The sequence below is a fragment of the Amborella trichopoda genome, chromosome 2 (assembly GCF_054954075.1).
Source record: "Amborella trichopoda isolate Santa Cruz 75 chromosome 2, AtrichopodaSantaCruz75HAP2 v2.0, whole genome shotgun sequence".
NCBI classification, from domain to species: Eukaryota; Viridiplantae; Streptophyta; class Magnoliopsida; order Amborellales; family Amborellaceae; genus Amborella; species Amborella trichopoda.
The window spans coordinates 63,247,468-63,319,556 of record NC_142337.1 but is presented as its reverse complement, the minus strand read 5'-3'; the positions used below and the strand labels follow the sequence as shown (position 1 = coordinate 63,319,556).

The following is a 72,089-nucleotide window of genomic DNA, read 5'->3' as shown; positions in this document are numbered from 1 at the left end:
CCAGCAAATTTGGTACCTTACCTACTTTGTAAAGGCCTAGTTTCCGAAACTAGAAAGGAGCTAGTTGCCTAACTTTGGAAGAAGCTGGAATGTGGGAATTTAGGAATGCTAGAAACAGCTTGAATCCCAAGCTAAATTAAATAAAGGGAGCTTAAGTTATATAAAGACCTATGTAGTCTTATAGCCAATTTGCATTTCAAGTTGAGTAACAAAATTTAGGTTTTAATTGTGGTCAGAGGCCACCTTTATCGAAGAGATTTCTCAACTATTTTTATAGAGAGCGTATTTTACAACCTTAGCCTAGGTTTCAGAAATCTCTCCAAGGGTTAGAGCCCATGATCTTCTTTCACCAGAAAGATTCCCCAGAACCCTAGCTTGTGGATTGGCAGTTCTACCCACGTAACCTTGGCCCCCCACCTTCTTTTCCCTATTGTATGATACACCCCCATCCAAGATTCCCTATAACTCAATTCGTCACTAATTCAAAATATTCCACAAACCCTAGCCATACCTCTCCAAACCCTAAGTAACTAGCTCAATAGCAGCCCAAATCATATAGCTAACCACCATAGCCTTCAAACCCAAGTTTAAAACTTTAAAGCCTATAATTTATTTGTAACTAATACTATTATTGTGTCTTGCTGGGCCCCTAACTTCCAGCAAGCTATAACTATCCTAAAACCCTTAAAGCAACCCAATATTATGGCCATAATTATATCAGACCTTTCCCCATAGAAGTCTCCTAAGTCGTACCTCTTTTGGACCTCCCATCATCCACTCATACTCAATATAAGAGACCTCAAGAGTCAAGACTTCCAAAACCTTGCCATCCTAATTTTAGGAACCAAAAACCCTCTATATCTCCTAAACCCTAGCCTAGTTAGAATTCCAAATTGTACTCAGTCTCAAACCCTTCCTTTCTAAGTGGAACTTGTATTCAATGCTCATGTAAGAGCCACACCCACCATTTGGTCCAACATGAAATATCTTCTTCACCTTCTCATTTGGAACAATCATCATGATGGTTGTGATCCCATTTTACAACCCCATGTTTACCCCAGCAAGCCATCAATACGTGGATCAAAATCTTCCAAAACCCAACATAGCAAGCCTTAACTCCTCTCAAACTTACACAGCTCCACCATTACCAGCAACTCCTGAGGAGCCCATATTCCATCCCCGCTAACTAATATCAAGCCTTATGCTCTCCCATATACTTCTCAAAGGATCCCACCATTACCTCCTCAATGATCAAGGGATCTAATTAGTCTGGTGACTCTGGTCGGAGTCTTATGCCAACTATTCCCCAAGCTGGCTAAACGGTTGTGGTAAGAAAGGGGACAGCATGGCAGTGACATTGCAATATGTCCAGATAAAACCCTGGCAATAGGTGGAAAACAGATTCATAATATGTACATAATTGTCGCGGTTGGGGTTCCAATACAATATGTTAAAGTTTAGGAAATTATTACGATTGTGGACGATAATATTTTGTTTCAGAGAGCTTCAACTTGTATTTCACAGGAAAAGTGCGACTTTGGAGGGATTTTGAATGCATATGTAGCGAAGTCATCCACACTAGGAATCAAAATAACATAAACTGTGTACCAATAACATTTCATTTAATAAAAAAAATATCCATGTGGACTGTAAGACAAGAAACCATTATCTAGACTGGTGGTCTGCAGCCTACATTTTTTTTGTTACAGTTATTTAGTTTTACCTCTTTAGATGCATTATCCTAGGGAATATTTCTGGGACCATGATTGATGTTACAAGAAATACACTAGACTGACCCCTGAGACGATGTTCTTTCCTAGAGGAAGCAGAGCTGCTTCAATTCTGTACCTAGCATCCCACATTCTTTAGTGCGAACTTTTTCATTCCACTGGTGCATGTTTGTGTGTGTCATGCTGCGGAAACCATCTATCCCACACAGAATTTGTAAGTAAAGCACAGGGTAAACATATGAACAGAAGAAAGAGATAGGCAGTTGATTAAGATTAAAAAGAGCTAGCACAACATTTAAAAATAAAAGGGAGCTACATTTCTTTTTTGTTTGATAATTTAAAGGAAACACATTTTCAGAAAACAGAAAGATCCAGGAAGTTCAGTAAACACACAAAAGATCCAACATTTTTGGCCTCTAGATTATAATGATGCAGCTTAGATCGCTTAAAGATGTGCTAAAATCAATTAAAGATGCACACTAAAACAAATTTAGACATACAAATTTGGACCTCAAAAAAGGCATCTTCAACTGATTGAAGAAAATGAAGGTCGTCATCAATATGACTTTATTTTTAGCAATTACCTATTTTTATGTTTCAAAGATAATATGCTACAATTTCAACGTAAACTTAGGAGCAGCCCCAATAGGCGATAAAATGAGGGAAATTAGACTTAGGTGGTCTAGTCATGCAATATCAAGCTAGAACATCACCAGTTAGGAGATGTGACTTGGTTCAAGTGGAAGGCTCTAAGGGGTCAAAGGGAAGGCCCCAAAGGACATGGATGGAAGTAGTGAAAATATATATAACGACTTATGTTTTGACAGAGGGTATGGCCCTTGATAGAGTGGAATGATGGACCAAGATTTGTGCAGCCGATCCCAAATGGTTGGGATAAGGCTTGAACGATGATGATGATGATGCTAGAATCTCCACCTATTTCCCCATATTTTAAAAGCTTGCTAGTTTTGTAATATAATTTGATTAACTTTCCTATAAAGTTTAACTCAATATATAGCATGCTTTCTTTGTAATATGAAATTTTTGGTAGCTTTTCTTTCAAGTTAAACTCAATCAATACGTAACATGTCTCCACATGATCATGTCAGGTGAAGCCTATAGCATCAATTGCTACACAAAATATCAATGTGTTTTGATATTTTACTAGTGCACAAAGAGTGCTAGTCATATCATCATCCTTTCCTGAGCTATTGTATGACTTTCTCTACCCATTCACCTCCTTAGCCTCTCGTTGACATTTTTTATGAACGCTTGTAAACATACATTATAGAATACAAATTTAGTATCTTATTAAGAATCACAAATTGTATCCAAAAGAGGAATATAAATTTTTTTGATGAGTAGCAGCCCAGGTACATCAGAAGGGAAAAGATGCCAAAAAGGAAAAAAATAACTCAAGCTAAAGAGGGCCATCACAATCTCCTCTCAGGAACCAACATTGCTGAAACTCTTTCGTCTTTTCTATTTTTTTAAGTTATATAGCTCAACTATTTGACCTTGCAGAAATCCTGCTTGGTTGATGCGTGACAGAAAGGCACTGAATAAAAAAATACTGGTTACCCATAAAATAAGACATGGCAAACTTGCAGTTATTCTATACAATGTGAACATAAAATCATCTTACTTGGAGATAAATTACAAAAATGTTACCATCTGACACATAATCCATATTACATACATATTACTCAAGTTCCATGTCAAACAACACTAAAAACGTGAAGCAAATTTAAATAACACAAATCCCTACAAAATTTAATAATTTATCACAAAGTCACTTATCCAAAAAAAATAAGAATATCACACCATTTGTAGGTCTTATATATTAACAAATTCACCATTACAAGCCAAATTCTACATGAGGGTACCAAAAGCTGAATCAAATTGAAAATCAACACAAAGTACCTCGAGGAGCAATTTCTGCATGCTTCGATGGATCAGTTGCAGATGGACGAACAGGCTGCATCCCAAACGCCTGTGCATAAGTGTCATCAAACTCCTCGAACACGGCCTTCCTATAAGCAAGAACGGTAGTCATGTTCTTAATACCCTCAAGAGTCTTATGCTCACTGCTTCGAGGCATCACTCCCATGCTCCGAACAAAAGAAATAAATTCCATGGGTTGAAAACTATCTCTCGAATCTTTAATCTGCTTCGTTGAGTAAACACCCCCAACTTCATAATCTTCCACATCAACTGCAAAGTACCCTTCTACACTCGTAGGCCTAAAATTATTGGGTCTCCGACACCGACAAGCCAATCCCAAGGCCCTCCTCCTGCCGACTTCATCGACGGCCTCCTCGACTGCCTTCATAAAAGCTCGGGAGGAAGTTTGATGAGACTTTTCAGCATAATTGGGCTCGAATGGTATCAACTCCATTTCATCAAACCACCCATAACTGCTATCCCCGAAAAATGCCACCAAAGCATAACCCTCTCTTCTGTTTCTCTTCACTGAAACTGAGGCAAAAGCTTCGTTATATATGTGGCCAGGCCACCACGGATGAGATTTCACCTTTCCCCAGACCATGTCCCCCAACTTGAACCTCTTCAATGAATACTTTTCTGAGTCGTTTATGGAAATGGGAACCCTAAAGTTGTCATCAGCGATGTAGCTATCAATATTCGATGAGGAATGTTGATATGACAAACCCCCAAAACCAACTTGTGTTGAGAAATCCACTTTTAACGTGTCACCTCCTGGATCTGAATAATCAACTGATGGAGACCCTAAATTTGTTTCCTCTCCTTTTGAGTGAGTCCCTAATCCTGAATCCATTGATCTTTGCTCATAATTCTCAGTATTTGTGTCAGTGCAAGGAGGCCCACAACTTTCATCCTGTGATTTATTTGGCCCAGAAGAAACTGTAGTTTGATTAGTAGAATGCTTCGTAGTGTCTGGTAAAGAACTATAGCTTGAAGGGTGTCCAGGCCCAACTTGTGATGTCAACTCTGACTTCTCGTCACTAGACGAAAATCCTAATTTTGAATTCCCATTTTTAACAGCATCTCTCCTGCTATTTGATCCCCGAACTTTGAACCTCTTGTCCTTGCTCTGGGTTTCTGAAATTAAATGAGCCCTTTCTTCCTCTTTCAAAGAGCAACTGTCAGCCCGTGAGTCCAAAGATACCCTATTTTCCTCCTCCACAGAGTAGCTAATAGTCCCTGAGGCGAAAGGAACCCTAATGCCCTCCTTGACAGGGTCGTCCTTAGACTCTGAGTTCAATGGAACCCTAATTTCATCTTTCACATTGCAATTGCTATTCCCCTGTAATGAATCATTGCTTGCTCCTTCTGATAGAAACCCTAATCTGGAACCAGTGGCTTTCATGCCATCACCTCCACTGTTCATATCTTGAGAATCGAGGCCCCCGTTTTCCATGGACGCATGCTGGACCAAGGAAACCCTAGTTTCCTCAAACCCCATCATTTTAAGTTCGTCCCCAACGCCATTAATGGAAAGCTCCCTACGAGTATCTGCAAAAAACAGGGGTTTTTTCAACAGAGGATTCCTAGTGAATAACTCAAGCATCTAATAACTCAATCATCTACCTATCCTCATTCTCGTTTAGAACAGAAAGCAAGAGGGGAACCAGGTTGAAGAAAGAGAGGAAAACCCTAATGAAGGGGAGTTCGAAGCGAGAGAAGAGAGAGAGAGGAACACAGTCTAAGCATTTGAGGTCTTACCTTTATGATGATGGCTGAAGAGAGATAAATCATTTCTTTGGCGAGAGAAACTCGGATATCGCGAAAGATCAAAGATAGAGAGAGAGACGCTGATATCGTGAGAGAGAGAGAGAGAGAGAGAGAGGGGGGGGGCCACACCACCGCCTTGCACTCTATGGCTTGAAGGAAGACCGGACCGTGCGTCTCGAACACTTATATATGGAAAATGTTTATATAAGGTTGAGGCTCTAAACAGCGCAACTCAAAAATTCAATAGAAATAGTTAGTTTTTTATCTTGACCTTGACATAAATAGATATATATAAAAAAAAAAAAGTTTACAAGAAATTGCAACTTTAAAATGTAAAATTACAAATGCATCTCAAAAATCTATCAAAAAGGTTCTTTTAATGTTGAAAAGCTCTCTAATTGATCATCTCAACATTAAGATGTATAAATATTAAAAAATTAAAAAATAAATCTAAAAAATAGTGCATCTTGCAACACATTATTTAGACTGTCCATTTTCAATATTTTCATATATTTATACATCTACTTGATTTTAACCATTTTTGGAGTTTAAAATTTTTTAATTAGATATGAAAATAGATTTTAAGATAATTTTAAGAATTTTTTACAACAAAATTACATGTTATGATAAAATTGAAGGTGTACTTAATTTGATTGTTTAAAATTGCAACCTTGTAGAAATCGCACCTAAAAAATTGGACTCCAGTCCTTATTTAAAGATTTTCAAGTGTTCAAACTTTTAATTTTATAATTAAAGATGAAAATAAACTTTCAAGTCATCATAAATATTTTCGATACTGAAAATACATCTTTTAATACTATTTGAATGTGAGTCATATTTTACCACACCCTTTGTATATTACGAAAATGTCCTCATCTATATGGGATATGATTTGTATGAGTCGGCCGACTCATCTATTCAAAAATACATCTTTCCAAAATCTAGTTTAGAGGTGAATTTTGGATTCAAAATTTTAAAGATTGAGAATTTTAACTATGATGAAGACAAAATTGATTGGAATATCAAGTGCCCTACCTTGATATCAGACTACTACTACCTACATCATTTTGTTTGCAGCCTCCAATTGAGAGAGAGGTGCAACCCGCTCTAAAAAATAAATAAAATTAAAAAAAAAAAAACAAAATGATATAATTTTACCAGTGTTGATTTAAAATTTGGACGGGACAATAATTTTTCACTATGTGCGCTTTATCCTTTTCAATATACATTTACAATATTCATGTATATTGATATTTGTAAAGTAAATTAGGAGGAAGATTTTTTTATTTTAAAATTTTAAAATATATAAGGTTTCTATGAGATGACTGACTCATCCATTTAAATGGGTCATCTATCCGAAGTGTATTTTTTAGATAGATATTGGAATCAAAATTTTATAGAATGAATATCTCAACTATGATGGATAGGAATTGTAGACACCCATTTTGAACTTGATAAATTTATATTTTTTTTAAGGGAATGGTTTCTATACTTCCCCTACAGCATATAAGTTTTATCCTTCCCCTATCATCCAGTCGTCCAATTTTGATCAAGAGAGTCACTCACCATTTGATCTTAGATCCAACGTTTCAAAGTATTTTATTTTTTATTTTTTTATACAAATTTTATGAATATAAAATTTGGTATGTGTCATCTTCACATTGGGGTGCACGTACAAAAAATATTAAAAATAATTTTCCATAAAATATAATTACCAAAAACCATTTGAATATTTCAGGAGTATTTTGGTCATTTTATTTTATTGAAAATATTTTTTTTATATTTTTTGCTAGTGCGAATTTAATAGAGGAATTGACACCCAAAATTTGGTATCAAAATACTTTATAAAAAAAATATTAAAAATAAAATGGTGTAGAGACGTGACATTGTGATTGGGGCAATCTTAACCCTCCATTCAGAATGGACGGTTGGATAAGGGGAAGCATGTAAGTTTTATGCTGTAGGGGAATCATAGAAAGCTTGCCCTTTTCTAAAACCCTATAAAAACTTTAGGACCATATTTTTCCAAAATAGCTCTAAATCATAGAGCACTATAGTCTATGGTCCCTATCATGTGATCCCTTTATTCTTAAAAGCTTACTCATGTTGGAAATAATCAATAAAATAAGCTAAAAAACGTATTTTTTCCCCGAAAATTAGAACATGATCATTAAAAAATGCATGATTGATCACGAGGATCAAAATCCTGCGATTTTTGTGAGATATGGGCAATGCGACATAATGTGTGTCGCCCAGCCCTGTTGACTAGAATTGACACACTTTGAGTCGCCAATATAATTTTGAATTGATTCATTGAATCTAATCCAATGAATCTAATCCAATTTAGGCTATGCGATGCAATGTGTGTCGCTTGGCCCCGTTTTGATCTAAGCGACGCACTTTGTGCCGCACATCCTTCTGACCACCAAATTGTAGATTCGAGTTGGCAGATCAACTAACTATCAAAAAATGTGCATGTCGATCATTTTAGGTTTATAAAAATACCTATGCACGACCTTTTAATGGTTGGTGACCAAAAATCCCTAGAGTGTGTGAAACGCTAAACCTATAACCCTGGGATCATAAACCCATATTTATAAACTCATTTTCAATATTCAACCCCTACGTCAGATCGATAATTCTATTTCAATAAAGTCAAGGTTTGGTTAATTTTGAAGATAAAAATAAGGGCGCACGATGTAAACTCAACCACGGTCCTAATATAGGCAAGGCTTTGATGTCCCATACCAACTGGCTCGGTTAGGGAAGTCCATTTTCACCATTTCATATCATTTAAGTCATTCCTATTAAATTTGAATTAGTTTAACAACATTTCTTATAGTATTTTGTACAAATATCAATATCGGTTATGCCGCTTATCTAAAGATAATATCTATTCATATCTGAATATATCATAGTTCAATTTGATCTCACTTCTCTATCGGTTTTTACATAACAAGTTTGTAATCTTAGATATTGGGATATTCACTTGAAGGTCTGAATTCGCACGACATGAATATGAAAAGGAAAGCCACAATTTATTTTTAAAAATACAAAATTAGATTTTTTATATAATGTTAATACTATTATTTTTAAATTTTGGTGGGACCACCATTTGTGACATCCATCTACATGATGGACAAGAAATATAAAAGTTATAATTATGTTAAAAAATAATTAAAATACCCTACAAATTTCATAAATTTAAAGGCAGTTGGTCATTTTATTTATTTTAAAATATTTTTGGTATATTTTATGTATGTAGGATGATTGAGAACTATCAACTCCCCAATTTTATCTTAACTGATATACAAAACAGAAAACAAAATTACGACATAATTTGTAAGGAAAATATCTCATTATTCCCTATTTTTAACTTTCATATCGCATGAGACCCAATAAATGAAAATATTACGTGTAAGCAAAAGGTCTCTATCTTACAACTCCCTGGACCTCTTTGATCATAAATTTTTTACCCAAAAAAACACTAAAATGACACCCTATTCAAACTCCATCTCTCTCTCTCTCTCTCTCTCTCTCTCTCTTCACTTCTCGATGAGCCTACTAGCCAAGGGATTTAGCTTGAGCTCGAACATGAGCACACCTTCTTATGTGTGAGAGAGAGATGGAGTTTTAGAGAGAGAGATGGAGTTTGGGTTTTAGAGAGATGCAGTTTTAAAGAGAAAAAGAGATAGAGTTTGAGTTGTAGGGAAATAGATAGACTTTTGAGAGAGAGAGACGATGATGTGAGAGAGAGATGGAGCTTGGGTTTTGGAGAGAGATGGAGTTTTGAGAAAGAGAGACGATAATGTGAGAGAGATGAAATTTTAGAGAGAGAGACATAGAGTCATTTCATAAGTTGTTGAGGTCAATAATACATGGCCAAAAGGGTTTAAGGGGGTTGGAAGATAGAAAAGATAGAATCTTTTTGCTTACAAGTAATATTTTCAATTCCGGGGTCTGATAAGATATAGAAGTTAAAAATAGAAAATAATATGATATTTTCTTTAATTTGTATTCTTTGGGACTTAAGCATAAGATTTAAAACTATATATATATATATATATATATATATATATATATATATATAAAGATTTTATTTATATAATGGATTTTTTTTGCAGATTTCCCTATTTAAAATAAAAATGTAATATATTTTGGGGAAAAATATATTAAATGTTTCAGCTGCCTTACAAAACCAATAAAGCACTCAAATCATTATATTTAACATTAAAATAATCATCTTTTTAAGCTTCATTTCACTTGGTTGCCTCAAAAGAAATTTCAAAAATTGATCAAAGTGCCTCTATTTAGGGTTGGACCCTAACTAGTTTGGACATCTAAATAATTTAGTATTGAATGAGTGATATAATAGCATTATTGTTCACGGTCAGAAAGATGTAAGGTTTTGCAATGAATTGAGTGAGTTCCAAGTTGCTAATCCTAAATAGCGAGAGGATTATTTCATTGTTTATTGTTACTAAAATGCGCCTACTTGTTCAGGATTGTCATTCATAAACATGAGCAATTTAGTCATTTTTAAACATATTTTAAATGAAAATCTCGAGGGTAACAGAACTTGCAAAATAAAGATCCTAATATTAAATGGAATGATTTGAACTTTGTGAGATGGTTTGTTTGATATTTCCCCATGTCCCACCAACCGCCTCAAAAATTAATTAGGAGCTAAACCAATTGATATACCATCAAATAGTTATTTTCTAAAAAAATCACTTTTATTGGTTCTCTTCGATTATGTTATTTGGGAAACATCAATTTGAAATATTGAACAAGTGAATGTATTTTAGTTATTTGGCCACATAAGTGATTCAAGCAAAATAACTTAAATATCCCTGCATATTTTATATTCTGAACCCCAAATATTTTATTTAATTAAACTTTTTGTAATGGGTTTAGAACTAAGGAACAAGCAATGTATTTCCATCTTTAGCTACATTGACTGATATGGAGGTAAATTATTACTATACCTTTGCTAGTTCTGGGTTCCAAACCCATAAGAAGATCTTCAAATAAAAAGCATGGTTCGTAGTTGAAATTCAAACAAACAACGAATATTTAAGCCATTTAGCTCAAATGAACTTGGTGAGTCAATTTATCAAAGGACTCTCCCTTCTTAGTGATTACAAACCTCAAGTGAGGACAATTTCAGCATTTTTAACAAAATTTATAGAAGTTTTGGGCATTCTAAAATAAATTCTATAGAAGTTACTGGGATGAAAGGATTTTCAAAAAGTAATAATTCGATAGAGTAATTGATTTAACCACTCCATCAATTTAAACACTTTCCAATCACGTTACAAATTGAAGGGGAATTAGTTGAATCACACTCTAGAGATCAACTACTTCAATTCTCATGAATCCAATTACTTCCACAATTTATGACCCATGATGGTCTGTCATTTTATTGACTACTACTTGAATATTGACCAAAACAATGATAAGCATTGAAATTAGATCAAAATAACCATGAGATGTTAAATAATATAGCTCTTAGTTATTACTGCATGAGTTTTACTGAAATAGATAATCTAACAAGTTAGTCTATTTAAAATTTAACTAAAAAATGTTATTTGTTGGCAAGTGCTTAGCAAGAGGCACAAAGCATTATCCATGCATTCAATTTTGACAGTAATCATATTGATTGAACGAGTTCATAATGGTTTTCATTCAGAATAAATAAAAGGAAACAGTTTATATAAGGTTGTAATGACACAAGTCGTGCATCACGAACTCGCTTTCGAAGTTTTAGCACATGCTATGGGATGGGGTTCTGATGTGTTCAGCCAATGCACCTGGTTTCCTTCCAAATATTAATCCCATTGATGATTTTTGAATTTGAAATTTAATATGATGATAATCTTGACTACCATAATTATGAATTTAAAAAAATTAAATAAAAATAAAATTTTAATTACTTCTAAATAACATACTTTTGAGGTTAAATTATTCATTTCAAAATCATGCTTTGATGGTTGATATTGTCAACCTGCCATATTTTAGATCCAAAATCTATCTTTAAACAATCTTGAAGAAGACTACAGATGAATAGACCATCTTTCACCTTTCCCTGGACTTCAAGGATATTTGTACCCGAAGTTTAAAGAATAGTTAATTTCGTGTCCTCAATCATATTAAGATTTCGAATTATTTATAAATCTGCTTGATCCACATTAGTTTGGTGCTTTACATTTCGTAGCTAGGTTCAAGAAATAGATTTTTAGGCCATCATATGAATTTCCAACACCATAATTGCATTTTTTCATGACTTTGATTGTTTTATGGTGAGCGGCTTATATTACAAAAGCTTAGTATGTTCCCCTTACAACATAAAAGTTCTATCCTCCCCTTTATGCAACTGTCCATTTTTTAATGGAGGGCTAAAATTGCCCCAATCATAATGTCACGTCTCTGCACTATTTTATTTTTAGTTTTCTTCTATAAACTATTTTGACACAAAAAATTTGACGTCTATTCTTCTATTAAACTCGCACTAATGAAAAATATAAAAAAAATATTTTCAATAAAATAAAATGATCAAAATACCCTTGAAAGTTTTAAAGGGATTTTGGTCATTATTTTTTATCGAAAAATTATTGTTAATATCTTTTATAGGTGCACCTCAATGAGAAGATGACACATACCAAATTTCATATTTATAAATATTGTATTAAAAAACCAAAAATAAAATACTCTGAGACATCGTATTTCAGATCAAACGGTGAGTGGCTCTCTTGATAAAAATTGGATGGCTGGATGGTAGGGGGAGGATAGAACTTCTATGTTGTAGGGGGAACATACAAAGCTTTCCCGCTTATATAAACTATACTCTTGTTTATAATATGAGATATTTATCTTTACTAGTGGAATTACGTGCATCGCATGTATGCAATTACTCGTAACAAATTAACTAAGTATTAAATGATTAAAGAGATCTATTAATAAAAAAATTGATCTATCATGAGTCACCTTTTAGATAATAAGAAATTTTTAACTGTAATAGTATGGATAAGTAGTTATAATTAAAAAGAAAAAGTAACAAAAATTTATAATTTGTTACTATTTTTTTTCCAAAAAATATGTGAGAAAAAATTGTATAGAATGACAATGATTTTGAGTTCGTACCATTGTCATTGTTAATATTACATGATGATCTCTTTTCTCTTAGTGGAAAAAATTATGGTCATTGGATAATTGGTTTGATGATGAAGGAATAGTATTTGTCATTGGTGTAGAAACGCCATGTGAAATATTAGTTTCTGAATTTTGAGACTGCTTATATTGTACGTGCCAATAAGCCTTTTCCATCAACTATCAGATGAGCACGGGAACATGAATCTTTACGTTCATATTTTTGTTCAATAACTCTTACGAATTGAGTGGTTTCTAGGGTTACGACCCATTTCCTGTTATTATATAATCACTACAAATTTTGAATATGTATTGAACACTAATTCAACAATTTATACAACAAATAAATTACGAGTGGTTTTTAGAGTTATAATATATTTCTCATTACATAATATCATTACAAAATTTAAATATATACTGAATGCATGTGACAAATACGACAATTATTATTGCACATAATATAGCACTACGTAAAAATAGATATATGAGTGCATGCATGGACTATTATAGATTTAGCAAATTGGTTAGTGGCTTTATCAACTATTTTATTGAACATTATGGCAAACAATGGGAAAATATAAAAAATATTATTTTATTAGTACTACAACTGGCCCACACTTTTAGAGAGCAAAAAAATGACCGTTTTTTGTTATTGTGATCAAGAAGCTATGGAGCGAGGGCTTTGGAGAAAATATGTTGGGCTTCTTGATTTCTTACAATTGGGAAGATGTAAAACAAAATGACATCATCTTGAAGCAATCCCTTGAGAATATAAGGTGGGCACCTCATACAATTTTAGAAGATACAATCCCTTCATGGTGAACCTAACAACCAATTCCTTCATAGTCCATTAAAACATAAAAAAATATATATATACAAAAAAAATCAATAAAATCCTTATGAGCCCTCTCTGCAAATTCTAACAATGAGCACAAAGAGAAACAATTGACTGGTTATGGATCAAGTTTGACCTATGATTACCAAGATGCTTCCCGGCTTTGTATAACCATCAAGCCTCTCAAGGAATCTTCGAGTTGTCAAAATCTCTCTCAATCTCTCTCAAAAGAAGCCCATTGCATACTTGAAAGCAACAACAATCATGGATCAAGTTTGACCCGTGATTGTCAAGATGTTTGCATAACCATTGAGCCCCTCGAGGAATCTTCAAGTTGCAAATCTCTCTCTCTCAAAAGAAGCGCATTGCATAATTGAAAGCAACATCAGGAGTGGTTGAAGACAATTTATTATTAGCAATAGGGTAGACAATTAATTCATTATATTTTATTTTTTTATTTTTATACAAAGAGGTCACGATTGCCACTAGCCATTAGATATCAAATTGGATGGCTTGGAGTCTGTCATAGAGTTGATAATTTATTTTCGTGAACTTTGAATCTAATCAGTGACACACTCACAACCATCCAATTTGGAATATGATGTATAAGTGCGATTGTGACATCTATGTATTAAAAGTAAAATGTCTCTTTATATCATTTCCATTGTAATATAGTCTATAATACATTATTAAATAAGAGTTAAGGGGTGGATACGTATCGCAAAAATGAGAAAGGACCCTAATGTTATAGAGGTTATAGGACATATTATCCATGTTTAGGTGAAGAAAGAGAGATTAAAATTTTGTGCGTGTAGAGTAGAGATTTTAAGAAGAGAGAGAAAGTAGAGATTTCATGGAAAGAGAGATTGTTTCCATATTTTATTTAGAAATAGGATAATTTTTTTTATCCAACATTTTCCTAAAATTTGTATGTGAAAAGTAGAGAAAATATGATCTCTACCCTTTCCTTATATTTTATGAGTGAAGAGTATATATTTTAGAAAGAAAAAGAAAAACTAGAGATTTTAGGAGAGGGAAAAAATAGAGATTTTAAAAAGAGAGAGACATTGTTCCAATATATTAATTTGAGAAATAGGATATTTTTTTCAATTCAAACTTCCTAAAATAAGTAGCTATCCCAAACTCAAATTCAAGAGAGAGAAAGATAAACCTACATATATATCCATATGGTTTCCATATCCAAGAAGATTCCCCATCCAAACATGATAACATCTCTGAATGGAAGCACACCCCACTTTTTTTTTTTCTCTCCTTATGTTTTGGTTTAAACTTTCTGAAATTGTTTTCATATCCAAGACGACTCCCTATCCAAACATGATAACCTGTCTTAATGGATGCATGCCCAATTTTGTTTTTCTTATTTTTTTATTCAAACTTCCTAAAATTGGTACCTTTATTCAGCTCAAATTAAAGAGAGAGAAATATATGCATACATATATAAGATTGTTTCCAACCATGATAACCTCTCTCAATACATGTACGCCCCACTCTCTCTCTACATCTTTCTCTCATTTGTTAGGAAGCAACCTCTCATTTAGTATTATGTGCTTAATTGTGGGAATAGAAAGAAAGGTTGGTACCTATTTTTCTATATCTAAATTTTGCTATTGCAATAATTTTTCAAGGTAAGTCATAGTAATTATTTTTATTTTTATTTTTTAAATTATTTTTGTTTGCATTTTTTAGATGTTTATATTGAAGGTAAGTCGTAGTAATTCTTTTTATTTATTTATTGAATTACCTTGGTTTGTATTTTTTTTAGGTGTTCTTTGTATTTTTTAAGTATTTATATTGAAGGTAAGCCATAGTAATTATTTTTATTTATTTTTTGCATCATAAACAAAGCCCATATTGAAGGTAAGTCATAGTAATTTATTTTATTTTATTTTTTCTATTATCTTTGTTTGAATTTTTTAGGTGTTTATACTGAAGATAAGTCGTAGTAATTCTTTTTATTTATTTATTCCGTTACCTTGGTTTGTATTTTTATAGGTGTTATTTACATTTTTTAGGTGTTTATATTGAAGGTAAGTCATAGTAATTATTTTTATTTGTTTACTGCATGGTCTTTTTTTGGATTTTTTAGGTATTCTTCCCATTTTATGAAGATTGAGAAATACATTAATCTTTAAAGGCAAGAGAACCCTTGTTTTTCCTAAGCTACACATATTTTTTATTTTTTATTTTTTATTTTTAATTTCATAAGTACTTGCTTTGAATTAATTTGTACATGGTCTTGTTTTATGAGTGTTCTATTTGAAGTAAAAAATAATAAACAAAAATTACAAGCAATGAAAATAATTACAAATTTTTACTCTACTTCACAATACTAATGAGTTTTCTATAAATATATATATTTATGGTTGCAGTGATAAAAAAATTGTTATTTATGTTTTTTTTATCATCAGGAGAGATAAAGATAGAGAATAACACCTATTTTAGTAGGAGAATAAAAATTAATATAGAGATAGAGAGAGAATTGTGTACCTATCCTAAAACATACCCTAAATCCATCTCCATAAAAACATACCCCAAAACAGAGAAACATGAGTTTGAAAAACATAGATTTCAAGTTTTGAAATAAATAAATAAATATGAATATCAATAAAAGGATACTACTGGTGGAGTTTTGAGAAATTGGCAAATATTTGATATGAGTCCATGTAGAAATGAGTCACCTATTAAAATTATATTTTTGAGATGTATTATTGAATAACATAGTAATCTCTAAAATGAAGATGATGAATATGAAATAAATAAATAAAAAATGAAAATTATAAATAATAATTATATTAAAAAAACATTTTGGCCATTAGTTTCAATTGATTTTAGATGGACCACCTATTTGCATCCATCTTTGAGAGGTATGCTTCATACTTTGAGACCACATATTGTAGAAATGCGGTCCAGCCCGTATGAAACAATTTTCCTTTAGAAGCGAAAAAAATACTATAATTTTGAAACAATTTATATTTCAATAAAAAATACTATAATTTTGAAACAATTTATATTTCAATAAAAAATACTATAAATTAAAATAGTTAAAAAAATACAATAAGAATGTTCTTAAAAAATAATATAAGATGATTCATATATTAAATATGTTATTTATTGAAACTTATTTTTGGTTTATGATTTTTTGGGCATATTATTCTTGGTTCGGCTTACTTTCATGGTATTATACATCTCATTTTGATTGATGATTTAGTTTCACGGTAATCTAACTCACCAATCGAATGCGAGGAAGTCTAACTCATGCTTCTCTCTGTCTGTATGTCATCAATGGCTTCTCTCCACCTCTATGATATTAATGGAAAGCAAAGAAGCATAGGAAAGTATTAAGGCAATCCAAACTTTTGCAGCATTGTGAGAAGACTATTTTACGCATTGCATGTCTCAAAATAACTAAAAAACCAAGCTTTTGTAGCATTGTGAAATATATCCCAACTAAAAATAACACCTAAATTTGGCCTAGGAATATATGTTACTAGAAAATCTAACAATTACAATGAGAACCGAATTGACATGGAAAATAGGGAGAAATGAAGTAAAAGTTTGTTTTTATGACGCATATGCTTACGACATTAAAATTCTATCTATATGCTTACTAGAGAAACTAGCAATTCATGTCCATACATAAAACATATGCATGTTTATATGCTAGGTATGCGTCGGCCATGTACATGCATACGCATATCTGTGTGCAGCCTTGGTATGCCTGTGGGCATGACATTTTTAAGTAATAATTTTGAACAATCCTGAAAATGTTCAAACATTCAATTTACTTAATATTTAGTTCAAATATTTGGTGGTATGGAAATTCAAATTAATTTGGGAATTTGTAGTTCTAAGTTGTTCTTTTAAAACTTTGATATCATAAATTTCATTGTCTTTCTATGTACTCTTAATCGCACATTTACACAATCATTTATGTGATTGCTTATTTCATTCCTACGTGCAGCACAAGTATTATGAGTAGTATCATTTAAGTAAGTATGTGGTTCATATAAGATCGAGGATCTAAACAATCAAATTAAGGCGCACCTTCAAATAATGTCAAAAGATTTTGTTTCAATACTGAAAATCTTTGTGATGTTCTGAGATTTATTTTCATCTCTAATTATAAAATTTAAAGTTTCAAAATAGTATAGATCGAGCAGAACTATGAACATTTAAAAATATTGAAATTTGACACTAAAAAAATGTATTATAAGATGCACTATTTCCAAAACTTGAAATCCTATTTCCAAAACTTGAAATCCATTTTTTCTCATGTCCATGCATCTTGAGACCGATATGATATTTGAAGATTTTTGGGCATTGAAACAACTTATTCTAATGAAATTATTGAGGTGTGCTTTAATTTGATTGTTTAGAGCCTTGCACTTATATAAACTTTTTCTTTTAAGTAAAAATTAAAATGAAGAAAACAAAAAAACCAAAAAAAAAAAAAACTTTAGTCTATTCCTCATTCTATTTTTTTTCTAATATTGATTATGAGTAATCCATTGTCAAATCTGGTAGGTTATAAGACTTCGAAATTTTATTGTCGCTTAAATGATGTAATTAAAAATAATCTTAGAAAAGTTCAAGTCCCACGAAGTGTATTGGCCGTGAATACAAATGCACAAAATAGTCCTACGGCCACTGCTCACCGTCATGATGGTCTACAATTTTAGCTCTTAGAAACTTAGGAGACTTTTGGTTGTGAAAAACTCTGCACCTAAGTCTAAAAAAAAGGGATCATAGGAATATTTTGTGAAGGTATTGGGGGCCCAAAATTGCTTTAAATTCATTATCTTTTATCATTATTAATTTACACCTTCTTCTGGTAAGTCAGCAACAAATTCATTTTTTTTTTCGTTAGTGTCAATATTCTACCATTTTTTATCGATAAATAAGTGGTTTTATAGCGTTAATTTTCTACATTTTTTTGGGTAAGTCAGCGGTAAATTCATTTTCTTTCATCAGTGTTAATAGTTTACCTTTTTTTAGGGATAAATAAATGGTAGGAATTGTTTTTTAATGGATAAATAAGCAGTTTTATGAATATTATTTTCTATTTTTTTTTTGTATGTTAGCAGTAAATTCATTTTCTTTCCTATATTAATATTATGTTTTTTTTTATAGATAAATAAATAGTTTTTAAGATGTAGCACTTCCAATGTCAACAACAAACCAATTAAAACCTAGAGCTGATTCCTAGTGTTAATTTTCAAACCATTTATAATCACGAATCGAAAGTCTTCCATATTTCGATGTTATACCCTTGACTAAATACCCCAAATGAGGGCTGGCAATGGGCTGAACCATCTGACATGGACCGGAACAGCTCTACTTGGGCAAGTAAGCTTGCCCTTAGAGATGGTTTTGTGCTCAGGCCGCGCTTGGAATGGGTCATGGTTCATGCTTTTTATCTATTTGTTAGTTTTTTATGAATTTTAAAAAATAAAAAAATAATAAACATCCTACGCCAAGACCAGGGTCACGCCCAACTCGATTAGGGCTTGAACATGCGGGGCCAAGGCTCAGCCTTGCCCTAGTCCTTATAGGGCCTAGGCAGAAGAGGCCCTGTCTAGAGCTGGCCCTAGCCCGGTTCAAACCGAGCCAAGATGAGCCTGTGGATTGAGCCAGGATCAGGACAACCTAGGCCGGGTACCGGGGCCCGGGTTGCGCACCCTTTACGAAAATTGCATATTCTTTCAATTCCCCGTTTGAAGAAAGGCAGACCACTGTACTCCTTAAAAACAAACTGCATGACTAATTTTGACCCTTTCCCAAACCCGAAATACGCCGCTATGGACCGTCCAGAACCCCTCTTTTGAGGCCCCTTCCTTTATGCTTTAATTATGCGACAGATAAAAAATATTAATTACATAATTAACACTGATTTTCAACGGTTCAGCGCCATTGTCGAATTTATATGAAAAGACGGAAACCCTAGGCATTCCCTTCATGACAATGGCGGTCTAATTCTTTTCGAATTCAAAGGTACACCGAACTTTCTTTTCTTCCTATGCAACTGTGTTTTTGTTTGCTTCTCTTTTTGCAACATCTTTCTAAACTGGGATTGTAAGCTGTTTGGATTTATTACTACAGATTAGGAATTTTAGTTGCTCAAGTTTTGTTCTATTGAGAGATTATTATTTTTATTTATTTATTTATTTATTTTTCTGATATTTCATTGGTCTATTTTCCTTCTAGTTTGAGGCAGACCAGTTGAAAATAGAGATTGACTTGAAATTTTATTCCTTGTTTTGGTTATTTTGTTCTTGGAATGAGTCTTTTATGATGATCCATTTCGTATGTTTTTTATTTATTTTACCTGAGGTTAGTGAAGTTCTATATTTTCTGATTGTTTCAGAGGCTTTAGATTTCTTTCCTTTGGCATCGTATTATTGTTTCTATTCCATATTTCCCTTGTTTGGTAATGGATTTGTTTACTTCAGCAACCGATGGAATGGTTGTTTAGTTTTCAATTTACTTTTAATATCAGTTTTAATGGCTGCTTTCAGCATTTGCACTAATTCATTTGTTTGCTTTATCTGTTAATTTGTTGGGTGAATTAGGATTTAATTCGGGGGTATTGATTCATTTGTTGGGTGAATTAGGATTTAATTTGAGGGTATTGATTCATTTGTTGGGTGAACTAGGGTTTAAATTGAAGGTTCATTGGGTTATGGAAGAGCCTGGGCAGCTGAAACGTGCTTTTATAGATGCGACTGCTGGTGCAATAGCTGGTGGCATTTCTCGCACTATAACATCACCTCTTGATGTCATCAAGATTCGGTTTCAAGTGAGTTTTTGTGTTTATTTTGTTTTCCTTCTTCTTTTTCTTGAATGGTTGGTCTAAGTTGATTCTGCATTTTTAGAATTTTAACCTCATTAACCATGAAATATAGAATTGTGGTTGGAAGTTTGGAGCACACACATCACAAAATTTAGGTTTTCAATTAAAGGAGAGAATGGGAAGGTGCAATGTTTTACTTAGCAATGGGGAGCATCACATATGAATTTTTTTTACCCTTTTTTTGAAGAAATGGTGACACTAAATTAATATATAAAAAGTGTTTGTGCTTTTGCTCCCCATCATTCTTGGTCCGTTTCTCATTTTGTTCAATGTTTTGTTAAGTTATGATGGACTGATGGGGGCTTATTTAAGCTGCTACTTGCGCTGGAAACTATTATATGATATCTTGCATCATGATTTCATGGCATGGAAGTTTGAGATACAATTCATACGACTATTATACAGTCTCCATTTTTTTGAATCTATTGTACAGTCATCAAAACATTCAAAAGATACAAATGCTCATTTTCTTTGATATGAAAAGCATAATAATACGTTTGACCATATTTTACAAAACCCCACAATAGTAGCCTTTTTGTACAATGAGAATATAGATGATAAATTTGATCAAGCAATACAAATTTAGATTTTGAGCTAGCACATCTCCTGCTTTTCCATTCATGATCTGCTGCAAATCTTTTCACCTATGTTCTGGTTTGTAAAGTTATTTGCCCTTAATGAAGTGGTTCCCAAATGTTGGATTCTGTTCTCTGAGTAACTAATTATACTTAATTGTAGCATCTCCTTGCTGAATCTTCTCTCTACAGCTCGACATCTGACTAATACCCTTGTAAATATGGTTGATATCAGTTATGTCCTTCATGTTCAGAAATCTCTATCCTGGAGTTACCATCCTCAGTGTAATCCAATCATAAATGCAGTCAATACATTTTGAGGTCCTTGATTATTATCACCAGTTATTTTGCATGAAGCAGCTTTCCGACAAACTGTAGTACAAGGGACTAGGGAGAGATACTCCACATGTAATTACAAGGATTTCACATAGGTCCCGTTTCATTCTCCAGCAGCGGGGAATTAAGCGGTAGGTGCCAGTCAGTAGCTAGCACCCGCAGCGAAGGGACACTGGGAAAGCCCAGCTGAACCAGTCCAGTGCCACAGATTGAATGCGTTGCTAGATCGAACCACGGACCAAAATGACATCCTACTATAGGGGCTTGACTTACTACATAACAGGGTATTCACAAAAAAGGAAAAAGAGGAGCAGCGAAGCGGATTTGTTGCCCTCACCGCTACCGCTCCTCGGTATGATGCGGGAACCTGATTCGAGAAAAAGGATATGCCGGGAGTGGGATCGGTTGTCACAAGTGATGTCTACATGTTATTAGAAAAGAAACAATCTGTCACAAGTGATCATGTATTTTTTCTAGTAGCTAATCCTTGTATCACCATCGAGATCAAGATGTTATGTTTCATTGATTGATTTTAATTTATCGGGATTTGCATTTAGTCTATCATGTTCCATATATGCAAGATTGATGGGGTTCGTTGCTTCTTATGTAATTGCCAGGTCCAATTGGAGCCTACATCCTCTTGGGCTTTACCTCACGGAGGAGTGTATGGACCATCAAAATATACAGGGATCTTGCAAGCGACTAAAGACATCTATAGAGAGGAAAGACTACGAGTATGTTTGAAACGATTTATAATGCTTTAATATTATCTTACTGTTAACTATTCTATTTAAATTATTTTATTTTTGTAGGTTCTGAAGTTGTGTTTGTGCATTACTTTGCACTCGAGCTGAACTGCACATTTATTTGGATTCTTTAACTATTAAATTTAGATTATTTGTTCTCCTCAAATATGATACAATGAAATACTTGCACTTTACCTCCTCCGTATAAAACATTCACATTGACGCTCTGTATAAAATGACTGTCTCTCCTTGCTACATTAACATTTGTACAAAACATGCAAATTATAGAGTGATGCGCTTTGTACTTCCCCCCAAATTTATCCTGTATCTAGTCAATTGGCGTTGTCCAACTAATTAATTTTTAAAGGGAAATTATCAAAATCAAAATATACCTAATTTTTCAATAATGCAACAGTTTATCCTTTTTGAACTATTCCAACTCATGGTTATGTGTATTTTGATGGGTATTTTGAAATTAAATCAAAAGATATGTGTAAATGTTAAATAGTTGATTTGTTATGTGTATTTTGATAAATATCCCTTTTCAAAATGTGATTCAGCAAGAAATCCATGTCAAACTATGATATTTCCTTCCAATTGGAAATCTTCCAGCTGAAGCTATGATGATGCATGTGGGAGACATAAATTCCTACGCCAATGCCATGCTAATTATGTGGCAATTAGCTTAATTTCTTTTTGTGCACTCACGACATTCAGATTAGATGCAATCTATGTCTCACTTGTAGTGTCATCATGCAGAACTTCAGGAGATCCTAAATTAAAACCCAACAACAATGCTCACAACCAAAAAGAGCATTGTTGCATAACCCAACATGGTTTTGATGGACTCGGGCAGAATGAGAAATCTAAGTTGTTATTTCTCCATGCATAACTGTACAAGTCCCTAATTTATACCCAACTCCTGCAAACTGCTCTAAGTCTCAACCAAAAACTTTCTTTGTTTGTAACCAATTGAGCACAATGGGAAATAAAATGCGCATATATATTATTGTTTTTTCATCAAAATGTACATGTATGTAAAAATAACACAACCACAAGGCTAAAATGTCCTATGATTCTAATAGTGGAGGCTAAACTATTCCTACGAGATGAAGTTTACATTTTCAATATTAAGTATTACTACTATTTGAAATGTACATTTCCAATGTTGCTCCTGTAGTTATAATATGCCATACTACCCTATTGAAACTGTCCCAACTCCTCACTGGAGGAAAGATAAGTGTGCTGGAAATAGGCCAGGTGACCCAGCCTGGCCTGGCCCTAAAAGACTAGGGCCTAGGCCAGAAAAAGTGGCTCTAGGGCCCAATGGCCAGGCATGGGGTCAGGGCATGACAGGGCCAGCCCGGTTCAGACCAGCCTATCATTTGTTTTCCTTTGATTGTGTGTGGCTTTGCCTAGCCCTAACAAGGCCAGGGCTAGGGCCTCTTCGGCCCAGTAGGGCAGGCCGACACTATAGGGATCAGGGCCGGGCCAATGCCTGGTTTGGCCTAGGTCCAGGCCTGTTGCCAGCCCTAGTCTCATATTACTAAGGTGACAGTTATGAAACCTGATTAGATATTGGCTTTGGCATGTATTGGCTTCACGTAAACCAACTCATGCACACCATGATTATGGAAGTAAGGTAGGTGTTGTTCTTTGGCTTCACTATTGAGTGCTACCAAAAGACATCCAACAAACCTAACATTAGTGTTCGTTTATCGGATGAGTTCCTAACCTAACTCTGTTTTCCTTTGGCTTTGGCCTCTCGTTACTTCATGCTAGCCAACTTACATGCCAAAAAGAGTGGTAGGTTTCTGCATTATATGCCACGCACACACACACAATGCACCCTTTTGTTTTCCCTTCCTTTGTATTTTTTCATTAAAACTAGAACTGATGTGAAAGCGTGTCAGGGACATTCTAACTTGTTGGAATGGATAAAAGGATAGGTGGGGCTGATGGGGCATTGAAAATCCATTTGGATGAAAAATTTTTATCTAGATTGAAAGGTGTTGATCCAATTGAAGAACATGCTACATGCTATGCATCTGCTGTATGATGGTACAATGGATGATATCGTAGAGGCATTTCAAACCATGTGGGAAAAGAGAAGATGTATCGGAAAAGGTTTAGCAGCAAAGTGCCAACGATGGCAAGGTAAAGGCAAAGTAAGCAGAGAATTGAAGAATCGCACATATGAAATCAACTGCGACAGGAATGGACTTATGTTCGAGCAGCAGTTGTGAGGAAGAAGTCTTGTTAGAAGAGGCATACAGTCACAATAGATTCGTCAGGGGTCTGGAGACCCCAAAGAAAATAGAAGTTTTAAGTGTTTTGAAAGGAAATACAAACCTGCGGTGCTAATACTGCTTGACATAAAAATGCAAGAACCATAGTTAAAGGTTATTGATCAGTATGGGGATGGAGACCAACTTGCTGGTGCGCAAAACCAGCTAATGAGCCTCGGCCGGCATCTGGTCACCACCCTCAATTGTAAACAGAGGTTTAGAGCAAATTGGTCCATCAACCCATCTCATTGTTGTTTCAAGGTCTTGAAAATAATCTTCAGTGGTCTGTCTCAGCAGTATATGGAGTAAATAGACCCAAAAACGGGATATTTTTGGATCGAATTGGATAGTATGTCTCCATTCCACTAAGCCCCCTACAGGACAAATTCCCAGAGACATTCTCTCCTAACCAGTCTGTGATCACCTTTCAATATTGCTGAATACCTACGACCGTTAAGTTGAGTTATTGTGGTTGGAGAACAAGCAACGTCCAATTTTACTTGATGATTGATGGTTGTCCTTTGAGGTAGAGGGATGGGCAGGCTAAAATATGTGAAAACTGCTGATGTTGATGCATAGACTGAAAGCTTGGAATAAATGGTATTTTGGAAATATTAAAGCCACGAAATCACCATCTTGCTGGAGAAAATAGTTCAATTACATAAAATAGACGATGAATGGAGCTGACCTCTGAGGAGTTCAAACAAAGCTTGGAGCTTTGCATAGTATTGTTTAAGAATGGAGGAAATCTTTTGGCATCAAAGATCATGGATTACATGGTAGATGCATGGGAATCTCTTCACTAAGTCCTTCCATACCACAGCCAATGGCGGAAGGTTGAAGCATCTTTATTCAGATCGTCATTGTCTCTGAAAACATTTCAAGTATCAATGACAGAGAGCAATCCGAAGCTGTGATCATAAAATATTTTAGAAAATGCCTCAAAGGTAGAGTAAGACTTTGATTGTTTATGATCGATATTAATAACTCAGGAAAGTCGATGGGTTAGAAATGCTCTTCCAAGAAGTAGAGATAAAGGAAGTAGAGATAAAGGCAATGGTTTTGAGTTCGAGCAGAGATCGAGCACCATGGCCTGATCGTGTTACCCAATTGTACCATGGCATGAGGTTAGAGTGAACATGTCTGACATCTCTGTCTGCAGCCTGCCCTTGTCTCTTGCTTTTTGTTCTCCATGCTTTGTATAGCATTTTTTGACTAATGCCACCAACTTGGTGGCTTTGTGCAGCGCACCCATTTTGTGGGTTGCCTATTTTTTGGTATAGAGCTCCCATTCTGCGGTAGCCCATTTTTTGTATGTTGTACTGCATCCTTACTCAATGCACAGTCAACATATAAAAAAAAAATGTTTACAGTAGGACGGATAAGTTACAAAAAAAATGCCTTCTATTGCCATTGTGCAAACGTGAGCCAGCCGAAGCAAAGAGGGAAGGAGTCACTGAAAGATTTCAGAGAGCATCTTGGAAGGCTAGGTTTTTGTCTATGGGAGGGCGCATTACCCTCAGAAAATGTAGCCACTCAAAGTTGCCTATTTATTATTTGTCCTTTTTGACGTACCTTCTTTAGTAGCAAAACTAATTTAAAAGCTTTTGAGGAAGAGGGGACTCCATTGAGGAACAAAGATTCCATTTGGTGAGGTGGGGCTGTTTGTGCAATTTGACGAACAAATGGGGGCGAGAAATCTGAATTATCAAAGGAATGAATCCGACAGTGCTAGCAAAATGATGCTGGTGGTTTCACACTCAATGAACCACCTTTGGAAACAAGTAATATAGAGCAAAATATTTGAGAAATAACTCAGGATGGTTTCACATGGAAACAAGTAATATAGAGCAAAATATTGGAGAAATAACTCAGGATGGTTTGTGAAACCATACTAGGGAGGTGACTTGTGAGGATGGAGAGGAATTAATGAATGTCGATCCACCTTCATTAGCAAGATCAGAATTCAGATTGGAAATGGGTAGAAAACTAGATTTGGACAGATACATGGCTAGGGGAACAATCCTAAGTATTCACTTCCTTGAGCTATTTGTATTGACCCAGAACATGGAGATATTAGTGGCTGATCTTCTTTTGAAGTAAAGGTTGACTTTGTTAGGTGTAGATCATTGTAAGCAACGATTAAAGATTGCGTCCCACAAGTCAGGCTCTCTATACCTCACAAAAAGTGGTGTACACTAAAGATGCTCTATACATCAGAGTTATCGCATTGCTTCTGGGCAGAGGCGAGAAGAAAAGTAAATACACAAAGTCTGAAAGTGGGACCCACACTCAAACCCAAATGGTCCCATTCTCATCCCCTAATGCAGCACTATCTTTGGCTAGAGTTTCAGCTTCAATTTGCTTCACGCCACGTGTGACAAAACTAGTATGCATATGCTTGCATAGATGGAATATTTGTTCAAAAAGATGCTCGAGCCACCATGGGCAAGTTGATGATCTCGACACCTTGGATATGATATTCTTGGAGTCACCTTCAGTTACTGGAGATCGTGGAGTCAACTTGACCGATGAATTCCGAGAAGGAAATGGTGTTTCTTGTACAGACCACCAAATCCGATGGGGCTGGGGTTGCCGAGCAAGCAACCATCAAAACTCAGTTTGATATGGCCTTCTTTGGGTAGTCTCCATGGTGATGATCGAGATATAGTGGGTTGTCTTGCATTAAGCGTTGCTTCCCAGTTGTTGAGGACGTCAGTGGTGGCACGAGTTTCGTACATTTTGGTGTTTTTTGCCTAAAGATGACCAAAGCTTTGGTATGGTCCTTTAGGGCTTGTTTTGGTGTTTTCCTTCCTTCAAAAATTATTATTTTTCTCACAATCCACACCACCCAGTGTAGCAGCCACTGCAGCATGCCATAGGAATAACAGCCATGGGGTTGAGAGGAAAGCTGGAGTTAGTGAAGGAATCGATTTGAAACAGCCTAATCCCTGCATTTAGAAGACCCATAAAGCAGTATTACGCGACAGCCTTGTGTTGTGTGTTGACGCATATCGACATGTAGGGACACTGTAATGAATAAAAAAAGTTATGTAGAATTCATAGTTGAGCTCAATCTAAGGATGTCTTGGAGGTCCAGTGCTGGAGAAGTCACTGCTGTCACTGCCACTTCAACTTATATGTAACAAGCGAAGAAATATATTATACATGTAAAACCTTCATTATTTTATTCAAATTAATGCTTGTGCATAGGTGTTTTGCTGTATTAGCATCTTAAGCTGAAGAACTAAGCACTTCAGACATGCATTAGACAATGACATTGTGTCAGTGTCCATGTAACACTGCCTTAAAGAGAAAAAAAATGGAAAAATTGAAGAACTTGCTGAGAGAGTTACATGGGATGTTCTTCATGCTTGCGGAGAAGATCAATTATGTGGTCCCCAGTTCCCAAATGAGAATTTTCTGTCAAATCAATGTATCGAGCCATAACATGGTGTTCAGTGAGGAATTTGCAAATGGAGTGGATTACCCCTGGGCCTGTCAAGAACCAAGCGTTTGCATCCAACGTGACCCTTGATGGGGTTCTGACTGTCAATCATTTGATAAGCAGAGAGAGACCATACCTAAAATGTGTCTAATGTGCAAGAAGGATGGAGAAACAGTTCGCCACCTGTTTTACATTTTCACCTGGGTTACTAGGATGTGGGCTTTTTGCATTGATGAAGTTTGGTACATGGTACAGCCATCATCAAATAGAACTTAGAACACTCTTAAATGTAATTCATTCCATTGTTGCTGAAAAAGGATTAATCTTGTGGCCTGTGACGATACTAGCCGTACTGTGGTTACAGAGGAATGGGAGATGCTTCACCCAAAAAAAAGGAGGGAGAGAGAGATAGAGAGGGCTAATGAAAACCCAATGAAATTTATTGTTTCTTGGGTGAGAATTACAAAGAGTTCAAATGCTATTCTTGGGGTGATTTTGTGAACCGATGGTACCAGATTGTGTATTCTAAGTTATTCAAAAACCAATAAGGCAACGGAATGGCCTCAGTCCCTTGTTGCTGTAATACAGTTAAATTTTGATGGAAGTAGCAAGGGGAGCAGATCCCCAATCAGATTCAGTCTGACAGCTCTATGTTCAAGATCTAGTCGTAAGAGCATTGCGGCCGCGGGGAAGAAAAAAGGCTTGTTGGCCTTTTTTGGGATTCTTAGCAAGCAACATCTCATTGGTATTGGAGGATCTGTATAGGACTGCCAGGGGCAGAAATTGAAAATCTTTTCGGGTCCAATCACAAGTGGTAGTCTGAGCGAAGCAGAGTTCTGGGTTCAACTGCTAGATGGTTGGAATTTGGACCCTCATGAATTCAATTATTATGGAGGGAGACTCCAGTGATGAACTCAGATGGGCTGAGCGTATAGAAAAATGCCCACCGGTTTTACATAGGGGATTGTATACTGTGAGACTGTTTATCTTTGGTACAAGGAGGTCACAATTATTTCTAACAATTAAATGCCAAATTGGATAGCTTGGGGTGTGTCACAAAGTTTGAGAATTTTTTTTTTTTTTAATTTTGAGTCTAGGCAATGACACTCATACAACCATTTGATTTGAAATCTGATGGATATGAGTGATTGTAACCTCCCTGTATCAAAAGTAAATGGTCCCTTTGTATACTTTTCCTTTACATAATGCGTTCAAAGAAATATGGTACAGTCGTATGGGTGTACTTGACTGCAAACATCCCTCCAACATGTCAGCTGAGAGGTTACTCGAGATCGCGTGTTTTTGCAAAGGAAGGTGTAACCGGAATAATCTGAGAGTTGCGGTCTTAATGTCTACTTTAGGGATATGCAATGTTGGAATTCCTTGTAGGTTTGTTAGGTGTCCCTGAAATTTGATGTTTCACTGCTGTTACAAATTGGTATTGGTTTGGAAAACATGTCTACAAGAGGGGATTAGCTCTGGTGGCGGTAGCCATCTTAAGAGTTCTATCCAATAGATGGATATTATGACTGTAAATGAGTTGGGCCAACCACGGTCCTGATTGACTTTACTTGGCCTGCTGGGTTTTCTAGGGTCTAGGTTGAAAATAATATTATATTAATTATAGGGAAAATATCTCCATACACCCTAATTAATTTGGTGTATGATTTCCCAATAGATCCACAAATTTGAAATGTATCTAGCAGTATCAATTATCCCAAAAGTCTTTCTACCAGCCCCCTAAACCCATTGAACCATGTTTTATTGCATGTTTCCGTTCCAAACAAATTTGAAAATGGCATGGGCTCTCTTTCTCACTCTTGTTTTCCTCTTTTCCCTCTTTGTCACTCTCTCTTTGCTCTTTTTCCTCGGTCTCTGTCTCTCTCTCTCTCTCACGCCCTCTCTACCCTATCCTCTCTCTCTCTCTCTCTCAATCCAGCAGCCAAAGGGCTCTGGCTCTCTCTCACATTACTAACACTGCCAAAGGGAAAATTCTTTGATCTTACTCCTTTCCACCCAACGTCGGGAGAGGGAAAATTACCAAATCAAAGGGGTTATAACCTTTCAAGCTTCAATATCCAAAGAAGAACACAAAAGAAAAGGGTAAAATCCCATTAATTTCTTTGTGTTTTTAAGGCAAGTAACAATCTCTAGCAACAGGGAAAGCCTTAGAATGAAATACCAAGAACAATAAAAGTGAGGTTTGGCGATGGGGGCTGTGTTAGTAATGGGAGTGCCTGGCTCATGTTTTCCTTGGTTGAAATACACCCAGTCATGTATTGGGGAGAGGCCACTAATTTACAGGCTTTCCAGCTCTACAATGGGACCCAAACCCAAAACGACCCACACTGTGTATATTTTGTTATTTGACTTTCCCGTCATTAAAACCCTCGAACCCAAATATCGACTATGTTTATTATGTAAGCCTCATGACACAAGCAATGGGTGTGGGTCATGGCCGTTACTTTGCATAAATTAGGGCAGCAGGTGTGAGAGGGAGAGCCGGAGCCCTTTGGCTGCTGGATTGAGAGAGAGAGAGAGAGAGAGAGAGAGAGAGAGAGAGAGGTTGGAGGAAGAGAGGGAGTATGCAAGAGAGAGAGAAAGAGCATAAATAGAGAGTTGTAGAGGAGGGAAAAGAGGAAAGAGAGAATACGAAAGAGAGTTGTGCCATTTTGAAATTTGTTTGGGATGGAAACATGTAATAAAATGTAGTTCAGTAGGTTTAGCAGTTTAGTAGAAAGACTTTGGGGAAAATTGGTACCACTAGGTACATTTCAAAATTGTGGGCCTATTGGGAAATCATACATCAAATTAGGGTATATGGAGATATTTTCCCTTAATTATATGATATAATAAAATATTTTCTCATATTATATTATATTGTACTATATTATGTTATGTTATATTTCCGGATTGGATCTGGTCAGGTCAGGTTGATTCGACCTGGTCAGGGTCTGGGTCTAGGTCTGGGTCTGATTATTAAGGACTTGATTTATTTTGACAGTGGGGTTTCCTTTTTTATTTGGTTATAATGCCTCCCAAATGTTTATGAACATAAGGTTTTGTCTTTAGCAAAATTTTTTTTCAAGTATGAACTCTTTTAGATGCTCATAAAACATCTAAGAAAAATTTTTATTGTAGGGATTTTGGAAGGGAAATGTACCGGCACTCCTAATGGTCATGCCCTATACAGCGATTCAATTTACGGTGTTGCACAAGTTGAAGACATTTGCAGCTGGATCATCCAAGTCAGGTTTACCTTTTGAAGAACTTAAAGCATTTTTTTTTTTTTGGGGTGAGCTGGGAGTGGGGGCGGGCGGTGTGAACTGTAGGATAGGGTTAACAAGGAATTCCCATTCACTAGCGCACAATGTCAGAAGATTTAACTTTGGGACCTTCGTTAATTATTACAATATGCATTTCTTGGCTTTAGGTTAGCTTCTACTAGGCTTAGGATCGACACATGTTTTCATTTAGTCTACAAAGTTATCTGCTGCAAGTGGTTCACTATTCAATTGATTTTTGTGGAATGCCATGCCTCTTTTTGGTTTACTAGTACCTTTTGTAGACTATAGAGGTCTATTTGGAACATGTTCCCTCCTTTTTGATGGATGACATAGTCCCCCTTAGTATCTACTAATAGGTATGGTATTGAATGGATTTTAGTAAAAGATTAGTATCATATTGAATGAAGAAGTCTTTCTGTTGTTGTTTGCACTATGGCCTTAGGGATTGACGCCCAGTTCACCCGCCCCAAAATATATGTTCTCCACAAGTTGTTATGGTGGTCATTTTGTTCTTCAGCTTTATCCTTACAAATTCCTTAACACTGATTTTTTCAGAGGACCATATTCAGTTGAGTCCTTACCTATCCTATTTAAGTGGGGCTTTAGCTGGGTGTGCAGCAACAGTCGGAACATATCCATTTGATCTTCTGCGCACAATTTTAGCTTCACAAGGCGAGCCAAAGGTATTCCATTCAAGCCACATGATAATATGCTCAAATTACATTTTAATCCTGTGTCTCTACTGGATCTTCTTATGCTATGTTATTATTTGAGATTTCAAAAGGAATTGAGGTGTAAAGCCACTATGGTTTGTAAGAGTTTGGTATTAAAAAATTTTGTTTGTGCCGCGCCATCTTTACAGCCCATCTTCAAGGTATTATTTTTTTAGAGTTTTCCCAATAGTTCTTCTAGTTTAATGATATATGATATTTCTTCTAGTTTAATGATATATGATTATTTATAAGCCACATTTCGAGAAAGAAATGCGTGTTTTCCAGAGGGATCTGGTAATTTGTTTAAAATGTGTAGTGAAAGACCAAAATTTTATTGCTAAACAAGTGTCATCTGTCGTTTCCTCTTTTTACAAGCCAAGCAAGTTGTCTATATGAAAAGGAGAAGACAATAAATAAAAAGAAAGCAAAAGGTTCAGGAAGTTTACATGAGAACTAGACGCTTTTGTTGTTCACACATATGCCATAACGAAACATTCATATGATTATTTGCAAGGTTGTTTTGATTAACCTAACTAGAATCTTCTCCAAATAACAAAATACCATAGAATTAAATAGATGCATTATATATAAGGTTGTTATTATAAAGATGGCGAAAACATTTGGCAGAATTTACACTTTCAAGGACATTTTTTAAAGGACAAGAGGTTGGGGCTGAAGTTGCAGTTGTAAATAGATGTTGTGTCCAAGAGGTTGGGGCTGAGTTTTGGTATTGAAGTCCTCTTTTCACGTTTTTGTCAGAACATAAACTTAATGGATAGTCTTTATATTTTTCAATGTATAAGTGGAAAAATAATCCCAATTCTCTTCTTGATGTTTTAGATTTCTCATTCACATGTCAAACCTAAACCACAAAGTACATTGATGAGGAATCTGAACCTAAGGAATTGTCTGAGCAATGAAAATATGACTTGTCTTTTTCGAGTATGCAGTCCCTACAATTCAATTTTGTTCGCTAGGATTTTCTTCTAGTTCTTTGCTTCTCTATGTTTAAAAGCCGGTTAAAATATTCCTTGAAACACCTTCTTGATTTTCTTTTAACTTTTAGGTTTATCCTTCCCTGAGATCTGCCCTTGTTGATATATTGAAAACTCGTTTTCTTTTAACTTTTAGGTTTATCCTTCCATGAGATCTGCCCTTGTTGACATATTGAAAACCCGTGGGTTTCAAGGACTATATGCTGGACTGACCCCCACATTGGTTGAAATTATTCCTTATGCTGGCCTGCAGTTTGGTACCTATGATACATTCAAGCGTTGGACCAAGGTACTTTCCTAACATATTTCCTAGGTTCCCACCTGTTTAGACAAGTTTGTGGGCATTCCCCATAAATAAAAACAAAAAAGGCTATTTTACATGCATTCTTCTGTTTCAATGGCATCTCCGTGCTGGACACATATCGATACACAGATCAATGCAGATAATTTTAACTTCTTTCTTCTTGTTTATTAATCAAGACTTGATCTTCATTTTGGTTCTGAGTAGGCAAATGTGAACTTTGTAAATGTCAGTGTCTTTCAGAATATCTATGTATTCAGCCAACTAAGGTAATTGGCTATATCCCCTGCTCCTCATCATGAAATGGACTACGAGTAAAACATTGTTGGATTTGGTTGTCTTTTGATATTGCTGAGTTGTCGAACACTCTTCTTCATGGCATGAGGAATCTGACACCTATGTCAAACATTAACACATGTACCTGTGCCCATGCAACATAAGAAAAAAGGAAAGGATGACAGTAGGAATATATATCCATAACTGGAGAAATTGTCTTGTGTTTCAAAAATTTACAAGGCCTAGGTTTCCATAAATTGGAAAGAGTCCTAAACTTATAATGTATCTGGTATCCTCATTTTCTTAGATAATTTCAAATTGTCAAGCATATGTTAAGCCTGTTATGTCAGACGAAAATCTTGGGTTTCCCTTACTATTTGATTGATTTGAGGCGTGGCTTCTTAAAGAACTTGCAAAAATTCCACCTTCTAACCATTTTATTTTCCATATTAATACCACATCTTCACAACTGCAACTTATCGGATTACTTCTAAATTCTTTACTTGAAGTACCTTCTGTTCAGTTTTAACAATGGAATTCTAAGTGAGCAAAGCCCATTTTAAATGTGGGAGTGTTCCTTTACCCCAAATTCCTGTAGATTACGAGTCTTTCTTGGGTCAAGAAGTTGTTCCTGCTAAATATTATCATATGTAATAGCCAACTAAGTAAACGCTAGGTGTGTTGACTGATGCAAGGAGAAATACTAACAAATCATAAAATAAAAATAAAATAAAAGTTTGAGAGAATGTATACTCTCTCAGAGTCTGCAAGGGAGTCCACCCTAAAAGATCTTTTCACAAGACCGAGTTCTTTACTCAAATCCAATTATCTCTTCTATACAATGAAGGGACATCTCTCCTTTAACTACACTTGAAAGAAATATAAAATAAATAAATATAAAAACCCGTAAAAAAAATAAACTATCTTTCTCTCTAACTTAGGTACCACTTTTCATTTTCCCTTATTCTCTCACTCTAACTTTCGCATAAATCTTTATCTCCATCTATCTCTCTAAGCCTCATGTTGTCTTCTCTTTCTAAAAGATAATAAAAAATAATTCTACTTATCTTAAAAGATAAGCTATTTCCTAAACCAATAGATAGGCCTTCCTGGGTGACAACTCAGGCACCTACTAAAACTCAGGCCCCTACTAAAAACTCATGCCTCTCCCACCTAACCTAGCTAATCCAAGCGCGCTTTCTATTTTTAAGAAAAATAAACAGAAAGAAGTAATACCACTATAATATTGAATTTTCCTAATCTCTGCATCATTGACTATTAACAAAATCATAAAATCTAATTATGTTGACTATTAACAAAATCAATTGCTTTTTGGTCATTGAGGTAGATGGGTACTGTAATAATCTTTTGTGATAAGTGAACGGGTTCCCCATAAAAAAATTACTAATTATGTGCGTTATGCAGGGATGGAACCACCTAAGGTATGGGCAACCCAATGGATCCCCATCTGATGACAGCCTCTCAAGCTTCCAGCTCTTTCTTTGTGGCTTAGCAGCTGGGACGTGTGCCAAAGCCGTCTGTCACCCTCTTGATGTAGTCAAGAAAAGATTTCAGGTCAGTTCTCCATTCTTGCTACTTCACACCATTATATTAACTGTCATATCCATAATGAGGAACCCATTTTGTAATGCCCAACAATCAATTCCTCTGCATATGTGTGTGCGCGCATGTGTGTGGTACATATGCTTCCTTCATGATCTGTATTTTTCACATGCACACTGACCCAAAGACACCCAAGTATTTGCATTTTCACTTGAGGCATGAATGTTGTTTTTTTTTTGGTTGATTGGTGTGTAATTTTTTGGTTGATGTTGCTTATTGCACAATGATTTCAACAGTTGACATGAATTATTAAATTTTGTTCATCCTTCAACTACAGATTGAAGGGCTGCAAAGACACCCAAAATATGGAGCCCGGGTTGAGAGTCATGCATACAAGAACATGTGGGATGCTTTACGCGGTATAGTGCAAGCTGAGGGTTGGGCCGGTCTTTACAAAGGCATCGTCCCTTCTATTATCAAGGCAGCCCCAGCTGGGGCGGTCACTTTTGTGGCGTACGAATACACATCAGATTGGTTAGAGTCCATTTTGACATGACATAGCTCTGATTCTTTTGCCATTTCATTTTTTTTCCTTATAATGCAAATCTCCAATTCTTCACATTCATTGCCTCTTAAGCCTTCGTTCTATTTCTCACTTAACATGAGAGCCATTTTTTAAGAACATTTTTGAGGAGTAAGGTTCTCCTTCATTTTGACATGTTAGTGAGAAAATTGTATCTGTAATTTTGTATCTAGAGCACCAATCCATGAGAGAAGCTTCTGGAAGATGAAGGCTCTCCCACCACAAAAATGTGAGATCTTTTGGTGACGTTCGCACGTGGGAAAGAGAGAGAGAGAGAGAGAGATTATGACTAGAAGGAACTGTAATAGTTATTTGTACAACATCTTTAATTGGGATTTATTCATATTTCTCTTGAGTGACGTTATTTCCATGTTTTTAGCAGATTTATTGTTATATTGGCTCTTCATCCCTGTCAAAATTTTTGCATTGATCTTGATGTACAAGAACAATGATTCAAGGATTCTCCAAACCGTTGTTGTAAGAAACATGGGTGGGTGGGGGGGTTTGGGTGGGGGAATTAGTCAGATTGACCGATTGAGGCAGGAGAAGTTGCGGTTGGTCCGACTTGTATACATAAATTAAACCATTCAATGGTCAGGATTGGCAAAGGTATTATGATAAAGTTCTTTAAGTAAATTTTTATATGCATCAAAATGATAAAAGAAATTAAAAATAGAATCATACATACATCAAACAACTAGGTTCGTAAGATAGAATTTGAACTATTTGCCTGATAATGTTCCATCAGTAGACGGGCTTATGATATCCTTTTTCACATATTTTGCACCACAAGCTGAACTCCATCTAAGTGCAGCTATCCCAATATCCATACCCAGGCCCAACCCATTTACAGCCCTAGGTCCCGATACCGGTTGGGCCAAAGAGTATAATTTCTTGCATGTTTTAAAAAAACCTCTCACCTCCATATCATTACTAGACATCAGAATATTTGAGTGCAATAGGCCTATACTAAGCTTTTTCCTCTCTCATGAAATCAACTGTTCTCAGAAAAAAAATAAAAAAGAAAAGATTGAATGCTGAAAGGTTCTTTTTACATCCCGGTTGTAGCATTAAAAGAGATTCTCAAATTCAATCAACAAGAAAACCTCAAAATTCACCCCAAAATATTTCTTTCTCAATGTTTAAATGACAACCAACAAAATCAGCTGGTAACAATGGGCAACTTACGAACTGTAGTTCCTCATATTACAAACTACGACCAGCCCATGGTGGCACCCTAGCAGCCAAACCAGAAAAAAAAATCTTCTCTTATTGCAATTTGTATGGAAAAAGGCAATTTGTATGGAAAAAGAAACAAGAAGAAAAATACAGTACAAGGGAAACATTCAAGTGAATTACATAAAGGCCAAAAAAGGGTAAAGTTATATAATTGGGTCGGTAAACTCTCAAGCATCATCAGTTCTCTCATCAGGTGGGCTTCCTGCTAGCCAGCCCCATACACCTCCTGAGCTTTGCCTCTTCGCACTAAGGGCTGCCTGCTCGGATGCCGCCTTCTGTCGCCGAAGAAGTTCAACCTCTTTTTGCAGTGTTTCCATTGATTGCAATTTTTGCCGTAGCTCCGCAACCTCAACCTGCTCAGATTGTTTTGGATCCTTTAGCCCCTCTGTCTATCTCTACGTGTGTATCTTTGCGTGTGTGGTGAAAGAAAACATTACATGACTGAATTCTAAAATTTAAGGAAACAGCAATTTATATTTTGAGAAATGGTTTATGAACTATAATGGTAAATGTCATGGGTCTGATGGGATGTGTACAACAGTAAATTAATGTCAATTCAAAAGAGATGGTTGATGGGAACTGCTCCGCTGATAATGGGAGAACTGTTCATCTCAACCATCTGGTATTGACAATGGACTTGAAGTGATCTCTAATTTACTGCATGGAAACTACATGTCATTTGCATGCAAATCTCATAGCAAAAATTTACTCATCATAATAAAATTCATTACACGAATTATTTTTTAACAATGAAAAAGATACCCCCTTAATTTTTAAAAAATAGTCTGAGAAGCATTTGCTCACATCAGCTTTTGCAAGAATTTATTGCGTTTTCTGACATTAGCAATCGTTCTATAAAAGTTTCTTCAAAAGGAGAGATTGAGGTCTCCTCTGGATCTTTTCCAAGATAATCAAATCACCAAAGTGCGCTGGGACCCACACATGACAAAGTTAATTTGCAGTTACTCTGTTTCATTCACTTTTATAACAGATGATGTTGGCTCTTAGAAAAAATGATCTGTTCCTTTAAGATCACCAAGCAAAAAACGTAAAACGCCCTATTTTACTGACAAAAATGGTTCATTTCGATTTAGAACTTTTCTGCTGAATTTTGTCCATAAGAGAAAAAAGGGCACACTAGATTCCCAGTTGAGATTATTGGATAATACAATAGTTACTATTACATCTTTATTTCTTCAAAAAACTACTCATACAAACACTGTTACCACTAGTATGCACACATGCACACATCTTCACACAACACAGTAACCTAGATATTCTCTTCATCTTCACAGAACATAGACACATGGCTTTTATTTTACATTGAGAACCAAAACGTATAAGCATTTAATTCAGGATTATTTTAGAAATTACATAATAATAGAAAAAACCTATGCTGTTTACAACAGTTGTAATGTGAAGAAGAATTGTGTTTCAAACAACTGTGAACAAAAATATATGGGACCCTTTTATTTGTTTTTGATAAAAAAGAACCTCGAAAAAGATATTGTCTCCAGGTACATACCTCGAGCTTGAAACACCGCGATTGCTCAGCAGCAAGCTGACCACGAACAGATTGTAGCTCCTATATAATTAAAACCACAGCAGAAATTAAAAAAAAACCACAGCAGAAATTAAAAGACTTATTGCATCATAAATCAATCCAAATAAATAGAGATATATATGCGCATATGCCCCAAATTTCCATAAATTAAACACCCCCCAACCCCCCCCTAAACTTCTGTTTTTGCGTTCATACACTTTTTCTTACATTTTTTGACCAAATTGCCCCTACTTCAGACGTTAAAGGTTCAAAATTTAACTCTAGGATTAAAGCTTTGGTAAGTGTTTTTCATACACTTAACTTGGACTTTCAAGGACCAAATCTTTCCCAAAAACACACTTTAGATCTTAAGGCCTGAAGTTAACCCAATACCCGAAGTGCAATCTCGGACAGTTCCAAAAACTATCTTCGGTCCAAATTTTACTTTGAACTTCAAGGACAAACTTCGGACCTCCAAGGTCCGAAGTTCGTAATTAGTTAAATTTTTCTCCTTGGGAGCCCCACGATATGTTTTTGGAACAACTTCGGACCTTCAAAGTCCTACATTTGTTTTTGGACCAAATTAAAACGTTGAAGGTACGAGTCAAGTGTATATCTGGAAGCATATTGATACATAAGTTACACTCCAGACTTTGAAGGTCCGAAGTAGGGGCAATTTGATCAAAAATTTAAAATTCAAAGAAAATGGGTTCAAACATTAAAGAATAAATTTCAGGGAGATTATTGAAGTAACAGAAATTCGAGGGATAGGTGCGTAAGTTTCTCAAATAATTATGGAAAAAGCCTCCTAGCGTCCAACAAGAACATAGTTTTGAATACAAATTTATGAAAAAAGAAAAAAATACATGCGGGGGGGGGGGGGGGGGGGGAGAGAATGTGTGTCTTTTTTCTTCTTCTATTTGATCGTTGACTTGTATTTATTTTCAAGGAGTTACACACCATGGTAAATCATAGTGAAAGTCACATTATTTGGTATATGATAGTTACAAGACAATCCATAGGAGAACTGATTACTCGGTCGCAAAGGCCAAGTATGCAGATAAAACTACATCATTTTTATTTTTTTTCCCTTTGATAGATATGTTTTTTTTGAAAATTTCCTTTGATAGATAATTTCTTTTTATTGTAGTATGCGTTGTAGAAGCTTGCCTTCGTGAGATCCAGATTTCGAGTCTCCGCATCAGCTATTTCTTGCTTCAGCTGGAGATTCTGCACCTCCTCTTTGGAGAGAGCTGCTTGCAGTTCTTCTTTCTCTGCCTTGAGAGTTTCAAGCATTTGCTCGCCAGTCTCTCTAATATTCTGCAAAAGCATATTAATTGCCACATCACCTTTTTTCATATTATGTGAAAACAAGATATTCATGGCATCAATGATGCATACTAAAATTCGAAAGATATCATTGATCTATAATGCAACATAAATCCATCAATCATGATTGAACCTTCGATGAAAAGCAAGATAAGTAATCAAAAGTTGAAGCCTGCACTGGGTTAGGCAGGTCACAGTTACACACAAACGCATACAAATGCAAATGTAGAGATACAACCTGCTGAAAATTAGTAGCTGCACTAGATTGGAATTCTGAAAATAAATCATAAAAAATGTGGAGATACTAAAAAGTCCTTGAAAGCATGCGACTGTTGTAGTTACCACGGGCTTTGATTCTGCATTGTCCATGACAATTTCCCTTATTTTCCCATCTTGAGCAGTTTCAAGATCAGATTCGAAGTCCCTCGTAGCATTGGTAGTAGTGGGAAGAAGAGGATCCACACTGTCTGTCACTGGGGTCTCCATTATCTTTGATTGTAAAGTTGACTTATGGCTTGGCTTTAAAACATGAACCTGATAATGAAGAATAGATCACCACCTGTCGTAATAAGAACAAAAAAATACAAACATCGAAATGAATTACAACAACCTCATTACTGTATCTCCCATTGTACCCTCCAAAAGCAACCAGAATGTCCTCACCATTGTATGAGCTTAAAACTAAGCTTAAACCCTGCCAGATAAGAACTGGTAACATTTAAATCAAACCAAACCTTGCCTCAGAACAGACCAGAAACTTAATGTCATCAATTAACAATTAGAAGAAAACATCAAGGTGACAATTTTTTTTTTTTTTTGTAACAACAGAACATTATTTTGGGTAGTTCAGAGGTATGATCCAAACTTGGGACAGTGTGTTGCAAAAGCAAACTCCTCAGCCAATCAAGACCAAGCCCGAATCTTCATCAAGTTGACATTCATTATCAAATGGAAACATCAGCCTCAATTACCATTAAAAAAAAGAACAAAAGAGGGAAAAAAGAAAAGAAAAAGAAACAACAGGCTCTACACTTGAGTAAACCCCACTTACACAAGGAGCATGGTTTTCTCTCTAGCAATACTTTCATCTACATAGCTAAGAAAAGAACTACCGCAAACTTTCTGAGACAACTATATTATGGCACAATTTTTGCCAACTTCCAGATTGCCATTAAGAAATTCCTCCAAAGTACATCTAGTTAATAAAGATAAGCAATTTTTTATAGAAACAATTTTTGCACCGGATTAGGACAATGAAGAGTATCAGAGGCATAGAATTACAAAAAACAATACACCAAACACTCAACTCGACCCATGACTCCCCACGTTATCTAGAGGATCAGCTCCTTAATTAGCTTCTTTGGCTCTGAAACATCCATAAACTAGATGAAGTCTCGAATCCCCACAATTGCAAATCCACCTACCCGCATGGAATAGGCCCACAGCCCCATGAATCAAAGAGTTTTGCTTTCATAAGCATGAGATCAGAGAGTCCAAAAACATAGTAATTGCCAGAAGAGCATTAGATTCCGTCTTTGCAACTTCCATCGATCTGGCAAAGTCCTTCTCATGGCATCCAAGTTTACAATAAGGGGGAGAAAGAGGACATAAAAATAAAAAGACCACAAAATAACAAGTGGCTAAATCTCATTCTAAAATTGAATGCCTTTTTTGTGCAGTTACATTTCTCCTTTTGCTTCCTTATGGAATAAAGTACGTGAATTCTCATGATTCTTTCCATAGGTCCTCAATCGTTTTAGAAGTCGTTTTATTCATCTTCAAATTTTTCCCCAAATAAAGATGCTTCCTACTTTCTTTTGTCATAATCTTTAATTATGATCTTAGCCATGACAATTTTCCTGAAAGAGAGAAATACCCTAATTGTTCAAGATATAATCCAAATGATATTTGGGTCAGTCACTAGCTGGATAGGTCAAACTTAGAAGTGCTCATGATTGCAACACTACACCCCACATCCAGATTTCAGGCTGAGCTACCCAAAAAGAAAATCTAAATAAATAATGAATATCTTTTGTGTACTTTCAAATAGAGTTTCTTATTGCTTTTTGCTATTGATTTTAGAAACTAGTATTCATGTTCAAGGCACGCGCTATTAACATATGCATGTGATGCGTGCATATTATTACAAACATTTTTTTCCATTTAACAAATCCTTATGGTCACCCACAGCAACTGCCATTTTGGTGCACCCACTTTCTACTGCAATTGCCAATTAACAAGCAAATAACAGTGCATGGACAAGGTAAGAGCATAAACAAAAAAATAAAAAATAAAAAACATTCACAAGGCCTTCTCCATGGCTGCTTCTTCCTCCCATGACATTTAATTTCTGGTATTTACAGAAATGAATATCTAATCGAGCCTCTGAGATCATTTCCTCCACAATAAGTAAAATGTCAAAGATTGCATCATAGTAATTTTACCTCACTTGCAAGTGGAACACGTCCTTGCACTGAGGTCACAACAGACCAAACCAGAGTCGACATGTTTAAGACAACAGTCTCAGAGACCCCTGAAAACAACGACAAAATCAGCCAAATAGTGAAGTTTAAGACTATGCCAAATAGTGAAATTTAAGACTATGTATAAGGGCAAAGTTTATATATGGTGCCAACCTTATATTGTACAAGTAAAGTGCACCTAAAAAACCCACTAGAGAAGGTTGTTGCTATGCTGGAAAACCCTCAAATCGGTCATCTCGACCTTGAGATTCATAGACATGAAAAAAAGCGGATTTCTAGTCCTAAAAATAGTTCATCTTCTAACACATTATCTGGACCGTCTATTTCCAAGAGTTAATAGATCTGCTTGATAGTCGTCATTTCTGGAACTCCAAATTTCACAATAGGAGGAAACAATAGATTTTCATATCATTGCAAGGCTTTGAGGCACCGAAACTGCATTTTTGGCATAGTCATAATTTTTGAGGTACACCTTAAGGTTGACACCTTATAATAATCTCACCCTATATATAAACACACACACACACCACCAAGAAAACTGGCACTCTCAAAAATATGTGGACGCGTTAGCCGTTCCTTCACTTCTATGGGGAAAGAGAAAACCGAAAACACTTTGTACATACTGCAGGATAAGTCAACATTAGACACATACTGCAAAATAAGCAGAAGAGCAAAATTTAACATATCAAAAAACCAATCTTCTGCATGGGACAGAAAATATGGCTTGTATTTTCTATTTTCACTATAAAAAAATAGTATGATGTTTTTCTCTGGGGCATTGACACAATGTTTTTGGCTTTTTGTCAAATCTGGAACGACACAGGACAACCCAGCTTCACCTAAATCAAATTCTTCAGAATCCAAACAAACAAAAATTCCCACTTCGAAATGCCCTTTAACATCACTTACCTGGGAAAAAAAAAAAAAACCTTTGACATCCATAAACTAATAATCTTCACAATTGACAATAGTATCACCAATCCTCGAAATCCAGATAATGTTGTAAACTTCAGAATAGAGGGAAGATGTGTCTCATCATTAAATCAAGAAAAAGAATATCTTGAAATGTCTTGACCTTTTTTTTATTTTTTGTCCTAGGTCTATTTCAGTCATTTGATTAGAAAGGTGAAGCCCATGTTTACCAAATCAAAGTTAAAAATATACATCATTTTCGAAGAGAGGAAGAATTTTTTTTAATTATAGCTGAAACATTAAATTCAAGCCAGACTTAGCAAGGCCCACTGCCCTTGAATGCTTGCTATAAACCATGGCAAGCAGGGCAAGTGAAATAGATGTGTCAATACTCGATTCTTTTATTCAGTAAAATTGGAGTATACTCCCAGAGAACACATACCGCTCTGGTTATCACCTCCACCAACAATAAACCAGTTTTCTCCTACTGTGACACTAGCATGCCCAGCTCGTGGAGTTGGTATAGCACCCTGTAGTGTCGGTCTTGACCATTCCATCTGCATCAAATATAATATTCAAGAAAAGAGGAAAAAGTAGTTTAGAATGAGACAAACCCAAATTAAATTCAACAATTACTGTCTGCAATCGTGACCTATTGCATAATCAATTCACTTACACTCTGCATATCAAGAACATGGAGATCATTGAAACAGGTTGCATGCGATCCACCACCAAATATCAGAAGATACCGCTCAGCATGTACTGCTGCAGCATGATCGGACCTTGGAGATGGCGGCCCACCCCTGCAGGTCAAATGCAAGAAAAATAAGTTTACAAAGATAAGTTGTGGGGCCAAAAACATAGGATTATTAGTTTTATGCCATTGCTTTACACATTTGTATCAACTATCAATAGATAGGGACGAACTGGATATTTCCAATATGATGTCTTAATGGCATAAAAGAGTTCATATTCCTACTGGACTAGACTACAAGTCAGCTAGCAATTATTCTAAGGAGATACCAATGCATGACAGAAATAATGAAATTATTATTTCACTTTTGTTGGAGACTCACAGTGAGAAAAGTATTTCTGTTTTCAGGGCCCAAAACCAATGGCGTGGAGAGTGCCAGTTGCAATAGGCGAAATATAGAACATTACGGAAAATAGAAGACATAAAACAGCACAAAAATAAAAGACATAAAACAGCACAAAAATAGAAGACATAAAAACAGCACAAAATAGAAGACAAAACAGCACAACAATAGAAGACATAAAACAGCACAATGACTATGGAATACACGTCACATAACCATGGAATCGACATGGGATTATCAAATACAAGTAAAAGAGCAGCAACCAGATAAGGTAATAGTACCAAATGGTGCCAAACAAAATGTTTGCACCAAATTTCAGGTGCTGGAGACCATGGTTAATATCATGCAGCACCTGAGGGAGAACAGAGTATACTTGCCAGAAAGAAAATGGCTTCAGGACATTGATGCTGGAAACGGTAGAAAACAACAAGACAAGATTCAAACTTCAAAAAGAAAATAAAACACGTGACTCAGGAAATTGAAATTACTACCGGCCACAAAGAAGAATGGCATGAATAAATGAGATACTGGTCCAAATAACTGTCAGGAAACAAGGGAACTTCAAGGGAATGCAGTTAAAGGAAAGAAGTAATGGATACAAGGGGAAAAATATGGGTGCATTCCAAAGAAACCACATTTCTCAGATACTTAAATTGCAGGATTGAGTCAAAAAACCTGATATCCATTTCCAGGGTGGTATCAAACCTAAAACAAGGAGCCTTCCATCTACAATGCGAAGTTTGACTTGTTCAAACTCATAAGAGTTAAGTGTACAGTTAAAACAAGTGCACACAGGCACACGCACGCCCGTGCACACACACATACATTTATATCTCATAGATATACTATATAGGGATTTTATCCAATGAGACCATTTACCTTTGATACAAAGAGGTCACATTTACTTATAAGCATCGGACGCGAAATCTGATAGTTTGGGTGTGTCACAAAACTTGAGAAAATTTCTTTTGAAGTTTGAGCTTGGTCAATAGAATAAATGCAGTCATTCAATTTCACATTCAACAATCAAGATTAATTGTGATCACTTTGTACCAAAGATAAATGGTCTCATTGTATATTTATATACATGGTCTCTCGCTCGCTCTCTCTCTCTCTCTCTCTCTGATATATATGAGAGAGAGAGAGAGAGACCAATCTTGCTCCTAAATTAAAAAATTATTATAATAAAGATAAAAAGAGCTCATCTGAAATGTGTTAGCGACTTGGCCATATTTGTTGGCCGTTAGAGCAGAATCTCATTTACTCGGATGTTAGTGATTTGAATACTGCCCAATGAGCAGTCTTTAGTCTACATATGAGTTTCATTCATTATATGCAGGGATTTAAAAGAAATATAAGGCCTTAAATTTCAAAATAGAAAAATGGTGTTGCAAATCTTGGCCTCAAGCTCTTCACAGACAAGGTTAGAAGGAAAATGAAACATATTTGTTTTTTATAAGTGCAAACCAGACATTTATTGAACCCAAGAGTTTCCAGAATAAACTTACACAGCATCAATTTCATCCCATGTCATAGTTTCCAAGTCAAGAATGTGGAGGTCATTCAAAAGAGATCTTTTAGGGTCCTCACCCCCAAATATAACCAAGCTCGATCCAACGAGGGTCACTGACTGACCACCACGAGATACCTGTGAGACAAATCACATCCGGAGTTAAAAGAATCACTTAACAGCTCCATAAAAATCAATAGTAGGAAATCTACCATTTCATAAATCTCCCTCCAGAAATATTCAAACACTTCTCAGTGGTTACGCTTTTCTTTCTTTTTCGTAATACTTGTTTCCCAATAGTTATGATAATACAATACAAAATAATAAATATATCCAATATATGCCCCTTATCAACACAATATATAAAACTATCACCATAATTTTGAAATCATTCATGGCGGTCATTGTTCTTTTTACTTTAATACTTGTTTCCCAATGGTTATGATACACCTGATATCTCAAAGGTGGACAAACCAATGATAAATACTCCAATAATTGAGCTGAAGTTTCACAATTGCGCATCCCAAACAATTGTGGCAGAAGTCCACAGTGATAAAGGGACTTCCTTTATAGTTGCACTTCCCCAAGTCTTCAATGAGTACTTGTTTCCCAATGGTTATGATACACCTGATATCTCAAAGGTGGACAAACCAATGATAAATACTCCAATAATTGAGCTGAAGTTTCACAATTGCGCATCCCAAACAATTATGGCAGAAGTCCACAGTGATGAAGGGACTTCCTTTATAGTTGCACTTCCCCAAGTCTTCAATGATAAATGGGTATTATATGGAGCTGAGGTTTTCTTTACCCTTCCATGAAAAGAAAGAGTGCGAGAAAAAAATGCAACCCCTAGAACTAAATGCCCAAGGTTGAGTATCCTTGAAATCTCGTGTCTATCTTGTCATGCTAGCCTCAATTGAGTTCCAAAAAACACAAGGTCTCTTGAAGAAAAAATCAATTAGAGGTGCAATAATATTCAAAATAAAGTATGCAGAGTACATACTGGAGCCTTGCCATACGTCTTTAAGAACGACCAAGTGGATGTCTGTATGTCAAATTCCCTGACTGTCAAATCAGGAAAAGTTAAATTGAATTTGCAGCATTGCAGCAAAAACAAGAGGCCTCAACTATTAGGGAAGGTAACCAAAAAAAAAGGGGCTAACAAACCACCTGTTACAGTCTCTGAAGGATCTTTGGAATGGCCAGCAATAGAAATAAGCTTATTTCCCCATGCAATCTGTACAAGAAAGATGTAAACTTACATCAGCTTTCAAATAATGCAAGTCAACCATTAAAGACATGTAAGAAAAAAAGGGAAATATGGAACAGGATAAGATGTATAATCTGACCAGGGAATGACCAGCACAGGGTGGTAAGGTCATAGGTGATTCCTGAGACTCTGTTGCAAACTTAGCCTCAACTTTTGACCACATTAGAGTTTTCAAATCCAAAACCTGAAATAATTCATAAGTAATTGCTACCCAGTAGTTAATAGATGAGACCATGAGAGTACAATATTTCTGTATGTAGTAAATTTTAAAAATTCAGATCCCAAGAGAAATGTCTAAAGGATATTTTATTTTCAAAATGATCCTGCAGGATCGGTGAAATTTGCATTCCTTTTTTATTAATTGGGCCTCGATGACCCATTTATTTTTATGTGACAAGGTGTTCAAGGAATCATCAGTTAAACCACACATTATTTATGATCACAAACAAAATCTCAACATAGAACACATGTGAACATCCTCTAGAGAGTAAAACGATACCTGAAGATCATTAAGGTAACGACCATTATGATTTCCTCCAAATATATACATCTCGTCCTGGACTATGGCTGCTCCATGCTGAAGTGTTAATAATTTCACAGTAATTACCAAGTTACAAATAGTCACATGAACTAAAAAGACGATTAAAAGTAAGAATCAGGATCCACTGCTTCAAAAATTCAAACCTCATAACGGGGTTTTGGACGTTGGCCAGATACAGAGGGTGAGACCCACTGATCGTATATCCCAACTGATCCCAAGCCTTCCAAAACAACATCTTTGTCCTGGGTCTCTGAATGACTTCCATTTTCTACTGAAGCAGCCTTTGACTCTGGAAAAGAATCACCATTTGGTGTTATTGACTTTGAAGATGTAGTCTGCAGGACAGATTCTAATGGTGCAGTCTGCAGTCATATATAAAGGGAAACAAAGTCAAAGAAGTGTAGTCAGGTATATCAGACAGAGCAATAAAATAGTTTCTGCAACTAATCTCAGAAACCAAATATGAATGTCTACATGCCTCTTTCTTTATAGTTCCTGGACAACTTGTTTTCGTATCATTATTTTCAAGTACTGAAATAATGGATTCATTCAAGTAACCATCAAGAGATTGACTCCCTTATGGCCCCGAAGAGGCTTTATCATAAAACATGCAAGCCTACTATAAATTCTGGGCTATCCAAATTTAGTAAAAGATATTCCAAAAGCATTTTTAACATGTTCAGTTAATAGTCTATTATTTTGTAAAATTATCAGCAAAGGTTTTCTTCTATCAATTGAAATTTCAGAAATTTTCTTTTGCTATTTTCTTTTGATAATTAAGAATCATCAGATGCTTAACAAAATTATAAAGAAACAAATCTATTACATCCATTTATGCAATCAACAGATGTATACTGAGCACGACGAAAAACTTTCCCCAATATATAGGAGGCTCTCTAAACTCCACCCATCAACAGAATTTCACAAATCCATAATTTCTCTAGAACTCCACAGAAATCCATAACAACTGGCAGATATCTTCCTGCACATCAAGAAAGAATCTAGACATGTCTGGTTCATATATCCAAGATCTTAGGTAACAGAGAAAGGGGTGCGGGAATAAGTGGACATGGTGGATTAGAGCATTTTTATCTAACTGTGTTTCAATAATATATTATGGAAACCTAGAGGCAACTTTCAGCACATTGGGACGTTACAACAAGGGAAACCTCTGCCATCCATTCTTTCAAAATCATGATAAACACATTCTACTCAGTTGATGGTATAGCAAGGCATCACCAAGGCATGGCACTCATATACAACCTCCACTTTAATGAATGATATCTTGTACTATGTTATGCATCGTAAATCAAGATAGAGAACCTTCAATTTGTAAGGCAGTACAATCACCCATCAATATAGTTCAAACTGCAGGCTGGCTCTATGCCAGGACTTAGTTTGGGTTACCAAAAAGATTTCCAACTTTCAGTACAAAGAAGCTAACTATCTCCTCGTTCTGAGGGTACTTGAATAAGAATTGAAGGGAGTGATTAGGAAGCATTTCATGTTGTTTAAAATGTAATGTAACCGTGACCAATAAATAAGGAAAAGAGATGAAGAGGCAAACCTGTTGTATGAGTAGATTTAAATAGATAAAGTTCAAATTCAACTATTGATATTTAAATTCAAGAAACTTACATTTGTTTGAACATCCACAACAGGTTCAACAACATGTTCGGGCACTCTCGAGTACCAAGCTGGATCTTCCTCCTATTAGAGCAAAGATGTAAATCATTAAAAAGGATAATGAAAAATCACTGAATTAAAAATGAAACCACCAACAAGATATGTACCTCCAAAATTTTCACAAAAAGGCGCATTGCTTCAGTTGATGCCATGGTACCAAGCCCGTGCCAGCTACAAAAAAGAACAATCTGGATTACAAGGGTGTCACAAGAAAGAAAATTCTGGATTATACGAAAGCAAAAGCCACACTACAAAACCAATTTACTTCCCCACTAGACCCTAGAAAATGCAAAATAAAACTCATTGCAGGTCAATATATGATGGAAGTGAGCCAATTATGCATTTATGAGCTAGTCAGGACTCAGGAGACTGCAATAAAGTTCTGAAATTCCATAAAGTCATTGGTAAGCACCATAATGGCGGATAAAAGAAAGTCCAGTACATTACTTGTTTTGCCTTGTATATGCTTTTACGCCTAGGACAAGTCCTTCAGATAACGGCATGTTCTTCCGCATCTAGTCTTTATTGAGTACCATGAATGTCAAAATTCGAGAAGTCCTTCAGCTAATGGCATGTTGGTCTGTTTCTAGCCTTTGAGAACCATAATTATGTGCTAGTATAGGAATGGATCTTCTTGGTCAAACACTACTTAAGAATAAGGTGGAAACAAGGAAAATGTTGCATAAATATGTGCCATGAGATCTCAAGCATCTCTAAGAATTCCATCTTTCTTTTAATTGGTAACCCATCACTCATCTTTCTTTAATTGGTAACCCATCACTATGAATTCGACAACCATTAATATTCCAAAGTTTTCATTTGGATCCAGAAGGTTTCCACAATACCAAAAGAGACTCAAATTTGACACATTTCAAGTTTAAAAACCTACAAAATTCTCTTGACGTTTAGCTAATAAAGATCATACCTAAGGTGCAGTAGTTTGCCTAGTTACTGCATTTGCACGAAGAAACTTGCAAAAGCAGTGCTTCAGTTTAGTGATGTACTTACCAATATCAATAAGCAAAAAAATTATCAAAATAACAATACAACCAACACCTTAAGACACACGAACTCAACCAACAAGACTACAACTGGCAAAAAAAGACACAAACGAGCGGTCAAAAAATAAATAATGACATACGAACCTATCAATTTAAAATTGAGAGACAGAAAGAGAGGCTAACCTTGACCATTTGCTGTTTTCAACAGGGTTCCACCCTCGGGGTTTTGGAATTGTACAAGGTCCCACAGTAGCCTGTAAAAATACTACTACACTTTAGAAGATGATCTGGTGCGTAACACAACAATTTCCACTTTCTTGCAACAATTTCGAGAAATTGCGCCAGAACCAAATTAGGCCTCACAGCGAAATGCATCAATTCTATCTCACAATTCATCTTGAATATAGACAAAGCACATCCACTTACATCAAAAATTGATCTAATAGCCTATGCAACAATGGCTAAAGTTACATAAATAAACAAAAGGACACATAATTCCAAGCCATAGCCCAGATCCAACTCTCTTGCAGAAGATTTTTCTCATAAAACCCTAGATCTGTCTCAATTACATGAAGAATCACTCCATATAAAAAAATTCTTCCGAAAATTGATAATTCCATGAAATCAGTGCTCAAATGAAGGGACACCACCAAATGGAGCAAATTGATCCACGAAAACTAAGAGAGACAAACAGTTTGCCCGTACATTTTCATAATTTAGAGGTAATACCTGTTGATAAAGGGCATAGAGTATGAGAGCAATTTCATTTTCGAAATGAGAGATCGCTGCTTTTGATGGGTCTTGCGAGCCTCCAAAGCCTGCATAAGCGGCAGCAGCGAAGAACCTCTCTGGATAAGCCAGGCCGGAGCTTGCCCTAGCCATGGCCATTGCGAGAGAGAGAGAGAGAGAGAGAGAGGAGTTAAATGACGAGCTGAGAAAATGGCGCTTTCCACCAGCACGCTGGTTGCACATAAATGGAAAAAATATAACCCGGAGTCTTCCATATTTTCAAACTCAAGTACCCCATCTTTATTCCTATCTCAACATGCCCTGTTGAAAAAAAAAAATTCAAAAAAAGCGTGCCTTCAAATAGTGTCGAGAAATGTGGTTTTCATATAAAAAATTTTCATGACAGCTTTAAAATATATTTTTATATTTAATTATAAATTTTAAAGTATTAAAATAGTGTAGATTGGATACATCTATGAAAACTTGAAAATCTTCAAAATTGACGGTCCAATTGAGCATATAAGATGCACTATTTTCAAAACTTGAAATCCATTTTTGGGTAGATCCATTCATCCTTAAAACTGTTTTGGGCGTGGAAACGATCAATAATGGCTCTAAAATTAACCTCCACCACTTATTATGAGATTAGTAGCTAAAAAAGTAGTGTTGATCTTGTAGATCTATAAACACTTCAAAAATGAATGATCTAGATACAATGTATTATAACATACATTATTTTTAGGGCTTGAAATCTTAATATTTCTTCACAACTATGACAGTAAGATGATGGATTTGAAAGTTTTATGAAGCCAAAAGTTCTTTTGTGAGGTTTTACTTATTTTGACAGCCTTATCAAAATATTTTTTTTAAATAAAAATATGGTGAGGTTGGTATAAAATTGGTGCCATAAAACATCAAAGTAAGGCACATCTTGAAATTGTGCCAAAAGATGCATTTCCATTTTCATATCTAATTATGAAATTTAAAGATTCAAAAATAGTGTTGATCGAGCAAATCTATGAACACCGAAAAAATCATAGAAATATATTGTCTAGATAATACGTTATAAGATATACTATTTAGAAGAGTATAAATCTTTTTTCTTTTCACATTCATGCATCTCGTGCCGGCCCTCTCTAGTGAGTTTTTCAAATGCACCTTATTTCCGTAGTATAAGATCTCAACCTTATGTGAACTTTTTTTTTTATAAAAATGACTATATTACCCTTGCCAAGGAGTGGAGAGAAAAAAAGATAAGCCGACTACGAGAAAAATATAATTTGCGGTATGGTTATCTGTCCAAACGGCCCCTAAACAAATGAACAAGTGTAGTGGCCTTTGTCACAAGGAATGCGTTATTGTAAAACGCCGACAAGAGAAAACCTAATCAACATATGCCTAAAGGTTGTCTGATAAAATCGCAACATTTACGCAAATGCCCATACATCCTGTCCGTTTCAAATTTAGTTATGCACCCGCGGGAGCCAAATTATTATTATAATATAGCCCATAAATTATGCTCCTGCGGGTGCAAAATATACATTTAGATAATTTGGTCCGAACTTTTTCGATCCCTTTAGAATTATCAAATGGTATTTAAAATATAACTTTATCATAATACAACCTAAGAGTTGAAGTACTTGACATTTTATTCTAGGTTAAAGTTCATAACTCATTTTGAAGTGTTATTTGATGGGCTATTTGAAATATCATCCATCGATGGGTTATTTGAAATTAGATCAGAAAAAATATGAGTAAGATGTTAAATCGATGTAGTTCAATAATTTCCCTATTTAAAAAAATAAGAAATGAGTTTTTCCTCGATTGAGGTAAAAAGGCATATGCTTGTAAAAATATCCAGAATCTTGGAGGTCCACTACGGGATTGTTGGTTCATCAATCAGGATCGGTATGAATCGTCGATTCAGAAAAAAGAAATTAAAAAACATTAAAATAGAGGTTTACATGAGAGAGATGAGGGGATCTAGAAATAACATTAAATAATATATTTTTAAAAATAAAAGAAAGTAATGTTTTTGGGCGGAAGGGAGGGAAGGCAATAACGGCACCTTCCTGTAACCAGTTTAGTCCCGGACACTTCATGATCCAAATCGACAGCTCTCCATCCAATTCGGTAGGTTTTGAACTACCGGTATTATAAATTTGCATAACTTACAGCATTTTTAAATCTTTAAATTTGTGTGAAAATAGATTTTCAGACTATTATAAGAGTTTCCAATACCGAAATTACATAATTTTTTTCTTTACAGAGTTTAGAGTTGCCCTTACTATAATTGTTTAAGATTACAACTTATATAAGCCCCAACCAAATATAAATCGACTCCAAACTAGGGGGCATTTATTAATTGGTATGGTCTACAAAGAGACCATTTACTTTTTGTATAAGGTCACAATTATTCTTGTTCCAAAGATTTCAAAATGAGTGTTTGTAATAATGTCATTGATTAGACACAAAATTTTTAAAAAATAAACACTTTTTTAGGCTTCATAACTCACCCTAAACCATTCAATTCGATATCTAATAAGTAAGAATAGTTGTGACTTCCATATACAAAAAATAAATGGTCTCTTTCCGAATAATCCTTTATCAAGATAAGTGGAATGAATGCAGTCCCATGTCCACGATATAGACCCACCCATTCACGTGAGAGAGAGATGCGGACGGCTGGATCAATTTTATTAATCCCTCTTCACAGTGGTTTTCGCTTAAATGTTTTTTTGAGTTATTTGCATGGGGGGGTAGCTAATAAGAAGAAAATACGAAATAAGAAGAAAATACGAACCAGTGGGCCAGGCAATTATGGAAACCTAACAACGTTTCATCACGATTGGAAAAGGAATAACAGAACCAAGTATTTTAGTTTCAAAAAGCAAATTCCAGAGATGAATTGGATTAAGGAATCTCTCTCTCTCTTCTAACAAGAAATGACTCTCTCCTAGACTCTCTCTCCTCTAACAAGAAAGGACTCTCTCTCCCTCTCTCTCTCTCACACACACAAATCAAACTCCTTTTAATGCTCTCCATGATAATTTCAGTAATGAGGACAACAGACTCCGGTTAGGACCAGTGCGTTTTGCTCAAAATGGCAAATAAAATGACAAAAATAAAGAGGAAGAATAGGTGTGAATACACAAGATTTTCACTGTTTTTATAATGATAAAATCACAATTTTTATAAATGATGGCATAGTTACAAGATTACAGAACTGCTTTCATTGACCGTAATTCAGTCATTCGGGACAGTAGTATAACCAATAAATGCGAAGATAAAAACTAACCACATTTAAAGAGGAGGATAAAAATTAACTAAAATACATATACAATTGAAATTAATTCAAATGCAGGTGATCTGCCTCCTTTTGATCATCTTTTCCAAGTTCTCAGAAAGCAGGGTCGTGAGATTTGGGTTACCAGTTCCAAATTCCGAGACAACTCTGTGCCAGAAGACAAAAGTAACTACCAGTTACAATTCCCAGTCAACAAAACAAACTGAAGAGGAGAAAAAAAGTGATGACAAAAAAAAACATGTTTTGGGAAGGTAAAAAAGGAAGTAGAAATGTATATATATATCTCTCTCTCTCTCTCTCTCTCTAAATAAACAAGAAAGCACCACTGGTTAGATAATGGATCATTCATGGAGAGAATGGAGGTGCATTCATTGTCCTGGAATATGATGGTTGCCCCATCTTCTAAAAAGTGGTAGTAGTTTATATATTTATCTTAAAAACCAGCAACTTCTTATGATGGTCGTTGCATCATCTTCTCAAACTGACAGTAGTTTATAGATTTTCTCTGAAAAATTGTAAAAAACCATTTGGGACAACTATCAAAACAGCAAAGGTCCTGAAAATGACAACAATGCACCACCAACTCAAAGATTGCCTCTCTCTCTCTCTCTCTCTCTCTCTCTCTCTCTCTCTCTCTCTCTCTCTCTCTATATATATATATATATATATATATATATATATATGCACATGTGTTTGTGTGCGCGTGTGGGGCCAACTACCTTTTATCAGTGCGGCATGAGTCAAAGGGACCATTTTTTGTCATTTTTCAAAACAACCACCTAGTTTGTGAATTTCAAACCAGTGATAGACTTTGAAACCCAGCGCTTTTCTTGTAACAATCTACTTTCCTAAACCAGTAGCATCTTTGTAATTACCTAAAAGAAGGTCGAGAAGGTTAAGGAAAGAAAAGGAATGTGGATGATATTTGTTCTTACATAGGATCAAGTGCTAACTTCTGAATCTCTTTGATAGCCCAACTAGCCGAATATACAGCCATCTTACCAACCTGCTTGCATAATACCAAAATAATACCCAGTATAAGAATTGCAACAATTCTGCTTTTCTAGAATATATTTAATCAGAGGAGATTAAAAAATTACAAGGAATATATCCACTGGACTATGTAAAATCATAGTCCATTGGGGCACAGTGCAATGGACAATGATGGAGAGAGTAGGATGCGCTAATGGATCCCACTTTCCCTTCAACACCATCCATTCTATTGGAAGGTGATTCAGAAGGACTATGGTGCGCATCCTCCATTAGGAATATAGTTAAATTTCCCTGGAACAGTTAGTGTAATCACTGCAACACATTAATCTTATCTAACCTGCAACATATTCTGTTTTGCTGCATGTTTATCGGAAAGAGAGCGGATCTCTTGTGCCAAGCGTAAAGATTCCCCTAAGCTTTCAGGGGAAAGGAAGTTCATACTCAATTGTACACAAGACTGCAAATCCAATAACAACAAAGATTCAGAATATTGCTCCAACAAACCTATTTTCCTAAAGTATATTACAATGCATTGCATTGGACTATGGAAAACCATACTCCACAGATCCATTGGGTCAAAACAGTCTGACAAAATGATGGTCGGTGATGGAGAGAGTAGAGCCCTCTTTGAGTTCATGCACAATTTTAGTGGCTCCCAATCTCCATCATTTCACTGAACGGTGATCACCCCAATGGACTATGTTCTTCCATTGCCCATTGGATTAGAGTGTACTTCCCTTTTCTTAATAAACAAGCTCAAACACTGTGATTAGGAACAAGTTTCTTAGATTATGACTTGGAGGGACCATACCTGAAGATTTCTTGCTTGAAAAGGGCACCCCGCAGGGATAAAAACTGCCTCACCAACTTGTTGTTCAAATGTCCATGGTTCGACATCTACAATGACAGTATGGAATTAGTCATCAATTTCAAGATGGCACAGTGAATAAACCATGAACAAGAAATTAGAAAGTCTGACAAGGATATAGAAAGGTAGAGTGTCTTTCCAAAGAAAGTGGGGTAGCCAGGAAGCAGGCAACGAATGAACAAACATGATAATAAGTGTAAGTGAGATCAGAATAAAATAGGGGTAAGGATTTAGATCTAAAGAAAATGGCTCATTAAACAAAATTCTAGAAAAATTGAAGGAAAGCCAAGTAAAAATCTTGCTCACAGATAGGACTCGAATGGGTATACTCCTGTTTAAAAATCAGTAATTAGTTTAGTTGGAAAATGAAAGCCAAGTACCAAGTGTGCTAATAAAATTTAATGATGGTAATAAAATTATTTGTATTGTGGCCAAAGTAATTTGGACACGAGCGTCCATGGCTGCTGGCATGTGTCGACACGCAAAGGACATGATACGGTGTCTGATACCTTAGAAATTAGACACATTTGCTTAACCTATTTTTTGTAAATGATAATATGAAAGTACTAAATGTCACTATTAAAATCTCAGCTAATCCCCCCTATATATAATGTAAGACTGTCACACATGAGATACCAATTTCAGGATAGTGTTTCTGCTCAGATATCAGTCTTTAACATAGATTTTCACCAAGTTACACAAATTCAGATCCCCTGACTAGTCTCCCATTTGCGGCTTCCAGATTTAAATTTGACTATGATTCTTAGAACAAACTCAAAAGCTTCACAAACTAACCCCAACCATTAAATAGTGCAAGAAGGGCAAGAACATACAAAGAAACTGAGAAGCTGATCACAAGTTGAAACATAAAAAGGAATAAGTTGCACATACCAAATTCCTCCTTCAACTTCCTCTTGTGCTCTTCATTCAAGAAAACAACTTGATCCAGCAGAGGTCTTGTACCCTGACATGCAGAACAAAATAATTACCACGCACTACTTGGTCTACCAAATTATTACTTTTGGTCTCATTATCAGATTCCTACTGTCACTCAAACAACCCATGAGACCTGTCCTCACATGGAATACACCTGACAGTGGAGCATACCAAGTGACTATGGAGTTGCAGGTAACATAAGCCTACATGTGACATACCCATAGTAATTTTTAATTATTTTCAAAGTATTTAAGAGAGGATAAATTTCATCTAAAAAAGGAGGGTGGTTTAGAAAATTGAGGAAAAGAGGCACCATAGATGACAATTTTCAAGAGAGGAGGCCTCTACCACCTGCCTTCTGATGAAGAGGCACATCATCAGTCTTTCAACATTTCAAAAGCATCGTATGAAAAATGGCTAGTTCAAAAAGCTTTTAAAACACAATGTTCTGCGGCCCCTTCACCAAGGGGTGACATGCCTCGATTTGGACCGCTGCTTTTACAAGTGGGTGGAAAGAGCTGGTACCAGGACATGGCTCTCTTTGAGACAGAACAGCCATTTTCTTACATGAGATGATATTACTTGCTTGAGTCACCCAAGCATGCATGCACACGCACACATGGAGGGACACATGCACACATAGAGAGAAAGAGAGGCAGGGAGACAGTGAGGATTGACAAGTGCTCTTCTTGGAGATTAATGCCCAACTTACTGAATTAAACTGGTGGCAACCAAAATGCCTGAATTCCCGCCAATGGACTTTTAAATATTCATTAAGCTTAGCAACATCCTGCCTGCGGAAAATATCCCAATGAACTCCGCCACGGGTTCTATCCAGTGCATCATTATCACCTCCAATGACAGATGGTGATGTACCAATTTCCTTTCTCTCGCTAGGAACGGACTTGCTCTTTCCAGACAACTCAGTTGCACTAGAGGAGACATGGTCATCCACAACATCAGCTGCTTCAGAATTCAAACTACACCCCACATCATCTTGCTTACTTCGTTCAGTAGCTTGACTGGGTGACTTCTCTCTCTCATCAACATTATGTTTAGTTTCAATAGCCTGCAAATCAGCTGATGCTTGTGCATCTATTGCTCTAAATGTCTTTTGTATCTTCTCAATCTTAGCACGTTGCCAACCTTGAAACTTCACTTCACATGTATGCATCAATAGATAGACCTGGATGGAGTTGATATGGAAAAGAATGAGTAACTTTTCTTTGATATGGAGTTGATCTATATATATGGTATATATAGATCAAAGTTCCTTAGCAGCAATTTTAAGAGTCTCTTGTCTACCAATATCATTTGAGGCAGATGAAATTAAAAAATGAAACCAAAACAAGGATATTATTTTCCAATAAAAAACAAAAAATCATGAAGTTTCTTTGAGAGATTTTGCACCTAAGGACATGAGAAAAAAAAAAAACATTTCATGAGATAAGAACTTCATAAAATCCTCCAGTTTCCCCACTACTCTGTAGAAGAAAAAATAAGCTAAAAACTCCTCCGCATAACTTGCCAAACAATGGTAACAGTTTCAGCTGGATGATTGTAAACGGTCACAAAGTACCCTATACTATTTTAGTTGAATGCCTTGCACATAACTTCTTGTAATTTCAGAAGCAACAGATATTACTCTATACTTTAAAAAAATGTCAAAAGGACAGAAGGATCTACCGGATCTTGGCTGAGTAGTGAAAGAAGATATGAGATAGGAGAGAAACCAATGCCCAAAAAGATGCTTCAGCAAATACTGGTGTGACTGAAGACAGTTCTGTTTTTTTTTTTGGGGTGTGTGTGTGTGTGTTTTTCATTTTTTTAATATACATATGGGTTTTTTGGGGGGGTGGTTTATCGTAGGCAAGATGGTCACATTGATCTAACACCTACTGATCCTATGCATTTTGTACTTCATTCAAATGTTTTAATAAATATTACTTAAAAGAGAAAGAAAAGCTGAATTATATTTAAAGGACTAGTGTTATGTTACTGGAAAGGAATGGAACCATTAATGATAGCGTGTTAGAGCCAGAAGAAAGCACTCAGGTACACAGCAAAACATGAAATTTTGCTCGATATCAAAATGTAGCATGACAAAAACATGTGAAGCAAAATGAACCAGGAGTTAACTGGAATAAAGTTTGCAATGTGCAAGTTCTGCCTCCTACCATGCACTTTGCTAATGGAATTTCCCTACTAAAGCTAATGCTATGCAAATCAGAGGCACTGGACCCAAACTTAACAAATGAATTTCCATGGTGTACTTTTGCAACTGCAATTGACACAAGCTAGTACTTGGTCCCGTATAGCTAAAAATATTGTGACTAAATACTTCATGATTATTATTATAAGGAGTTAAAAACTGGGTTGAAATATTGAGTTCAAGATGCTGAGCAACATGGAAAAGGGAAATATATAAGAGTGAGGCACATACCACATCACCCATATTATAGTGGAGTTTTGTCGTAGAATCACCTCGACCAAGTTCTCCATATGTCCCATAAGCAATAGAGATCTTAGGTCCTAGATCTGACTTTAGAGAACCATGGGGTAACTTTGTGGCAAGATTGAGAAGACCCCACTTGGAATGAATATACTCAAGCACTGGCAGTGTACTGATAAACTCAGCTCTTTGGTATGACAGGAATTCCTCCAAGGAATTTTGAGATGGCCAATCTTTCAACTTCAACATTTCTGGCCAACCATTTTCATGGATCCGCCCCTCTGAATAGCCTTTCAAGAACTGCCCCAGATTAATCTCAACCTGTCACATGTAAAAACATCGCTAACACATCAAATTTGAAAATAGCAACAGTATAGATACTATCTAACTCAGTATGGTATCAAAATGCAGAGCAGAGAAATGACCAATTCTGTTAAAACTTCCAAGAATATATACCTCCGACCAGTCAAGGCAATCTATAGATTTTACATCTCGATCATCATTTCTCATCTTTTCATCTTCAGTTTCCCGAATTCCTCTCCAAATAACCATGGGATCCCAGCTAGAAACTGATGCACTATCAAATGCATGCTTCACGATAACTGGTTCGCCTCTGACCCAATGCTTCTGAAAATGATAGACACCTTCAAGTTTGATATCATAAGATGATGGATAATAGAGGAAATTGTCCGTGCTATCCTTTCGGAAAGCTGTTTGGCGGAGATTAGAATTTACAAATTGACTGCTTTCAGAAGGTAAGCTCGTCAAGCAAAAAAAGCATGAGTCCAAATGTTCGGGCTCTTGGACCTTACAGCCATTAACCAATTCCTCGGTGTCTTTCTCTAGTTTTCTAATCCAATTGATTTTGAAAATGCGCATTAGAACCAATGATTTGCAACCACAACCACCATAATCCTCTGGGGGGCATGGAATACTTCCATCACTATTGACTTTCCACAAAGGACATGGAAGACAATATCTCATCGTATCCACATCCATATCTTCTGGATCAGTTGTTGCATGAATAACCCCATCCTTTCCACTCTCCACAACTTGGGTTCCCTCCCTTTTAATCTTCAAACCAATCCGACACGCTTGTCTAACATCCAGGCAGCAAGCAAGGCATAGATCATACGAACAATTTCCACAGCGTCTATGGTAGTCAACAATAACACTCCCACAGCGGTTGCTGCCCAGAAACACACAAAAATCTCATTTAAAAAAAAATGAGGTTTAATTCAACCATAATTGTAAAACAAGCACTCTATTCAAAAAACTTATATACTTTACAAAAATAAATTGTGATTGTAGAAGTTAAAAGCTTGAGAATGATACCAACATATCTGCTCATCTGAGTTCAACTTGCTTCTGGGAACATCGCCCTTAAATCCTGGAAGGCAAGGTGATTTTAGCACATGCAAGTTAATGAATATCTCATAGATCCAATACAGTAGTGCTTAACTTCCTCACATGACAGTTAAGTGTAAATCAGTGTTGTCAGAACGGGACCTGGACCGGCCAGTCGAACCAGGAAGCAGTGAACCAGTAGTCATACAGGTCCGGATGAACCTCCGGACTAAAAGGGCCGTTGAACTTGTCTCAATGGACAGGCTATCCAGGATGTAGCTGGGAAAGGTCAAAGTTAATTGTTTCTTTTTACTTTCTAACTTAAAAAAGTGTTCTTGTAGGAGGCTTTTCAGTACTTTTGAATTTGATGAGGAGAATTCGGTTAGATGAAACAGTAGGGTGGTTTTTTGGTTATAAAAAGTACCTTTCTTAGAAAGAAAGGATTTCGTGGACCTCTCTCCCCAGGTCTCTGTCAACCAAAAAAACAAAAAAACTAAGTTTTGGGCAAAAATGTTTTGACAGAATTCCTCACACAGGCTCATAGTTTTGAGACATTGATAGATAAGAACCGAAATCTCACTGAAACAAAATTTTCAGTCTATCTCTCTACAAGGAACTTAAAATTCAGTCATCTCTCTCTCTCTCTCTCTCTCTCTCTCTCTCACACACACACACACACACACACATCTAGGCTCACTCAAATTAGCCCTAGTTTCCCACTTCTATTTTCTATCTTCTCATTTATGTATTTTGCATCATGCCAATTCTATTTGTTGTATATGCATGGTAAGAAGTTAGTTTTTCTGGTTTCTATCTCATTCTCTGCGACTTTTTTGCGGCAAAATTTCAGCCATATATGATGACCTCCGATCTGCTGCCCTTGAGTGGTTTGTGTCAGAAATGGATATTTTAGAAGTCTAGCATTTTCCTAATATTTTTTTAAAATTTTCCTCATTCTTCTATGCATTTTCTAGATTTTCCATATTCTATTTTTCCAATTTTTTCTATTTTTATTATAATTTTCAATTTTTAATTTTATGATCAGTCTAGTCAGGTCTGACCGGACCATCGTTGCCCTCACTGACTCGACTACGAGTCCAGTCCTGACAACACTGGTATAAATATCAAAACCACTTACCATGAACCTTGGTTTCAGCTTCCAATTCCATATTCTGTTCTATGTCAATCTGCTTGAGTACAGGAAGAACCAAAGATAGTAGGTGATGGATATATCGCAATTTATCGTGGCCAGGTATCTCCTGAATCCTGACCTGAGAAAATGAAATATTGTAGTTTGTAACTGATTTCAATATCTTACTACAGAGGACAAGTATTTGAGGAAATAAAACAGGAAAAAAATGAAAAATATTGTGCCTCCTATATAGACTGTAGAAATAGAACCATTGCACCAAACACCTATGCATGTCAATTTAACTGCTGCTTGCAAACACAAGCACACATGCATGCACAGTTGGATAGCTGGATAAATTACTGATAACAAAAAAGGAAGATACATAAATGGATAGAGATATACAGGATGGTAATTATATTCTTAAGGTAAGCTACCTTTATCAGGTTGTCTCCACATAAGCACACTTTGCAATTGCAAGTCCCGCGGCACACTGGACAGACCCTTTGGATTTCCTCTGGGGGAATATCAGGATACCTACGAACAGAAAATTAATTGCTAAAGCTTTTGCTTATGCTAAATGAAAATAGTACCGCTATTTCATTCAAGCAAGCTTACGCAAATATCAAAACATCAGTATAGACCACATTCCTACCATTTAGAAAGGCAGCTGTTGCAATAGCCTCTTCTATTGCAGTTCATACACCAGTTTATTTTCCCTTTATAACTCTTCTGACACTGGTGGCAAGTTTGCCCGCTTGCCTCACCTGATGAATCAGTGCTTTTACCTGAATATTCCTGAAGAATGGTACCAAAAATTTAGGAAAACGAGAATTGGAAATACTCTTTCTATTTATCCTTTTTTGGTGTGGGGGGCACAAATGGAAAGTAACATAAACCAAGAAAATGCCATGGCACTCACCACCGGAACCTTGCCAGCTGAGCTTTTTGGGGTTTTATTTCTAGAAGTCACAATGGAAGGGTGCAGCTTTGAAGCAGATTTGGTTTTGTTGTCATCACTATGAGCTAAGTCTCTTTGTGCATCCTCATTCAATTTCACGGCACTACGGGTAACTGAACCTTTCACTGGCACTTCTTTGGGAGCATAAGAAGATTGATTTTTGGCCACCTTCTCCTTGGACTTTTTACCCGTAGTTGCAGGTGAAATTTCATGCCCCCCTTTTGCATTAGTTAGAGGCTTCTCAATCTCATCCTTCTTATTATCCACATAGGTATCACTTTCATCTGTTGACTTCTTTTTTGCTTTCTTCAGACTTGCCCTCAGGGCAGAATTTGCTGCTCTCTTCTTTGCTTGAATGTAGTGTTTTTCACATACCGTTTTATCTGGCATAGATAAAGCATTGCATCTCCATTGCTTCCCGTCTGATCTTTTACAACGCATATCATCTGGGATCCCCACATGGTCCTCCATTCTCGCCAAGTATGTAAAGTTTATGTTGAGCTGCTTAGCCAAAAAAATAGTTTATGAACTTCCAAATAAACCGTGATACCACAAAGAATTCCTTCAAGATTATTGTCTTAAAAAAGAATTGGACAGCCCAAATTTGATGGAGGATAGCATAGATAATTAATAAATGCACAACGATGTGAATCTGCACTAGTTTATTCCCAACCAAAATGTAGTTTGCAACTGCAGGAATCTTTGGATGAGCTTGTATGTTAATCACACTAACATTAAAATTTCAACTCAAGCGCAGCCCCCACTACAGAAAGAAATGGAGCTGTAGATTAATGAAAAAAAAAAGTCAGTTTTCTGATGCTGTAAATAATTCAACCCAGAAAATACAACAAAAGATAATCAGGCAGACTGCATCAATCTTAACAGCAGAAAACAAAATGAACATCCACATAACAATAAAAATGGATGAGAAAGTCAATCATATTATTAAAAAAGTAGTACAATAATAAAGTTCTGATAAGATGCCAACATGTAGTTCAAATTATTCACTACAAACAAAAGTGCACCTTCAGCAAATGGGACCCCACCCCCAGCAGCAAGCTGCTAAGCACCCAACCGCAGAGGGGCAGGTCATTATCTACATTCCAGGGATTCATTGATCATCTATATTTCATTACATCAAGAAAAAAAGTTAAAAAAAAAAGGAACCAATAAGAGCGGAATACATGGCATAACTCACTTATCATGACTTGTGTTGATACCATGTTCTATTGCCACTGATCTATCCTTTCCTTTCTTTTCCTCAATGCTAACCAAAGAAGGGGTATGCCTCATTTTCATTTTATGCTACCATAAAGACAATATAGCATTAATTCCTGTTGCGTGAAAACAAAAATCCAACCTCCCAAGCCTAGGGATCAAGGACCATGCTTTCCTTATTCGAATTACTAGTGGAGCTCTTTATTCATCTTAACTGCTAGTTTTCAAGTCCAATCAAAACACTTACCAACCACGAGAAAAAACTAAAGGAAATGAGCTTTCTTTATATATTCATAAAAAGCTCCCCATACCGATCACCCCTAACAGGGACAAACAGACTCCCCTCCCCTTGTGCTCTATATACCATACAAAGGCCAAAATTAACTATTTGACTACAAGTCATTTATCTGTTTCACCTTTCGAGACTCTCTTAAAGATCTCACCTTCTTGTGCAAAATTCATGACGTCTCTAAATATCCAAGGACAGGAATATACCAAGCTTATAGCTAAAACATCAACCAAAAGGCATTTTACCCCCATGACTCATGGCAAACCCCCTCTAAAGTGCTTTCAACACTCCTAAGGAGTGTACTGTAACAGGGAAAAGGGAAAGCTTCGAATATTCCGCTTTACCCGGCACTGTAGCTTTCACCCCATTTGATAGGAGCAGAAGCTACTGTCAAATGGGAAAGTCAGTCGCCGGACTTTCCCTAAAAGTGGGGCAACCAGCAGCCCACATCACCCCCTAGGGATGCAGGTTTCATGGTAAAATTAACTCTAGATTCTCAACTTTAAAGCATGTTTCCATATGATTTATTTTCTTATTCAGCATGAGCCTCTCTCGTGCTAGGATGTGAGCCTAATTCTCTCTTTCTCACCACAAAAGCGTACTTCTCTCTCTTTCTCACTCTCTTCCCCTGGAATCTGCTTTTTTCTCCAAAATCCAGCATCCCTCTCTTTGAAAGATAAACTTCAATATCGAATTGATGAATTACATAATGAACAGTTAAAACAGGCAGTTTCCAGTTATCTTGAAGCGTTTGACTGCAGATTTCATGGAGGAGCATGGAATCCACCGATGCCCTTTTTTACACTATTTTGGAAGCCGCAGCTCAAAAAATAGCATATCGCTTCCGAATATCAAACACTGGAAGCTCTACAGTTCCGGGAAGATGCGGCGTCCCATTATCAAACTCGACCCACAGGTTACCAAATAGGGAAAACTGCCACATCAGGGAATCCAAACAGCTAACCAAACACCTAGTTTTCAGGTTACCCAGCTCCCCACATACTCCAAGGAGAAACAGCGAGGGAAGTTACCAATCCCCTCCCCCCCCAAAAAAAAAAAAACACCCCACACCCACAAAACAATCCACACAAAATCTAATATCCTCCTTATGAGCTTCTAAAACATTTCCTTTGCTCCAAGCAACTCTTCAACCACTTGACATGGTACCAACCCCACCACGTCAGGTTCTCATTATCCCCTAATTATACACACTTCAAAATGTTTAATTGTTAGTTCAACCCAACTAGGTCCTATTTCTACATTGGACAGAACCAATGTCAATCAACTCCTTATGGACTGAATCCTCCAAATGGTTTAGTTCTAGCGGTTAGAGCCAAGAACTGCAATCCATCACAAAATTTATGTGTCATATGAATGAGATCTCAATAGGCATAAAAAATTGCCAAATCCAAGCATGTGGCTTTATGCTAAGTTTGCCACCATATATGATATAATATTTAGAAACCAGTGTGTCCCGTCTGTGCTCCCCCCAAAACTCCCCCTGTACTTCTTGGCTAGCTCCACATCAATTTGTCACTGCCATCGTAATCAGGTCTCAATTGAACCTAGTATATTTTATGCTAATTGTAGCTATGACTTGAAGGGGCATAAGTATTTAAAAGGCAGATATCTTTTACTGTCATAAAGAAATAAAGATGCCTATGCTCATCTCAATCTAGCCTCTCAAGGAAACTGAATAAGCAAGCATGCATGAGCACCGGATGACCATGATTGTGTAAAAACCACTAGACTCATGTGCAAATTAAAAAGACGCACAATTTGCTTTCATAGATATGTAGAAGGACACAACAAGTGAATGAGAAGTGCAGTTGTCATCAATCTCCTGACAATTATTTAAGGTTTAAAGCACATGTTACATTAACAAGGAATCGTGCTATCATCTCAATGATTTATATGCATTTTATCTAATATACACTTTCTTCTAATATGTTCATTGAATGAGGCAATTCTCCTACTTCATCAACACTTAGTAGGGCTGCTAATCATGTTGGGCATAGGGGACGTCAGAATGGGACCGGAAGATCAGGTCTGGGTCCAAGAAATCTGGACATGATCTAGTCCAGGTCTGGCCAAGCCTGGCTGTGTGTGTGTGTGTGTGTGTATAACCATCTAAATCCGAGACGCCACACCCAACCTGGCTGGGTTTGGTCTGGGTCGAATCCGCACCCTACCAGGCCGGGCCAAGTCAGGTCGACCCCAGTCAGACACGATATGTTCGCAGCCCTATTTGTCAAACTTTAGGTTAACCAATGTACACAATTGGCAACCTCAATATCCATCTTTCCCACAATTCTCATCTCAGGCTCATGTGCAATTCAACTCTAAAGACCAAAAGCAAGAATAAACAACAAGTTTCCTATAATAACTTCTCTTGCCAAGAAGCTCAGATTGAACATATGGAACATAATGCTGGAATTTTTTTCATCAGTTTGAAATTGTGAGGGTATCCTCAGTTGTGATTGGTGAGTCACTTATTCATCAATGTCATTAAGGACTAGGGCATTAGACAATTTGTTCCTATGGTATCCATTATATTCATATTTTCTAAAACTATACCAAATCATTGAAAAATTGTTTTGCACAAATTGATTATATATATAGGTGTTGGATGATAACCAGATTGCATCTTCGGCTAAGCAAAACATTATGCATAGATGGTGAACTAGATGCATCCTAGTTGAGTAGAAGTGGCCATGAATGTTAAAATATGACTATAATTTTGATTTTCCCTAGCACAAGAACTACATAAAATTTTCCCGACTTTTTTACAATTTACCAACACGTTATCACCTATAAAGAGAACCTAGGGCAATAACACAATATCTTCAAACCACTTATTCAATCAAATGGCTCATTTAGCTCCCCAACTATGCAAACTCAGTAATAATATGCTGATTATTATTGGGACAGGACTGCTTGGATAGCTGCTAGATGGAATCTAGATTCCCTATTTGGGTCCTCTATTGGTATAACATGGGGTTCCAGTTTTAATCTATTTTCATCTTAAAAAGAGGAACTCATTAGGTTTATCTCAGATATTTCAGAATGTGGTATAGTATTTCTTATTTTAAATAAAATAAAATAGGGCTACGGCGGCACACCCAGAATTGTACTTCCTTTGAAGATCAAAAGTAATTACAAAAATTATGTGGAAAAAAAAATTTTTTGATTCTGGAGTATATATTCCAAACACGGAATGTACAGAGTATATAACCACTAGTTATATAGAAATCAAGGTCCAATCTGAATCCAAAGTGACATATAATTCATAGACCAGATACACCACCATCGAATAAGTCTCAAACTGTGCAATTAACTCATTGGGCACATTGATTTTAATGAGTAAAACATCGACCAATTATTCAATTTACATGTATGTTTATCCATTACATCCTCATATTTAAAAAAATCTAACACAAACCATACAATAAAAAGAAAAAGAATGACGGTAGTCCATCAGAAAAAGAAAACAAGACAAGCAAACAAATGAAGCATTGATAGCACACTGACAAACGATTCTTATCTTCTATCAAATTTAACATCTATATCAGTAAGCGATATACTTTTTCTTTGAGAATATCCGTAAGCAATATATGGACCAAAAATCTATCTTTCTTCCAATACATACCATCTCATGAAATATTCTAAGGCAACGCTAGCATGATAAATAGTCAGAAGGAAGCACACTCCAATCCATTCGACATTGGAAAACCAACATCCATTGGGGTGATTACAGTACAACATAATGACCACATATAGAAAGAGAATGATTACACGACAGCAGAAGCTAATTTTGCTAACAAAGAAATGAGCAACAAAAATTGTTGGATACACAGAGGGGTATACACACATATATATGTATGTATGTGTATATAAGCAACAAAAAATACAGAAAAGAAAATCAGAAAATAAACATTTTACTAATGATTTTGGCAAAGGTAGTCAGCATATGCAAAGAGCAAAAGGAAATCAGCAGAAAAAATTGTTCGACACAAAGAAAGCACACTTTATAAGCCAAAAAAAGAAGCCAAGCCTGTGAAATTTTGGCAAGGAATTTCAGCCAAAAAAAAAGAGAATTACAGAACATACACTGAGAACAAAGAAATCCAGCCAAAAGAAAGACAAAGAACTGTAAAAGGAACCATCGGAAAAAACAAATAACTTATTAATGTTTTCTCAAAGAAATACTAAACCACAGAAAAAAAAAAAGCAAAAAGAAAAAAAAAAAAGAAAAAAAAGAAAGAAAGACTATACAAACAATCACTGTAAATAACTAATCTATGAAAATAAAATCTATGTAAATTACAAAACGAAACTAGGATTTTTTGGGGTTTTTTGTTTGGGGGGGTGGAGGGGTCTCAAAAACAATGACCAAGGATTGTCACAAATTTCAATCACACAAGATTTAGGGGAAAAAACGAAATCAGCATAATGGTGCCCTAATCAGAACCCACAAATGTTCAATACACGGATTGTCACGAAGTTTAATTGCCGTTGAGGATATGATAGCAACAAAAGAGAGAATTTAAAATTAAAAAAAAAAACAGAAAGAAGGTGTATACATACGTGGAAATATGGAATTCTATTAAAAGGAAAAATGGCGAGCTTCGATTTTTGTCAATGATATGAGGAGAATTCTTCTCCTTTACACACACAGTTGAAGCACGTAGGTTCTATGTAGGCGATGCAGGTTGAATGGAGATGTAAAAAAATAAAAAACAAGAATATCAACAAACTGAAACCCTATAACATAAATCAATAACACCACCATAAGACCAACGACAAGATAAACCCCAAAATAAAAATTAAACCACAATTATTCATCAGAAAACTGACAAAATCAATGAGTTCAGAAGAATACCTTCCGGTAAATATCAACGAAATAAAGCACGGGAGTTACTGCACGTAAAACCTAAGTTTTGAATGCCCAACCGCCACCGAACCGGCATGCAAACAATGAAGAGCAGCTGAGATAGCAGAACGAGAGGAAAACCAACAGGAAGATGATGAAATTAGGGTTTCTGGTTCCGATAAATTAGGGTTTCGAGGGAGCTAATTGATATGCACGCAGTCTCAGCGAAAATTCGTATGCGAAAGGAAACGAGGAAAGCTTTCTTCCATTCTGTATATTCTCTCTGGACTGTACGGTTCGTAGAAGCGAGGATGGAATTAGATCTTTGGGTAAATTACTAAAAAAGCCCCAATACTACATGCAACTTACCCGACCTAACTATTCCTCACAGTTTTTTCTCTACAACAAACTTTTGAGAAAAAAATAAATAAATAAATAAATAATAATAATAATAATAATAATAACTAAACTACCTTTCACACTATCGCATATGCCTCTCTCCACACTATCGCATATGCCTCTCTCCTCGACAGTAGAACTTATGAGACACGGAGCGTTCTAATAGTGGCAAAGGGCATTTGGCTGTTGAAAGTGGCGTTTCGGCAGTTCCAAATGGTGCTCCAGCAGTAGAATTTGTGAGACACATTGCTCCGACAGTAGCAAGGGGAGCGCAACTATATCACTCTATAGTGCTAAAGAGCACTTCGAGAACTTGTGAGACGTTAAATCTCGCCAAATTAGTTTTTTTATATGAGAAGGTATTACCGTCTAAAAAAATAAATTTTTTACGTTGAGGGGTTTTTACATAAATGTTTACTGTAGGGAAAAAAGTAAGAGAAAATATTTGAATGGGTAAGTTGCATGACTATTTTTTTTCAAGGGGTTTCTTGTAATTGTTACTAGATCTTTTCGGGCGGGACTTAAGTAAAGGTAATTTGGTCATTTTCGAGACCCAAGGTATTTTAGTAATTTAGCCCTTGGAGAAATCTCAAAAAAATATAGCCAAAACATATTTTTGCTCGAGCGGGAGTAGAATGTCCATTTATCCCCTCAGGTAAAATACCAGTTACTTCTAATTTTAGGATTTGGAATTTTCAGGATGTAACCTTTCACTTACAGATTAACATCAATAAAAGAACTTCCCTAATTGTACCACACGTGAAATAAAATAATGTCTCGATATTGAAAATAAAGACTATCCAATTTTAGATGGTGATAAGTATTAGAAAACTGAAATTTTTATTTATTTTTTAAATATACATCTAGTAAATATTAAATGGCTTCCAAAACTTCAAATTGTAAAAATCCTCTATATCTAGAGTGTTTTTAATAATTTATAAACATTTCTTTTTTAGGGCCTGTTCTGATATGACGAAATTAAGAATTTTTTATATTTGAAATCCAAAAAAATCTAGAGATTTTCAATACCAAAAATTTCTATCCTGGATTCCCCAAATCTTTTATTTGGATAAACTATACAAAATTTATGGATTCCTTACAATCACTTCTATGTCTATTGTTTGGTAGCAAAACTTGATACAGTGTCTATAAAAATTTTGAGATAGTTTCTCTATCTAAATTTTAATATTGTTTCTCTCTCCATAATTTGACATACTTTCTACCCAGAACTTAAAATTTGAAATTGTTTCTCTAACAAATTTGAGATAGTTTTTCTCTCTAAAATTTTTAGGTGCTTTCTCTATCTAAAATTTAATATAGTTTCTTTTTCTAAAATTTTAAGATACTCTCCCTCTTAAACTTAAAACTTTAGATAGTTCCCCCTTCAATAATTTCAAGATAGTTATCTCTCTAAACATTTTTGAGTAGTTTATCTCTCTAAACATTTTTAAGTAGTTTATCTCTCTAAAATATGACAATTTTTCTTTCAAATTTTAAGATACTAAACGTTAAAATTTGGGGTAATTTTTCTTTAAAAAATTTATGGTAGTTTCTCTTTCTAACAATTTTTATATACTTTCTCTCTCTAGATTTTGATATAGTTACTCTCCTAAATTTTAATATTTTTTCTCTCTCTAAAACTTCAAGTTTGAGATAGTTTCTCTTCTAAATTTTAGAGATAATTTTTTTAAAATAAATTTGATATAGTGTCTTTCTAAAATTTGATAGAGAAATCAAGGTAGTTTCTCCCTCTAAAAACTTGAGATATTTTTTTCTCTAAATTTTTTTTTTGGCAGTTTCTCTTTCAAAAAATTATAGTAGTTTATCTCTAAAAGTTTAAGAGTACTTCATCTCTTTACAATTTTAATAATACTTTTTCTCTCTAAATAATATTTGATTTAGTTTCTCTTTCTAATAATTTTGAGATGGTTTATATCTCTAAAACTTTTTAGATACTCTCTCTAAAATTTGACATAGTTTCTCTCTCTATAAATTACAATTTGAAGTGCTTTATCTCTTTAAAAATTTCATACTTATCAAATGTTCCCTATGTATTATTTCCATGATTTTGATTTTTCTTGATTTTAGTTATCCTAGTCATTAAGCAATCCAACCGGTGTATTTTGACAATATCTAAGATATTATAAATCTATGCGTTAAAATCCATATACCCAAACAACGGGCCCACTATTCTCACAACTAGAATCCCTTTTGAACTTCGAGCCTTCCACCATTTCAAACAAATACATAACCTTCCATATCTAAAAATGAATGTAAAATTAAACTCTTTTTCAAATCTAGTATGTGCTGCACATTTTTTAAGTATTCTAACCATTACATTACATATCCTTATGCAAACCGAATATACTCCAATTGTTTTACTAATTGAATCGTTTTTCATTAATACAAAATTGTCATCGCATGACTCATATGCATCAAACCATGATCTACATGGGCACAGGTGATGTGTTGCCATTATTAAGTATCAAAATTTAGTAGTACATGGGATTACATTCCACCGTCAATACCTCTTATTCATGATAATCGAAATTTGATTATGATCT

General features: G+C 35.6%; 4 protein-coding genes across 9 annotated transcripts in view; 1 reads left to right on the top strand and 3 right to left on the bottom strand.

Annotated features, from left to right (window-relative positions):
* LOC18445318 (PWWP domain-containing protein 1) overlaps positions 1-5,613 on the bottom strand; it is a 12,134-nt gene extending 6,521 nt beyond the window's left edge. The window contains exons 1-2 of the mRNA XM_011629143.3: positions 5,436-5,613; positions 3,654-5,225 (exon numbers count right to left, since the gene is read on the bottom strand). Coding sequence (XP_011627445.1) covers positions 3,654-5,178 — 1,525 coding nt within the window. The 5' untranslated portion in view covers positions 5,179-5,225; positions 5,436-5,613. The remainder of the gene's footprint in view (positions 1-3,653; positions 5,226-5,435) is intronic.
* Positions 5,614-19,404: 13,791 nt separating this feature from the next.
* Positions 19,405-35,778, top strand: LOC18445317 (mitochondrial thiamine diphosphate carrier 2). Its single transcript, XM_011629141.3, has 8 exons — positions 19,405-19,440; positions 20,103-20,245; positions 21,828-21,944; positions 30,834-30,945; positions 31,535-31,662; positions 32,824-32,976; positions 34,690-34,839; positions 35,165-35,778. The coding sequence occupies exons 2-8, from the start codon at positions 20,129-20,131 to the stop codon at positions 35,381-35,383; spliced, it is 996 nt and encodes a 331-aa protein (XP_011627443.1). The 5' UTR covers positions 19,405-19,440; positions 20,103-20,128; the 3' UTR covers positions 35,384-35,778.
* Positions 35,779-36,523: 745 nt separating this feature from the next.
* ACBP4 (acyl-CoA binding protein 4) lies at positions 36,524-50,920 on the bottom strand. 2 transcript variants are annotated; one of them, XR_016050093.1, is made up of 18 exons: positions 50,754-50,920; positions 50,208-50,278; positions 49,131-49,194; positions 48,976-49,047; positions 47,481-47,699; positions 47,296-47,373; positions 46,876-46,980; positions 46,697-46,763; positions 46,530-46,591; positions 45,522-45,661; positions 43,593-43,719; positions 43,359-43,473; positions 41,966-42,054; positions 40,132-40,229; positions 39,864-40,055; positions 39,363-39,512; positions 38,175-38,234; positions 36,524-37,002 (listed from the first exon to the last, which is right to left on the bottom strand). XR_016050093.1 is itself a non-coding variant. In XM_006855455.4 (18 exons), the coding sequence occupies exons 1-18, from the start codon at positions 50,910-50,912 to the stop codon at positions 36,817-36,819; spliced, it is 2,040 nt and encodes a 679-aa protein (XP_006855517.3). In that variant the 5' UTR covers positions 50,913-50,920; the 3' UTR covers positions 36,524-36,816. The 2 variants fall into 2 exon arrangements, 1 of the variants encoding a protein (XP_006855517.3); XM_006855455.4 differs by having other exon boundaries at positions 40,132-40,215.
* Positions 50,921-53,919: 2,999 nt separating this feature from the next.
* On the bottom strand, positions 53,920-69,411 carry LOC18445315 (JmjC domain protein JMJ24). Of its 5 annotated transcripts, none has more exons than XM_020674103.2 (15): positions 69,136-69,411; positions 63,420-63,527; positions 62,708-63,247; positions 62,441-62,583; positions 62,223-62,322; positions 61,795-61,927; positions 60,645-60,699; positions 59,766-60,498; positions 59,301-59,630; positions 57,570-58,043; positions 56,813-56,885; positions 55,865-55,950; positions 55,391-55,510; positions 54,996-55,066; positions 53,920-54,207 (listed from the first exon to the last, which is right to left on the bottom strand). In XM_020674103.2, exons 3-15 carry the CDS (start codon positions 63,215-63,217, stop codon positions 54,108-54,110), a joined length of 2,928 nt encoding a protein of 975 aa, XP_020529762.1. In that variant the 5' UTR covers positions 63,218-63,247; positions 63,420-63,527; positions 69,136-69,411; the 3' UTR covers positions 53,920-54,107. The 5 variants fall into 5 exon arrangements, with proteins under 5 accessions (XP_020529762.1, XP_020529763.1, XP_088715518.1 ...); XM_020674104.2 differs by having other exon boundaries at positions 63,480-63,527; XM_088859392.1 differs by having other exon boundaries at positions 62,708-63,527.
* Between the last annotated feature and the right edge of the window lie 2,678 nt (positions 69,412-72,089).

What these genes read in the sequence shown, in the direction of transcription:
- ACBP4 (XM_006855455.4), bottom strand. Translation starts at nt 50,912, where the DNA reads ATGGCCATGGCTAGGGCAAGCTCCGGCCTGGCTTATCCAGAGAGGTTC. An exon ending in TCTATGCCCTTTATCAACAG is followed by an intron (nt 50,279 to 50,753) that starts GTATTACCTCTA and finishes GTATTTTTACAG; the next exon opens with GCTACTGTGGGACCTTGTAC. An exon ending in CCTGTGCTGGTCATTCCCTG is followed by an intron (nt 46,764 to 46,875) that starts GTCAGATTATAC and finishes TTTCTTGTACAG; the next exon opens with ATTGCATGGGGAAATAAGCT.
- LOC18445315 (XM_088859392.1), bottom strand. Translation starts at nt 63,217, where the DNA reads ATGGAGGACCATGTGGGGATCCCAGATGATATGCGTTGTAAAAGATCA. An exon ending in ATTGCCTTGACTGGTCGGAG is followed by an intron (nt 59,631 to 59,765) that starts GTATATATTCTT and finishes TACATGTGACAG; the next exon opens with GTTGAGATTAATCTGGGGCA. An exon ending in GTTGCCACCAGTTTAATTCA is followed by an intron (nt 56,886 to 57,569) that starts GTAAGTTGGGCA and finishes TCTGCATGTCAG; the next exon opens with GGTACAAGACCTCTGCTGGA.
- LOC18445317 (XM_011629141.3), top strand. Translation starts at nt 20,129, where the DNA reads ATGGAAGAGCCTGGGCAGCTGAAACGTGCTTTTATAGATGCGACTGCT. An exon ending in ATAGAGAGGAAAGACTACGA is followed by an intron (nt 21,945 to 30,833) that starts GTATGTTTGAAA and finishes TTTTTATTGTAG; the next exon opens with GGATTTTGGAAGGGAAATGT. An exon ending in AGCTGGATCATCCAAGTCAG is followed by an intron (nt 30,946 to 31,534) that starts GTTTACCTTTTG and finishes TGATTTTTTCAG; the next exon opens with AGGACCATATTCAGTTGAGT.